Below are 72,089 nucleotides of genomic sequence, written 5' to 3' on the forward strand. Positions count from 1 at the left end.
TTTGGTCTCTATCCTAAATCTTGTGGTGTTTTTTTTTTTACTTCCCATCTGTAGATCAAGTCTCTATCCCTGACTCTGACTTCCTGGTAATGACTCGGCTTGAAGACCCTTCTCTTTGCCAGCTCACTTTTTCAGCCAGTAACTTGTACAAAATCTGTCCGTGGAAGACCTATTAAGAGCTGCCAGACTTACACACACAGCACACTATTACAGAAATTAATTGGTTTGATGATGATCTTTAATGATTTATCTCGTTAATGTCCTTTGTCTCTAATATATTGGTTATCTTGGTGGATTTTCTGATGAAGAAGTGGGGAGACACTTCGAAACGCGTTGAGTAAAACCACCTTCATTCAATCTTCCTTGGATTTATGTCATATCTTCGGAAGCACAGTAATAGCTCCACATCTCTTTTCCTGATCTGCTTAGGCTTCCACGCACAGCGCACTATTACAGAAATGAATTGATTTTGATGATTATCTTTAACGATGAATCTCCTTAATGTCCCTTGTCCCCAATATATATTTCCCATTACTCCTTACCTGCTCTGGAAAATCAAGTACCTTCATCTCTTTGTCAACTCCTACACTCCTCCTTTCCCGGTTGATCTTTTCCCACCTGTAACTATCTTCTGGTATTAACCCCTTCAAATCAACCTAAACCTAGACCTCAGCAGTGGGACCCTCTCTTTAGGCTGAGGTGCTATGGGGCCCATGCTATAGTGACATACATCAGATGGGAGATATGTATTAATCTAAATGTCAGATTTTATACCAAAAAAATTAACAGGTATATTGATATTCCCCTTTCGGAATGAAGCCAAACAGGTGATCAGTTGGTATAATGAGATCCACCATCAGAAATTCCTGACAAATCAGTACCCTGAGACGTAGTCAGTCACACATGTAAAATTACATACCAGTCATTAAAATTAATGACCATCCTTTTAGTAAATGAATGAACTGGGTAAACCACAAAACATGCAAAGTGCCATCTACATTGTCCACTCTAGTCAGTATAGGTGGTCCAAGAAGATACTAGCTCCCTTTCTTATGTTCTTATGTTTATATACGGTACTCAAATAGGGAATGTACAAAGAGCTTATATTGATGAAACTACTGGTTTAAATGAGTATGGGAACAGACCACTATGTCTATGCCAATCACTAACACCTAACCAGAGCAACAGTTCTACTGGCATTCAAAATCATGGTAATTATGCATTGGTTTATATCCTAAAACCCTTATGATGAACAAAACAATTTCTAGTAATTAAAAGTGTTTTCCTGAGAATATACTGTATATTATTACTAAAAATGTTCCAAAAAATAACTGCAGAAAATCTCAAAGGATGCTTTTTATCTCTTCTATTTTTTTTCAGGTACTCTGAGGCAATACTGCAACAGTAAGTATGAGGAGCTGGCCGCGGACTAAAGACTATTGGACCAATGAATGTAGAGTGGAGCCCACAGCTCTAAAGGATTTGAACTTTTTACAGCATGGAGCGCTGGTTACGTCAATCTTATTGTTCTGTTTTATTAGAGATTGCTCTTCAGTATTAGATGTATAAGATACACAATTTGAAGGAGGAAGGGGTTGTAAATGTCTGTACCCTAGTTGGCCTCCATGGACGATAATGTAGTTAGACCTGCAGTAGGATTCATTGTCCTGCATTTGGTGGGAAGTCATGCATCTATTGTTCAAATCTACAGGGGGCCCCCTGATGTACAATCCTGCAAATTGGCTGGAGACTGCCCTCCTCCATACTTGGAATTACATGACAAAATGTCTAAGGGGTGGGCTGGATGGGCACTTCTCCCCATCCAGGGGCTGGCCTCAGGAGCGAGAGAACAGTAAGCAACATGTTTGATCAGTGAGTTTGTGCTGTGACTTGGAGGGACGAGGATCTGTTGCTATTGCCACCTCCTGGTGACCATAAATGGACTAATGAGATTGGAGGTGGATAACAAGTGCTATGGTCGTGATATTGTGTCACCCAGGGTTATGGGGTACTTGGTCCCAGGTGGTGTATAACTGGGAAATATCACTTTGGTGGCCATTGCCTGGTCCTGTGCCCTGGGTCCTTTTTGAAAAGGGGAATATTTACAGGGGATTAAAATAGTGTTCACACGTGACGCCACTTGCGGTGTTGCGGCTATGTAGATGGAGCCGCCGCTGCATAATGTCCACTACTGGGGCTAGTGTTAATGGCAGCCTGGATAGTAGGCCCTCAGCAAGCAGGTCCGGGCCCCAGATGATAGGTAATGTGACGGGTGTCGGAAGAAGGTAGTCCACACAAGGGGTTCAGTGCAACTGGTTCTTTACTCACTTTCTGGTGGTAACTGGTCACCCGAGGCCGGCTGGTTTCACCTTCAGGTCCCATTAGTCCCAGTGACAGTTTAATAATCTGATGCCTTCATCCCCTGCACCTGTCTCTAGTTGGTGGGTCCCTGTAGCATAGAGCAGCTGGGGGTCTCCGTCTGGTGGTCTTGGACTGCAGTCTGTATGATGGTAGTGTGTCACCCACCTACAGCAGTCGCCCCAGGGACACCACTCCACCTTTGGGGACGCCACAGGGTCTTCACTTTTGGTAGATCTGGCCACAGGTATGTCAGGTTTATTTACATGGGAGTCGTGACGCCACTCACGGTTTGCGGTCAGTGTTAATGTGTGACCGCCACTGCAGGTTTAACGAGCATCTGGGGCTAATGGAGTCTGCAGTCTGGTGGTATGGCCTCCCGTGAGTGAGGCTGGCCCCAGGGGCTCGGGTGTGTAGAACAACAGATCCCAGAATAACTCAGTCTCAGTCCAAGATGTCTTTCAACTTGTTTACTCACTTTTGATGGTTTGTGAGGTACCCGGGTGATACTGAGATTAACCAGGAGAAACCAGGTATTTTTTAGGTCGAACTAAGGGTAACCGTTAACTCACCTTCCTAGCACTTCTTGTTTCGGATAACCCCTGACTTGAAGTATCGTGGGATTCATCCAGGGAAGTCGCTACTGCCTCTTCTCCCCTTTTTGGCCCGTTTGCCGGCAGCGTGGACCAAGGAAGATGGCTCCAGATTCGATCCTCCTTATGGGCCCCCTCATTGCTGCTGAGGCTCGGACTCTAGTTGGTTGGTGAGGGACTTGTGGTCCCCTCACCGGCAGGTTTAGCAGATCAGTATATGGACGTCTACTCTAGGGACCTGTTCCCCATGCGTGCCTAGCCACCAGGAGTCTCCGTACTCGACCAGCTGACTTCCTCAGTGTCTTTCTGACCAGCTGACTTCCTCAGCGTCTTTCTGACCGACTTTCTGGTAACCGTTCTCCCCCGCCAACAGCTCCTACACGTGCAGGGTCTGACCAGTGTGTCAGTGCGTGTCTCTCCTACCGCACCCTCCTTCTGCGCCCACCGCTCTCAGACTGACTAACTCCTCCTACTTTCCTTACAGCCGCTGCCACCTTAGCTTCCAGACCCTCCCCTACACCCCTAGATGAGATGTGGAGGAACGCCCCCTCTTGGGCCTGCCCAAGGGTCTCCTCTAAGGTGTGGGAGACCTGGTTGCTATGTGTCTGTGTGTACACACCCTATTCCGGCCTTTGGAATTACCTGAAAGCACTGTCCCAGCATGGGTGCTGTACTCAGTGGCGCCTGACCAGGTCAGGGGCGCCACAGTAGCGTGAAGCATGTGGGGTTGGAGTCTCTGGTCCTGTCCCCGGTTCTCCCTTTGCTACTGAGTCCCGGACTTCAAGGTCAGTGAGGTCCTTGATAGTCCCCTCACTGTGCAGGTGTTATCAGACCTGCCTGGAGCTTATGCCTGACCTAGGGTCCTGTACCCCATTGGTGCGTAGTTCTAGGACTACTCCACCGTACTCCACCGGCAACTACTCTCCTGGACACCAGGTTACTGTTCACTTTTAGTCAGTGCGTCTGCTCACATCCACTGTCAAACTCCAACTCTCACTAACTACTGTCCACTTTCTGCCCCTCCCACCTGGTCAACTAGTGGACTGGACTGGCTCCACCTCTAGGCGGCCATCCATCGGGTCCAACCCTAGCCTTGTACCATTCTATGGGGGAATATTTGGGAAAACAGGGATTTTCTGGAGTGTTTGTGTGTTACCGGCACTGGTCTTCCGGGTCCCTAGGGGGTAGGCCATGCATCCTGGTGAGGGATGCAGTACCTTATAGCTCCATGATGGCTTTGGGGTGCTACAATATCCATCACCTAGATTTGAGGAATTATCCTAAAGACTATTGTTGATTTAATTGTCTGGATTTGAGAAACCATCCTAAGGATTATTGTTGATATCCGTCGTCTGGATTTGAGGAACTATCTGAAGGACTATTTTTGATATATGTAGTCTGGAGCATAAGGACTATTGTAAATGAAAAATGTTGCATCGTTAATCTGCCTAGATGATTAATACAACCCAAGACCTCAGATCTTCACAGTAAATATCCCTGGGAATTTTTGTTAAACCAAGAAATTCAGTTTAAGAACATCTGTATCTATGGCATGGCTGAAACTGTTATTTTTATTTTTTTACCCCAAGGGCACACATGTGCTAGGCTCTAATTGTACCTCTATGTTTTGCAAATTCCTACCCAGACTCAAAAGACTCCTATGATTGAACAAATTAAAATTACAGAGTATGTACAGAGGTGCCAAATCACAGCTCACAGTGTGCCAGGAGCCGTTGTTGTGTGCATGAAGTCAGGGGCTTCATTTGGGGGAGGTGGCAAACAGGGCAATTGCCCAGTGCCCCCACTACCTTAGGGGCCCCCAGTCAGGGATATAACAATCCTGGTCGCAAAGGGTGTGACTGTGGCCCACCCTGTGCTGGAGGTGGGCCCCTGACACCAGCAACTATTTCAGCTGGATGTACATTCAAAGACGTACATTCAGCTGAAATGCATTGCTGCACAAAGACCCGTTGAGTCCATGTATCGCTATACATGGTGCCAGCCAATTAGAGGCCAGCAGCTGTTGTAGGCAGGTTGCAAATGGCAGTGATGTCATTTGTCTCCATAGCAGTCACACTGTCTGGGGACAATTATGCCTGGAAGAAACCCAGGATGTGGGATAGATATGTGGCGCCCTGGCCTAGCCAGGTCATCACAGATAACATACAAACACCCCCCACCCCCATTAGACAAGGACACCAGCCAAACAAAAACCCTTGTTGCCTCCCTCCAGTGTCTGATGTCCACACCAGGTGGGGTGGAGCCAAGCGGTTGGCCCCACCCACCGAGGAGTTCACAGGCCTGGAGGCGGGAAAAGTGACAGTTCAGTGTTGAGCAGTGAGGAGTAAGCACTTGGGTGTCTGGGTTTGTGGCCCCGGCACTGACAGCAAGGTTGGCAGACGGTGGTGGCCGTCTGCAGGAGTGGTGGAGCAACGCGGAACCGTAGGACCGGGGTCGGGCGACGGCCCGCCGGTACCGACCGGGGAGCGAAGTGAAGCCAGCACACACAGGCAGGGCCATCGGACCCTGACCAGGCTTGGAGCCACTGACAATAGTCAGATCTGAATGTGACTGGAACTCCAGGGGTTTCACAACAGCAAAAGTCCCGATTGAAGGCAATAGCCCACACAGTGAGGGTATACAGCTACCGCCTAAGCCTAGAGACCCAAGGGCCAGCGCCTGCGGGCAAACAGGCTCCGGACCCGAGCGTTAGCGAGAGCGCAGCAGCGATGGCGTCCTCCCCGCCCGCGACAGATATACCAAGAAGGGGCCAAGAGTGGGGGTATGTATATGAGGATGGGGGACATATATACCAGAAAGGAACCCTTGAATGGGGGCATACAGTATATACCAGGATGGAAGACATACATATCATGAAGGGTCCCAGGATCTTGGGCATATATTATAGGATTTGGAACATATTTATCGTGATATACCAAAATGGTGCCCAAGAGGAAGGACATATATACTAGGAAGAGGCTCAGAATGGGGGGTATAAATGCCTGGAAGGGGCCCAGGATGGGGGACATTACTACATAACTGGGGGGAGGGGGCAAAATGTATTTTCTTATAGGATAAAGAACGCTACAAGGGCCCATACATCTGACAGACATGTAGGGCAGCCCAGGTCCAAATTTTGCACGAGGGTCCATCGGACTTTAGTTATGCTACTTCAGTGTTTCATTCCAAGGTTAAGACTACTTAAGAACTTTGATATAGTAGATGTGCAGAAGGGCTTAACACTGCGCTGCCCTTCTTAAGGAAGAAACTAGATGATGTAAGTGATCTTTATATAAGGATCACTTTCATCACCTGGTTTCTTCCTTAAGAATGGCAACACAGTATCTTCTCCTCCACATCTACTATGCTAATGCACATGGGGACTGCAGCAGCCAATCTCTGAACACTAAATGTGGTTGTGACTGTATCACAACCCGCTCAGGTGAGCATTTCCATATTAATTGTTTATCCATCATCGTTGATAAAAGCCTATATTGCACCATTTTGTCTTTCAGCAATTCTGTAAGGACCTTTGGCGACATTACTGTCATGTGAAAATGATGTCATTAAAGGTCCTTTAAGTGTGGGAGTCTAGAAGAACTGAAGAGGAGACAGGCTAGTGTGCATGTGTAGTGTCGCGGGCGAGGAAGGACGCCGCTGCGCTCGCTAACGCTCGGGTCCGGCGCTGCTGCGATGGCTGCTCGGTGGCTCGAGCGGTGGGCCGGATCCGGGGACTCGAGAGGCGCTCCTCGCCCATGAGTGAAAGGGGGTAGTTTGGTTTGGGGATTTGGTCCGTGACGCCACCCACGGGTTGTGGTGAGGTTGGACACCACCGCTGCTGGTGACGGGGATCCCGGGAGCGATGGCAGGGAGCAGCCGGGATGTTGTTTTCCCCCTCCGTGAGTAGGGGTTGGTGGTCCCGGGGCCCGGTGACATGATGGGGAGGCAGCCTCGGGAAGATGCAGGGTCGCTTGGACTGCGCAGCGCGGTGTCGGACGGCATGGTAGTACTCACTCAGCCACAAATGTACGCAAAATCTCTGGTAAACCAAACGGCTGGATGGACGGGTCCCGCAGCCGGCTGCTGTGGCTTCTCCCGGACGGTTAGTGGTGGCTGCCTTTCCCTGCACCTTAGTGTATGTTCGGTCCCGATGGCTTCCCACCGGTAACCCGCTCCCCAGCGTATATATGTGCCGGAGGAGCCCTTTTGCCTGCAGGCTCTGACCCTTGGAACTCTAGCTGTGGCGGTAGCTGTATTTCCTCTTGCTGGTCGGACGGTTGCCTTCAATTGGGTCTTGGCTGTTAGGAAACCCCTGGGGTTCCGGTCACTGACGGATTTGACCTCTAATGGCGACTCCAAGCCTGGTCGGGGTCCGTAGGCCCTGCCTGTGTGTGCTGGCTTCACTTCGCTCCCCGGTTCGGTACCGGCGGGCCACCGCCCGTCCCCGGTCCTACGGTTCTGCGTTGATCTGCCTCTCCTGCAGACGGCAACCACCGTCTGCCAACCTTGCTCTTGGTGCCCGAGCCACACACCCGGACATGGTCAGTTTGCTCCTCTACTTCTACTTCACTCCTCTCCTTCCCTAACTGATCTGACTTCCTTTTCCTGCCTCCAGGACTGTGAACTCCTCGGTGGGTGGGGCCAACTGCCTGGCTCCACCCCACCTGGTGTGGACATCAGCCCCTGGAGGGAGGCAACAAGGATTTTGTGTCTGGCTGATGTGCCTGTCTCAGGGTGGGGGTGTGTGTTGTAGTACCTGTGACGACCTGTGTATATTGTATATTTGTGCGGCTAGGGATTTTCTAGTCTGTACAGGGATCAGTAAGGCATGGAAGCAGCTTCTCTGTGTTGTAAGCTTTACTCCTTTTGTTACCCACGTAGGAGTGAGGTACGTGCATAACAGTGTGTATACGTGTTTGAGTGTGCAGTGTGTTTGTATATACAGTATGTGTGTGTGCAGTGTGTGCATATACATGTGTATTTATGTGCACTGTGTGCATATACGTGTGTGTGTGTGTGTGTGTGTGTGTGTGTCGCGGGCGGAGGAGGGGACACTGCGCACACCCACTGCTCGGGTCCGGCTGCTGCTGCTGCTCGGTGGTGGCTCGAACGGTGGGCCGGATCCTGGGGTCTCGAGCGGCGTTCCTCGCCCGTGAGTGAAAGGGGGGATTGGTGTGTGGTTTGGTGGATATTGTCCGTGACGCCACCCACGGTTGTGGTGAAGCTGTGACACCACCGCTGCTCTGGACGGGGATCCCGGGAGCGATGACAGGGAGCAGCTTGGATGTTGGTTCTCCCCTCCGTGGGTAGGGGGTTGGTTGTCCCGGGGCCCCGGTGAGGGTTTGGGGATGACAGGCGGGTTACGGGGCCTGGTGAGGTGCAGGGTCGAGGGGGCAGCGCTGTGCCGCACGGCACGGTGGTACTCACTCAGCCAGTAATCCACACAGCGTCTCTGGTCAAACAAACGGCTGGATGGACGGGTCCCACAGGTGGCTGCGGCTGTTCTCTTCCCGGCAGGTTGATGGTGACTGCCTTTCCCTGCACCTAATAACAAATAAATGGTCTGCACTCAGGCTGAGTTGAGGATGGTGCAAGTGAAAATGGGGTAATACCCGAAAGTCATGTATGAATAAATTCACTGCACTCGTTATTGAACGTGAAATAATTTTTAATGAAACGTGGAAAAGAAAAAATATCCAACGACGTTTCGACCCACCGGGTCTTTATCAAGTCGCTGTCTGATAGGTGACTGTATAAGGTGAGGAATATAGTGCACTGAAGCACTAAGACAATTGAAAAAGGTGCCTTAGAGATAAGATGTGCAAGTGCAGCCGCACCGTTGCTGGAGAATTCTAGTGTATTGCACCTTTTTCAATTGTCTTAGTGCTTCAGTGCACTATATTCCTCACCTTATACAGTCACCTATCAGACAGCGACTTGATAAAGACCCGGTGGGTCGAAACGTCGTTGGATATTTTTTCTTTTCCACGTTTCATTAAAAAATTTTTCACGTTCAATAACGAGTGCAGTGAATTTATTCATACATTTCCCTGCACCTATGTTGTGTTTGCGGTTCCAATGGCTTCCCACCGGTAACCCGCTCCCCAGCTTGGATGGATGCTGAGGGAGCCCCTTTTGCCCGCAGGCTCTGGCCCTGGGAACTGTAGCCTTGCCGGTGACTGTGTTTCCCTCTTTGGTGTGAGCTGTTGCCTTCAATCGGGTCTTGGCTGCTGGGAAACCCCGGAGGTTCCCTTCGCTAACGGATTTGACCGGTTTTACGGCGACTCCTAGCCTGGTCGGGGTCCGTAGGCCCTGCCGGATGGTGCTGGCTTCTCTTTACTCCCCGATCCGGTACCGCCGGGCCACCGTCCGTCCACGGTCCATACGGTTTGCTCCAATTAGCCTCTCCTGCAGACGGTCACCACCGTCTGCCAACCTTGCTGAGTGCCCGGGCCACACACCCGGACGCGGTCAGTCTCCTCTGCTACCACTTTCCTCTCCAAAACTTAACTCTACTAAACTGACTCCTTTTCCCGCCTCCAGGACTGTGAACTCCTCGGTGGCCGGGACCAACCGCCTGGCCCACCCCCTGGTGTGGACATCAGCCCCTGGAGGAAGGCAACAAGGATTTGTGTTTGGCTTCGGTGTGCCTAGCCGGGGTGTAGGGTGTGTTGGTGTAGTACCTGTGACGACCTGGCTTGTCCAGGGCGCCACATATGTGCGTGCAGAGTGTATCTATACGTGTGTGTATTTGTGTGGCGCCACTGAGTGTCGGGTGCCACAGGGTACTGCATCCAACCTCAGGTTCCTGGAAGACCAGTACTGGTAACTGACAAAACACACACACAAACCACGCCCTTTTCGCCAGACTGGGTGAAAGACTAGAGATGGAACTGACGGGTGGTCACCTATGGGTTGGGATGCATCCAATCCACTAGTCAGAGACCTGGGAGGAGGAGGGGCTGGTCAGTGCAGTTTCACACAGACATACAGGAAGTGACAGTCTGAGGAGAGAGAAGGGAGAAGCAGACAGTCAGTCAGCACGTGTGAAGTGACTTGTTGAGTAAAAAGGAGTACAGTTGCTGGGAGAGTACGTACCAGTACTCACAGGACTGAGCACCGATGGGGCACAGGGCCCCACTTCAGGAAGACGCTTCAGGCTCACCTGATAAAGATTTTCCCAGTGAGGTGACCATCAAGGACCTTACCGACATTAGTGTCCGGGGTACAGCAGCAGAGACGGAACATGGGAACGGGGGCAGAGGTCAGACCCAAGAGAAGTTCAAGCTGCAAGCCAAGTACAAGCCAGGACAGACACAACAGGAGGAGGACCCCAAAAACTCTCCAGGCGATGGGGACCCACCAACTACTACAGACTACAGGGTGCATGGAAGGAAAGCTCACTAGTGCACTACACCGGCACTGGAACAAAGGGAATACCGGATTGGTAAAGACTAGCACAAATCGGGTAGTAGCAACTCCAAACCAGTGAGTAAAGTGTGGCGCTCCTGAATACATCAGGGTGCCACAGGGAACTGCATCCTTACCCAGGGTGCAGGGCCAACCCCCCATGGTTCCAGGTACCCAAGAAACTGGTGTCACTGCCATTGGCGGCGCGGTGGCTCAGTGGTTAGCACTGCAGCTTTGCAGAGCTGGGGTCCTGGGTTCAAATCCCACCAAGGACACCATCTGCAAGGAGTTTGTATGTTCTCCCCGTGTTTCTGTGGGTTTCTTCCGGGTTCTCCGGTTTCCTCCCACACTCCCAAGATATACAGATAGGGACTCTAGATTGTGAGCCCCAATGGGGACAGTGTTGCCAATGTATGTAAAGCTCTGTGGAATTAATAGCGCTATATAAATGAATAAAATTATTATTATTATTATCTGCACTTCAAAACCCATTCACCTCACATCAGACACTGTCAGACATACCAGTGGGTTGGTCTAGCTGGAAAAGGGCCACCCACCTAGGGGTCGAGCAGACTGTAAGAGGGAGAGAAAAAAAGTAGGCTCCAGAGAGTGAGGAGCTTGGAGAGTGAGCTCCTGGGGAGCTAGGGAAACTGATTGGGTTGCAAGCAGTGATTCGGGTCCAGAGGAGTCGGGGACCGGTTGCAGGGATGTTGGACAGGGGTGTGACGGACGTAGTCTTGGAGGGACTGTCAGCACCAGAAGGGCCCAACAGAACTGACCGGTACCGAGCACGACGGGGTACAGGACCCTAGGTCAGGAGCTGATTCAACGTCCTAACAATTCACCTGAAAGGGAGGGGGTCTTCAAGGAATTCCCTACATGCTCAGAGATTGAAGGCATCGGCACAACGAGGGGAACAGGGTTTTTCCAGACACAGCGACCTGCTAAAGTCCCAAGTGTCAGCCCTTAAGAGCCCGGCTACACTACACATAGTGAGCCCCCAACAGTTCAAGCCACGGGGACCACCTACAGACAACAAATTGTGCACAGAGGCAGGCTCCGAATCACTAAGAGACACCGGTGGGACTAGGTACTTGGACAGGCTCCCGGCAGCGGCAGCTATACGCAGAGACTTTGGTTTACCTACAGTGTGTGTGTGTCTCCTTTCTCCACCTCATCCAGCACCACGACTACCCGATGTGAGTACCCTGATCCCTGCACCATGTCCTCCCAAACCTACCAACACACTGAGCCTGGGGCCTTCCCTACCTGCGGAGGGACTGACACCTTGCTGCTTCACACCATCTGCCCCGGTCCTTCCTTCAGCAGCGGTAGTACTCCAATTACCGCAACCCGCAGGCGGTGTCACGAACTTCTCCCCTGTAAATAACCTCTTTTATGGATCAGGTTGTCCGCCAAGCCGGGTCCGGACCCCTCGAGCCACGACGATCCCAGATCCGAGCATCCTGACCAACACTGGGGCTGCACAAAAGCACAAGTTAAACCAAAGCCCCTGTGTTGTCTGAATTCTTCCTAAACATCTGCACTTAGAAACTACAACTACCATCATTCTCCCCTGGGGCCTAGCTCTACTTGCGGAGAGCCATCATACCTAAGCTACCCAATACCATCAGCCCCAGCAGTGAGAGACTTTGCAGCCGCGGCTTCCCCCATATAGCCGCATACCGCAAGTGGCATCATGAAAAACTCTTTATTTTTCTTTCCCTTGTACAAAATCCATTTTAAGCGACCCCCAGGGTCACGGAACCGGGCAACAGCCACCCAGTGAAATATGCCAGCAATATACAGCCCGGACCAAGTACCCCAAAGCCCTGGGGTGAGTGATATTAATGTGTGCCCACAGAACTCAACCCAATCGAACACTTGTGGTTAAGGCTGAAGAAAAAGCTGTATACATACCCAAGTGAGTCGACTAGTATGCACAAACATTGGGAACGTGTAGAAGAGACCTGGGATCAGATTTCGGGTGAGACATGCTTGAATCTAATTGAGAGCATGGCCAGAAGGATTCTGGCAGCATTGAATGCAAAAAAGTGGATTTACAAAATACAAACAAAATTATACAAATGTAAATTTAGATTTTTAGAAACAAAACAGTAACAATGTAGTGACATGTGCAAATGCCATTACTTTGCACTGATAAATACCTACTCTAGATTTGCATTACAGTTGCTGTGTTGAACGGCAAACGCTCTCCTCTTGTGACTTTGTACATGGTGTAAGGTGGGGAAAGGGAAAAGAGGTGTATGAGCAATTATCCATACTCCTCATTCTCCCCCACAATGTACAAAGTTGGGAACGCAATACAAGTTTTTGCAGGCAGTACACACCATTCCTGCACCTATTGTGGCGCCCTGGACAAGCCAGGGGCCACAGGTAACTACACCACCACACCCTACACCCCGGTTAGGCACATCTAAGCCAGACACAAAACCCTTGTTGCCTTCCTCCAGGGGCTGATGTCCACACCAGGGGGCGGAGCCAGGCGGTTGGTCTCCGCCCACCGAGGAGTTCACAGTCCTGGAAGCAGGAAAAGGAAGGGCAGTTAAGCTAGGGAAGTGAAGGAGTGAGGAGTTGAGTTTTGACAGTGACAGTGGAAGGAGGGAGAGTGAAGTAGTGAAGTGGCAAGAGAGCAGACTGAAGTGAGTCCGGGTGTGTGGCCTGGACGGAGCAGCAAGGTTGGCAGACGGTGGTGACCGTCTGCAGGAGTGGCCTATCGGAGTTTGCCGTAAGGACCGTGGACGGGCGGTGGTCCGGCGGTACCGGACCGGTACACAAGAAGAAGCCAGCATCATTGGCAGGGGCTTTTCGGACCCCGGCAAGGCTAGGAGTCGCCGTGAATTTGCCAAATCCGTTAGTGAAGGGGACCCCCTGGGTTTCCAAACAGTCAAGTCCCGACAGAAGACAACCGTCCAACCGTGAAGGGGAGACACCGCCACCACCAAGGGCAACCGTTTCCCAGGGCCAGCGCCTGCGGGCAAAAGGGGCTCCTCCGGCCCACATCCAAGTCGGGGAGCGTGTTACCGGTGGGAACCCATCGGAATCAACATAGAACATAGGTGCAGGGAGAGACAGTCATCACTAACCTACGGGAAAGAAGCAACCGCAGCTGTCTGGGGGGCCCGTCCATCCAGCCGTGTGTTTTACCGAGAACTGTGTCATCGTCTCAGGCTGAGTGAGTACCCCTGTGCCGTACGGCACAGAGCTGCCCCTGCGACCCTGCACCTCACCAGGCCCCGCAACCCGCCTGCCATCATCCCTACCTACCCCATCACCGGGCCCCGGGACAACCAACCCCCTACCCACGGAGGGGAGAAATAACAACAAAGCTGCTCCCAGTCACCGCTCCCGGGATCCCCGTCTAGAGCAGCGGTGGTGTCACTAAAATCACCACAACCGTGGGTGGCGTCACGGACAATATCTATAATCAAAACCCCCACAACCAATCATCCCCTTTTCACTCACGTGCGAGGAGCGCCGCTTGAGTCCCCGGGTCCAGCCCACCGCTCGAGCCACCACCGAGCAGCAGCAGCCGCAGCGGCAGCCGGACCCGAGCAGTGGGAAAGCGCAGCGTCCCCTCCTCCGCCCGTGACAATTTGGCGTCACGAACAGGATCTTACCGCTCTGCCGTCTGGTGGAGGTGCGCCTTGTTACCGCCGGAGGTGTCCGGCCGAAAAATTTCAGAAGCCGCCATCTTTGGCGTGAAAAGTTCCCGCTCGAGCGTCTCCTCGAGTAGTGGAGGAGCGAAGGCCAAAACCCCGCCCCTGTAGAGGAGGAGCCGGAAAGAGGCTAAGGGGGAGACGGAATGGCGGCTGGCCGCATGTGAGCTTGGCTATAAAAGCAGGGACACCAGGACCCTGTGGCTATCTTGCTGCTAGTTCCTGGAAAGCATCATTGCTGAGATGTCCGCTCCAGCTAACAACAGCGAGACCCCCGCGCCCGGCACAGCGGCGTGGATGGAGGACCGAACTGCCCCGCTGAGTCATCGTCTGCAAGCCCGGATGCAGCTCCTCCTGGAGGAGTGGGAGGCCGACATGGCGGACGTGGTGGCTGCTATGCGGAGATGCGAGGTGGAGGAAGATCTGGAGGAACGGGTAAGAGACCCACGTCCCTGTATTCCCGAGGGATCGGCCACTGCGGCTGAGGGGCCCGGCCTACACCCGTTCACCCTGCTGCCTACCCCGCTACCCGCGTTAGCCACTGCCGCCCCGCCACTAGGCCCGCTACCTGTCCAACCGGTAGCGGTACCCTGCCCGTCCGCCCAAGCGGACCAACCGGCTGTAGACCCCCGGGGCAGCCCTGAACTGCTTCCCCGGAGGCCACCGGAGCCGAGGCCCCTTAACAAAAATGTGGTGGAGGCCCCGGCAGTGATTGCGCCGGGTTCCGTGCCCGAGCCCGGGACGGTGGCGTGGATGAGGGCCAGAGTAGTTGAGTTCAACCAACGTCAACAGAATCAGATCTTCCAGATGATGGAGCAGTGGACCAGCGAGGTGGAAGCGCTGGTGGCGACTGTCCCGATGTATGCGATGGGAGCCGGCGTGATGGAGCCGACAGGTGACCCACGCCTCCATGTCCCACAGGGACCGGCCACTGCGGCTGGGGGGCCCGGTCCGGTCTCGGCTCATGTATCGCCCCTGCCATTACCTACGGGGCGTCCCAGTGTTGGTCGACCTGATCTGCTGCACCGTGTGGACCCGGAGAATGCGGCACCCAGCGTCGAGCCCATCTCAGAGTTTGAGGGGGCAAGTGAGCGTCCCCGCTATGAAGGAGACCCGGTGGTTTTCTACACCCCGCGCACCGGTGGGAACGGATACCGGGCACCCCTGTCACAACAGGCATGTCAGTGCATGTTTGATATGCTGGTGGCGGAGGATGGGTCCGCCTCAGCTGAAGAATCAGGGTAAGGGCAGCGGAATGCCGTTGTCACCGTCCCCGTTGGGACCACCACTGTTTTAAAGTTTTGAAAAAGAATGATAAGTAAATGATTAAACCGAAGATTTACCTGATTGACAAGCCTTGATTTGGAACCGGTCATAGCCGGCAGCTGGTCCCCGTTGGGACCCCCCTTCACCACTTTACATAAAAACTACAATGAACATGCCTGAGAACTTGCAAGGCAACCACAAACTTGTGGCCTGTAAATAATTATTTTGTTACAGCTCCCACCGTTACCGCCTCCGGAGAGGCAGATTGGAGGAAGGGCCCGCAGTGGAGTAGGCTGGGGCCCAGCCACCACCAGAACCGGTGGCAATCCTCTGGGGGTTTCAGGGGTTCCCCATGGACGTGGGTCCCCTGAAAAGGACAGAACCCGTTCGGGCAACTTGTGCAGGACTGGGGTCAAGGGGTGCTGCCTGTTTGCTTAGGGGCAGCATCAAGGCCAGGTTGCTTGGGTGGGAGAGAGCGGAAACCGTAACCGTTTACCGTTGCAACGTTTAAGTAAGAGTTCCTCCCGATGTGGGAAGACGTTATTTTAATTGTATTGTGTGTTACCGTTTTTCTATTTTTACAGTTAAAAAGAAAAATAAAACCGGTGATGGACGGGCAGCCCGCGGACGGTCTGCATTTTGCTAAGGGGGAATGTGGCGCCCTGGACAAGCCAAGGGCCACAGGTAACTACACCACCACACCCTACACCCCGGTTAGGCACATCTAAGCCAGACACAAAATCCTTGTTGCCTTCCTTCAGGGGCTGATGTCCACACCAGGGGGCGGAGCCAGGCGGTTGGTCTCCGCCCACCGAGGAGTTCACAGTCCTGGAGGCAGGAAAGAAAGGGCAGTTAAGCTAGGGAAGTGAAGGAGTGAGGAGTTGAGTTTTGACAGTGACAGTGGAAGGAGGGAGAGTGAAGTAGTGAAGTGGCAAGAGAGCAGACTGAAGTGAGTCCGGGTGTGTGGCCCGGACGGAGCAGCAAGGTTGGCAGACGGTGGGGACCATCTGTAGGAGTGGCCTATCGGAGCTTGCCGTAAGGACCGTGGACGAGCGGTGGCCCGGCGGTACCGGACCGGTACACAAGGAGAAGCCAGCACCATTGGCAGGGGCCTTTCGGACCCCGGCAAGGCTAGGAGTCGCCGTGAATTTGCCGAATCCGTTAGTGAAGGGGACCCCCTGGGTTTCCAAACAGTCAAGTCCCGGCAGAAGGCAACCGTCCAACCGTGAAGGGGAGACACCGCCACCGCCAAGGGCAACCGTTTCCCAGGGCCAGCGCCTTCGGGCAAAAGGGGCTCCTCCGGCCCACATCCAAGTCGGGGAGCGGGTTACCGGTGGGAACCCATCGGAATCAACATAGAACATAGGTGCAGGGAGAGACAGTCATCACTAACCTACGGGGAAGAAGCAACTGCAGCCGTCTGGGGGACCCGTCCATCCAGCCGTGTGTTTTACCGAGAACTGTGTCATCGTCTCAGGCTAAGTGAGTACCCCTGTGCCGTACGGCACAGCGCTGCCCCTGCGACCCTGCACCTCACCATGCCCCGCAACCCGCCTGCCATCATCCCTACCTACCCCATCACCGGGCCCCGGGACAACCAACCCCCTACCCACGGAGGGGAGAAATAACAACAAAGCTGCTCCCAGTCACCGCTCCCGGGATCCCCGTCTAGAGCAGCGGTTGTGTCACCAAAATCACCACAACCGTGGGTGGCGTCACGGACAATATCCATAATCAAAACCCCCACAACCAATCATCCCCTTTTCACTCACGGGTGAGGAGCGCCGCTCGAGTCCCCGGGATCCGGCCCACCGCTCGAGCCACCACCGAGCAGCAGCAGCCGCAGCAGCAGCGGCAGCCGGACCCGAGCAGTGGGAAAGCGCAGCGTCCCCTCCTCCGCCCGTGACACTATCACCATGTACGAAGTCAAGAGGTTGGAATATATTTGTTGGCCATATGAGGGGTATTGTCACACAGAGATTTTTACAACTGTCATGGTGACCGTGAGATCTGTTCAGACTACTGATTTTGACACTCCCCACAATAACTTCTCTGGTGTCTGTGATCAATGCAGGCAAACTTGGGTGTCGAGTTGCAGAGTGGTAGTTCATAGGCTACCAAGAGTTAATCTCTGATAGTCTGCTTGTTATTCTCCTTTTATCACATGATGTGGAGGAGTCTATTACATCTGCTCCCCTCCTATATACACTGCCTAGATCCTTCATGCTATGCCAGCTACAGTTGATCTTAGCTGGTCTGGTGAGGTGTTGTTATCCAGAATATCTGGAGATTGTAGTACTTGTTGCTTAGTGAGGTTGTGGAGTTAACCCTTGTTACCTTTTGTTGCTACCTTCCTGCTCTTGCTTTTCTCCTGAGTCTCTCATTGTCTATCATTGTGCGTGTCAGAGATTTGATTTTCCCTTGTCTGTCTTTCTCTGTTTCTGTGTCGCCCCCGCATCAGCAGCCGGGCTGCTCGAATCCGGATCCGCGGTGGCTCGAGAGGGCTCCGGACCTGGGGGGAGGGGGGGTCGTATGGCTCCTCAAACCAAGAGGGGTTATGTACAGGGGATGGTGTGGAAAGTTTGTGATGCCACCCGTGGTGCGTAGTAAGGTGGAGTACCACCGCTGCAATTGGGAGTACCCCGTGGCGATGGTGCGGGCAGCTAGGTCTTTAACCCCTCCACGGGTAGGGGGGATGCCCCGGGACTCGGTGAAGGTGACAGGGGTGTGCCATTGGGACGGTAAGGGTCACTTGTGTACTCACTCAGTCCAATAACGCTGACACTGACAACTGTAGTAAACCAAGGTTCTGGACACCCCTGCTGCTTAGAGGGAGCACGCCTGAGTCCCGTTCCCGTTGGTGTTGACTGTTGGCCTGTGACCTTTTCCCGTGGCACCTTGTCTTCTAGTTGGTCCCTTTAGTCTGGAACTAATCGGGACCTGCTCCCTAGTATGGCTAACTGGGTGAGCTTGCTCTCAGGGTTCACGCTTGGGATTTTTTGGACCATGTAGTGGAAAGTCCTATCCCACTTGTTGCGCTAGTACCCCGATTTTGGAGTGGGTGGAGAACGGATCTTGAAGGCTCCGTCCTCGTCGGGTAAATTGTCAGGACGCTTGAAGCTACTCCCTGACCTAGGGTCAACGTACCCCGTCGTGCTCTGGCCCCTGCCCAGTGATGGCACAAGGCCGCCGGCTGTCCTCCTCAACAGTCCGTGCCCCTTGTCACGATCCACTGCGACCAGGGTCCAGCTCCTACCAGGCCCAGACCAACGTCTGCTACCTAGTAGTTTCAAAGAGCCCAGCTCCTGACCTCTCCTCTTGAGAGTCACTCCTCAACTCACTGTCTCCTGACACTCCTGACCCCCCTTACCAACCCCCCAAGTGGGCGACCCTATTCCACTCAGGCTGTCTACTGGTATGTCTGGTGGGTATGGTGCAGAGTGTTCCTAGGATTTTTATGAGCCTGTTCTTGGCAAAACCAAAGGTGAGGTACCTATAACCAAGGAGGAGATGGATATTGCACAGAAGGTCAGATTGCACAATACCCTGTGACGACCTGATAGGCCAGGTCGTCACATTTCCATTTCACTTCTGCCCCTTCCTTCCCTGGTGGGAGAAGAGAATCATGTTAGTTCTGGTCAGGAGGATAGCCAGGCACGGGACTCAGGCATATCCACCATCTGAAGTAACCCTGAAGTTAGAGATAGCCTAGGGTCCTTTAGAATGAGGGACAGCATAGGAGCCCTTGTCACTTGTTATCCTACAGTCACATCGTGACAGGTATGGCCAGAAAATATGCTTAATATTCTCTTGATTTTTTACATTGAGCAGGTCAGGAGGCAAAATGCTATGACCAGCATTAATGAGCTCCTGACTTTGTGCATATGGGGAGGGTATAATTCAGACTTGTATATGGGGCCCATTCATTTTATATAAAATTCTGATGTACATAATATTATTTTTTGCATGCAATAGAACAGCATAAGGTAAAAAAAAAAACATATAGCACGTACTATACATTTCTTTGATATGGAGGCCTACAAGCAACAACAGATGCCATCTGGGAGATCCTGCAGACATATACCTCACTTTTCCAAAATTCAGCGTGTAATGACCCGGACCAACTGAAAAAACCATAGAACAAGTTGAATAACAGGATGAAATTTCACATATTTCTATCATATTGAATAGAAATTCCTTCAAGGAAATGTGTATATACTCGTCTTACAAAGTTTTTGATTGCGCAGAAAGATGTTTCCCGTGTTAAGTTGTAGCTGGATTCTAATTAATAATGGAAGAGGTTCTTCATCTGCCGGTAGAGGATTTAAGAGCATATACTATTGATTCCAGAGGTGAGTGCCTTATTCTGCAACATCCTCTTCAGAAGCTCTTTTATTTCCCATCGATAGTTTAACCAAAAACTGATGCAAATGGTCGAAATTAGATTTGGATGGCAAAGCGGCGGTAGTAAAAGTACATTTTCAGTCGTTTTTTGGCAGCGGCCCAGGTATGAAAGCATGAATAGAACTTTATCTTTTTAGCGTTTGCCAGCTCTGTTAGATAATGTGTTTGTTTTAGTTTTTTGTAAAGTATTGATATTTTACATCGTCTGCTGCAATTACAACTGTGAATACCAAAATCAGTGTTCTTCGTGCTCCAGGTGCCACCTACACAGCGTCGTACTGTCATGCCATGTATTTAGAACAAACCTGTATAGTAAGGGTGGCTTTACACGGTACGAGATCGCTACAACGATCTCGTTGGGGTCACGGATTTTGTGACGCACATCCGGCCGCTGTAGCGATCTCGTTGTGTGTGACTCCTAGGAGCGATTTTGGATCGTTGCAAAAACGTCCAAAATTGATCCTCGTTGACATGGGGGTCCTCTCTCAATTATCGCTGCTGTCGCTGGGGCGAAGTTGATTCTCGTTCCTGCGGCAGCACACATCGCTAAGTGTGACGCCGCAGGAACGAGGAACCTCTCCTTACCTGTCACACGCCAGCAATGAGGAAGGAAGAAGGTGGGTGGGATGTTCGTCCCGCTCATTTCCGCCCCTCCGCTTTGATTGGGCGGCCGCTTAGTGATGTCGCTGTGACGCCAAGCGAACCGCCCCCTTAGAAAGGAGGCGGTTCGCCGGTCACAGCGACGTCGCCGAGCAGGTAAGTACGTGTGACGTTGCCGTAGCGATAATGTTCGCTACGGCAGCGATCTCCAAAAATCGACATAACGATAGGGGCGGGTGCTATCACGCTCGGCATCGCTAGCATCGGCTAGCGATGTTGCAGTATGTAAAGCCCGCTTAAGTGAAAATTGCACTACCATCCTGATCTATGGAAAAACTGTGATTTATCCAAAGCATAGCTAATGCCTAGCGATTCAGAAAACAGGGCTCTGCAAAGCCCCGTCGTAGTCGTACATGTGATATAAGACCTAAGGCGGCGTCACACGCTACGATATATCGGGCGATATGTCGTCGGGTCACGGATTCCGTGACGCACATCCGGCATCATTTGACATATCGTAGCGTGTGACAACTACGAACGACTGTTAATGAGCAAAAATACTCACCTTATCGTTGCTCATTGACACGTCGCTCATTTTCATAAAATCGTTCCTCCTTCTGCACGCTGGTTGTTTGTCGTTCGCTCTGTGTTACACCTCGGGAACGACGAACTGCAGCTAACCTGCGGCTGCCGGCAATGCGGAAGGAAGGAGGTGGGCGGGATGTTACGTCCCGCTCATCTCCGCCCCTCCGCTTCTATTGGGCGGCTGCTGTGTGACGTCGCTGTGACGCCGAACGTCCCTCTCCCTTCACGAAGAGGATTTTCGCCGCCCACAGCGAGGTCGTTCGGGAGGTAAGTACGTGTGACAGGGGTGACCGACTTTGTGCGACACTGGCAACAAATTGCCCTTGACGCCCAAACGATGGGGGCGGGTGCGATCGCAAATATAATTGCGCGATAAATCAACGTGTGTAACGGGGCCTTTACTGTATGTAAAAACAATGATTCTTCCCTGAATACTATATACTGTTTCACTTACACTTACCTGAACTTAATTTTTTTTTCTTTTATGGCTAAATTCACACAAGTGTATAAAAAATAGTCCAGTTTTCATCCAGAAAAAACATACGCTTTTTTATCTATATTATCCAAAATAAAAGTTGGATGCTATATGGATGATCTATATAGAGTATTATGTTTTCTGCACTCCCATAGACGTAAATAAATAACATCTATCTGAACATTTGTCCATGCGCTGTGTGTTTGGTGCTTTTTTTCTGCTAAGAGACGCAGATTTTGAGGATACATTTCTGGAACCAAATACTCAACAAGTACACATAGCCTAATCTGGTAATCCGGAATTGAGTTAATTGAGTTCACCTGAAGTGAGTTCACCTGAGGTCACAACTGGGATGCTGTGGGAACTCAATTCAGGTGAGCCCATTGAACTCAATCCCAGATTACCGGAATGCATATGCATTCTGGTAATCTAGCATTGAGTTCAATAGTGTTGGTTAATCAGGTAATCTGGCACAATTGAAATCAATAATCCGGTAATCTAGGACCATTGAAATCAATGCTGCATTCAAGTGAACTCACTGATGTCACCGCTCTCACAGCTGCAGCTCCATCAGTGTTCCCAGGGTGGCCACAATGATTGGTCATGTTATCTAATGAGACAATGTACTGCTACCTCGGGATATAGCAGAGCTGGGATTGTCACTGTGTGTACTACATTGGCCCTGCAGGGGTGTGTTGGGGTTAAAAAATTGCTGAAAGAAAATATTTTTTTTTTAATAAAGGATTTTTCACTGTTTTGTGTTTATTTCTTTTTACTGACACGATGGGGGGTCTCATAGTCCCCTAACTATTACTAATCCAGGGCTTCGTGAGAGCTGTGATTTTTTGACAAATCACAGCTGTCATTAACCCCTTATATTACCCTGATTGCCATGCTCTAGTGCAATAGGGTAGAGCCGAGAAAAGCACCAGAATTGGCACATCTAGAAATGGATGCGCCAATTCTAGAGGGGGCTGCAGGTTGCTATTTTTAGGCTGGGGAGGGTCCAATAACCATGGGCCTCTGCAGCCTGAGAATACCAGCCCCCAGCTGTCTGCTTAATCTTGGCTGGGTATCAAAATTGGGGCGGGACTCCACACCTTTTCTAAAAATTTTACTTATTTAAATAATTAAAAAAACGTGTGGGGTCACTCCTATTTTGACACACAGCCAAGATGAAGCACACAGCTGGGGGCTGCAGTCTCCAGCTGTCTGCTTTATCCACAGGTCATTTTTTCTAATTAATTTTTAAACTCTATTTTGGGTACCCAGACAGCTTGTGTGAGAGGAACCAATCAGACGCCAGCACTGAGGGTTGGGGTGCAGTCTGACTGCAGCCAATCACAGATGCTGTCACAAAGGGTGGGTGGGAGAGGCAGTGAATATTCATAAGGGTTAATAAGGAGTGGACCTGGAAGCAGTGTGACAGCCTTGTGGAAATTTGGTAAGTATAACTGCTCTTGTCTCCATATTGATATCATTTGCAGACCCCGAGCCCTTACTAACACCATTTTATAGAACTAAAGTTCTGGTTCTCATAGACTTATACCGGGTTTGGGCTCAAGTTCGGGTCAAGTGCGGTCCTGAACCGGACTTTTTTTTTTAAGTCAAACCGAAACATCTATGGGTTTGCTTATCTCTACATATATACAGATTCAAAACACTGCATTCTCATTCAAAATGAGGTAGAAAAAAGAAACCAACAGATTCGTTTTTTGTTTAGTCAAAAGAATTTTTTTGAATTTTATTTATAGATCGTAGGGAGTAGAAAGGACGTTTCGGCCTAAACGTAGGCCTTCTTCACGCCAAATTACATTGAAAAGGGGCAAAAAAAAATATAATCACTATTTATAATCTAATACATTGTTCACTTATATACAGATAATATACATATGTACAAAGTAAAGGAGAATCCATGTCGGGATTGAATATTTGGTGAAGACAGTATAATATATATCACAATAGCTATCATTAGGATGTCAAAAAATAACAATCACAGTTGGTGAGAGGTGTATAGCATACCTCCATAGAAGAGAGATCTAGTTTTTCAATATGGGTACTGCAGATGCAGAGGAAGGGGGTAATGAAGGAACCCAGGGCTTTGGCTTTTTTTAAATTTGATCACAGGGAGCAAGTCCTGTGAAATAGAAGGTTATAAGGATAAGATGGTGATAGGTGTATACACACGTATATGCACATCAGTGGTATGGTTGTAGGTGAATGAATTCAGTTACCTGGTTGGTACTAGAATATAGTTTTGCAATGTGACTGCTCTGGAGAGGTATGTTGAGAGCAACCGTAGGATGTTTAGACATATGGGCCCTTAGTGAAAAATAAGAGGTAATAATCAGTCTCTTATGAGAATCCGTTAGAGAACATGTACAACATAGTACAGCTGGTAAAGCTACCTTGTAGGGTTTATAGTTAATTCAGCAGGTGCTGTAATAATATGGTGATATGTACAAGGGGTATCATCATCAATGGTAATCACAGGGTATGCGTCCTGTAGATCAAAGCGTATAAGTGACTATCAATCATATGATAGAGATGTAGTTGATCCATACAGGTGTAGAAAAGATTACTTTATTAGTATTCACATGAGGTTTTTTTAATGTGGCTGCTTGTGTATACTAAGCCAAATTTCATAGGCAGCACTCCCTTTTAAAAAAGGGGGGATTGGTTGATTAGAATTATATATATGCGTCTAATCACATCAGTATAACATATGGTGTTAATACCTTGGACCTGTGGTGATAGTTTTGAGTTACGTGTTGTAGAAAGTAGTTGATGCCAGGAAACTTGCTACCATCTATAGTGATGACAATAGTGGGTGTTGGTAACAGAAGTTAGTATACTTTAGTTAGGTTAGAAATAGAGTCTCAAGGAGCAGTACATATTACCTGTATGATCCTCATTCATGGGTTGTATAAGAAGAAGGGTTAGGGGTCCCTCTATAGATTGAAGGAATAGAGAATGATTAGTGGGTTCAGGGGAGGGAGATGAAGTAGCGGTCTTCAGTGACATACCTGGTCTGCCGTCTTCCCAGACTGTGGCAAAATGCAGTGCATGGCTGGGTTTGCAGGCTATTTCACTCTGTAACCCGGAAGTGGCGTGCGACGCCCGCGCATGCGCAGTAGAGATCTGCGCTTGTACTAGGGCATGGACAGTACCGTTAGGTATGTAATAGAAGAGCCCGCGCATGCGCAGTAAGCAAACTTCCATACTTAGAATTATAACAGCACTGGGAAGACGTTTATTGTCCTATTGAATGATTTGTTTATGTTTGCTGTTGTGGTTGATAGAGCGATTCGGAGAGGGAAAATGGGAATAAGCTGGAGAGCAGTAGTATGGAAACGGTGGATGGCATATGTACTGTCTTTACTGAATAAAGGTCTCACCTTTTGCCCTACACCTAAATGGGATTCCTTTACCCTAGAAAATGATATACAGAAATTTTACAGGACAGTTAGACTCAAAACTCACTTTGGCACCACCCCTTTTCATAGTACAGATCCACAACCACCTCCCAAGGAGACTAACATTAAAACACTGGGTTTACGTCTCCCTAGCCAGTTCATGCCACCCAAAACACATCATGCGGTAGAAACTTTCATAGCATTAGTGGACCGAGACATTAAGGATAACATCCATGAGCACGAATTGGGTTTTTACCCAACACGGAACAACACCAGTACATCAGAGAAATTAGCCATAACCTCATTAAGAAACAATAGGATGATAACTTTAAAACCCGCTGATAAAGGTGGTGCCATAGTGGTTCAGAACACACATGACTACATCCAGGAGATAAAATGCCAACTCAATGATACCACCACCTATCAAAAAATTCAATCAGATCCAGTTTTCAGAATCCAGCAAAGGATTCAAAATTTCTTATCCATTTATCAAGATAAAGGTACCATTGACCAAACTACTCGCTCCTTTCTAACCAAAATACACCCGATAACACCCGTTTTCTATACATTACCCAAAATCCACAAAACACTGACTAATCCACCTGGCCGACCTATTGTAGCATCGACAGAGTCTATTCTTTCACCGTTATCTATCTACCTAGAGAAAGTACTCACCCCTTTGACTAAAAACACCAGGTCCTTCATACTAGATACCAACATTTTTCTACATAAAATCAGAGATCTTGAAACAACTTCCCCCAATAGTCTCCTTTGCACATGGGACGTCAGTAGCTTATATACCTCAATCTCACATGAGAAAGGCATTATAGCGACCAAATTAGCATTGGATAAAACCAACTTGGGATAGGATTCTATAGACTTTATCTTAGGCCTCCTCGAAATAGTCCTTAACGAGAATTACTTCCTGTTTAAAGATGATTTTTATGTTCAGCGCCACGGGACCGCGATGGGATCGAACGTAGCCCCGGCCTACGCAAACCTCTTTATGGACCACTTTGAGAATCGGTTCATTTACTCCTATCCCTCGTTTGATGACTTAGCCCTTTTATGGGTTCGTTACATCGACGATGTATTTTGTATTTGGCGGGGTGATGCTACAAGCCTTTTGGCTTTCGATAAACACATCAATAACATATGGCCTGAAATAAAATTTACACTCAATTATCATTCAGCCGAAATTAACTTCCTCGACACGTGTATTAAAAAAGACGCAACTGGCAAACTATCATCTGACCTATACCGCAAACCCACCAACCGTAATTGCATGCTATTATACAACAGCTGCCATCCGAAATCGACGAAAAATAGTTTACCCAGATCACAGTTCAAGAGAATTACCAGAATAGTTTCGGATACAACCACTAGAGAACATAGATTAGATGAAATGACACATAGGTTCCTGGAACGTAATTATCCAGAAACTTTGTTGAAAACAGAAAAAGAAAAAGCACTCCTATCCACTCCCCTAGAAAAGGATAGAATAACACTTGACATGATACCATTCGTGCATACTCATCACCCATCCATGACCAAAATCTATAATATAATCAATCGCCATTGGCCATTACTGAAAAAAGCGTATCCAGAGATAGGATCATTTATACTTCCCCCACTCATGTGCAACAGAAGACCCCAAAATATCAAGGATTCTTTAGTTAGGGCAGATATAGGTAGTGATAAACTTAACACACAAACATTTATAGCACCTAAACGCACTGGCACTTTCCCTTGCCTCAATTGTCCGTCGTCCTCAAATGTAATAAAGGGAGACCACTTTACACATCCCAGATCCGGCAAAAGCTTTCGCATCAAAGAGTATTTTACATGTGAGAGTAACTTCGTTATATATATAATCAAATGCCCTTGCGGCCTATTATATGTCGGAGAGACCATTCAACATGTAGGTGACCGAATAGCTAGTCACAAGTCTACTATTAGATGTGGGAAACTATGGCTCCCCATTGCCCATCACTTCCACGAGGCTAAACATAACGTAGCACAGCTACGTTACCAAGTCATCGACAAGGTACATAGACCTAGACGTGGAGGCAACCATATTGAGCTCCTAAGAAAACGAGAAAGCTTCTGGATCCACAAATTACAAACCTTAACACCTAAAGGACTCAATAGGGAGATGGATTGGCCATTGTAATTGTAATATTTTTTTCCCAGTTTGTAGGACATCATTGCAACTATACTAACTGTACCATGATATTCTTTACAGAAAACTTAGAAAACGTCACCATCACCTTTTCTGCTTCCATCATACACTCACTGGTAGATGGTAATGTATAAATCAGCACTCTTTATATAGTACTAGTGATATAGTTGAATATGTGTGCACTTTATAGCATATTGGGACCCTTGCTTTGTATATATTAATCAAACTTTCCTCCTAGGTTACATCCTCCTCTTGAACCAGAATATCTATGTAATTTTTGCTAGACGGTGTAATATATCTGTGCATGAGTCAAGTCATATGTCCTAACTACTACATCTCAATATTGTATTCTTGGTTGATATGTCCCTCTCTTTTCTAAATATATGCTATATCCATTACTATATATCCTCCATCTGTTTATATTACATATGCCATCCACCGTTTCCATACTACTGCTCTCCAGCTTATTCCCATTTTCCCTCTCCGAATCGCTCTATCAACCACAACAGCAAACATAAACAAATCATTCAATAGGACAATAAACGTCTTCCCAGTGCTGTTATAATTCTAAGTATGGAAGTTTGCTTACTGCGCATGCGCAGGCTCTTCTATTACATACCTAACGGTACCGTCCATGCCCTAGTACAAGCGCAGATCGCTACTGCGCATGCGCGGGCGTCGCACGCCACTTCCGTGTTACAGAGTGAAATAGCCTGCAAACCCAGCCATGCACCGCATTTTGCCACAGTCTGGGAAGACGGCAGACCAGGTATGTCACTGAAGACCGCTACTTCATCTCCCTCCCCTGAACCCACTAACCATTCTCTATTCCTCCAATCTATAGAGGGACCCCTAACCCTTCTTCTTATACAACCCTTGAATGAGGATCATACAGGTAATATGTACTGCTCCTTGAGACTCTATTTCTAACTGTCACGCTCCCGGTGTCCCAGCAGCGCTCCTTACCTACTGAGCCGGCTTCACCATCCAGGCACTGCTCTGTACCCACTGATCCAGTCTCACCAGCGCACCACCGCACCTTGCTCACTGGCCCAGTCCACGTGTCCACCGGTCATGGCTGCCGCTCCCGCTCGTGCTCTCCGGTGTCCTGCTCCTGGTCTTATGAGTCTGACTCTGAGTCTTAGCCACATGTTTCTGTATAGGACCAGGCCGCGCCCACTCTCCTGGTCTTATAGACCCAGCACACCTGCAGCAGGAAATGACATGAGGCTGTGCTGGGTATATAAGACTGGCCTTTCCATATGGGCGGGGCCTGATCAACGTGTCTTGTAGCATAGTCTTATGAGCTAGGTGCTCAGGTCCCCTGGTGCCGTGTCCTGCAGACTTCTTGTCCTTGCTCCCTGGTACCTGTGCCTGTTTACTTTACTGTCCTAAAGAACTCTGTGACCCTGGTGACCTGCTTATACTTGTCCCTGCCACGCCAGTGCTCCGGCTGCCGTGTACCCTGCCCTCCGGTGGGGTGCATGGTCCAGTGGATCCACCTCCTGGGCCTACCAGTCTTCCCGGCCCTGACACTAACCTAACTAAAGTATACTAACTTCTGTTACCAACACCCACTATTGTCATCACTATAGATGGTAGCAAGTTTCCTGGCATCAACTACTTTCTACAACACGTGACTCAAAACTATCACCACAGGTCCAAGGTATTAACACCATATGTTATACTGATGTGATTAGACGCATATATATAATTTTAATCAACCAATCCCCCCTTTTTTTAAAAGGGAGTGCTGCCTATGAAATTTGGCTTAGTATACACAAGCAGCCACATTAAAAAACCTCATGTGAATACTAATAAGGTAATCTTTTCTACACCTGTATGGATCAACTACATCTCTATCATATGATTGATAGTCACTTATACGCTTTGATCTACAGGACGCATACCCTGTGACTACCATTGATGACGATACCCCTTGTACATATCACCATATTATTACAGCACCTGCTGAATTAACTATAAACCCTACAAGGTAGCTTTACTAGCTGTACTATGTTGTACATGTTCTCTAACGGATTCTCATAAGAGACTGATTATTACCTCTTATTTTTCACTAAGGGCCCATATGTCTAAACATCCTACGGTTGCTCTCAACATACCTCTCCAGAGCAGTCACATTGCAAAACTATATTCTAGTACCAACCAGGTAACTCAATTCATTCACCTTCAACCATACCACAGATGTGCATATACGTGTGTATACACCTATCACCATCTTATCCTTATAACCTTCTATTTCACAGGACTTGCTCCCTGTGATCAAATTTAAAAAAAGCCAAAGCCCTGGGTTCCTTCATTACCCCCTTCCTCTGCATCTGCAGTACCCATATTGAAAAACTAGATCTCTCTTCTATGGAGGTATGCTATACACCTCTCACCAACTGTGATTGTTATTTTTTGATATCCTAATGATAACTATTGTGATATATATTATACTGTCTTCACCAAATATTCAATCCCAACATGGATTCTCCTTTACTTTGTACATATGTATATTATCTGTATATAAGTGAACAATGTATTAGATTATAAATAGTGATTATATTTTGTTTTGCCCCTTTTCAGTGTAATTTGGCGTGAAGAAGGCCTACGTTTAGGCCGAAACGTCCTTTCTACTCCCTACGATCTATAAATAAAATTCAAAAAAATTCTTTTGACTAAACAAAAAACGAATCTGTTGGTTTCTTTTTTCTACCTCATTTTGAATGAGAGTGCAGTGTTTTGAATCTGTATATCATAGCCTGGACCCTGGTCCACTCACTAGCACCTCAAAAAAACTCCTATTCCGACTGTGTGCACACCATATATCTCTAGTTTATCTCTACATATAGGCAGTATACTTACATCAAGGAGAGCCCAGTTTACTTCCATTCAGTACTGTTACATCGAGCCCACTCACACTATTGCATCAAGCATTCCTCCAACTGGTAGTGTTATCTTATGTTATCTTACCAGCTTATCATATCTATCTTTCCCCCATCCAGTGTATGTGTACCACCCCGGGGTTCGGCCGGCTGCCGAGCCGCTCGGATCCGGGCTCGTCGGTGGGTGGCTCGAGCTCCTCCCAGATCCGGAGGTCACGTCGCTCTGAAGGGATGCTGGCGCTACGCGAATTGTGGTGTTTGGTGGGGAGGTCCACGGCCGAGGCCGCAGTTGTTTTTGGGGGTTAAGTTCGTGACGCCACCCACGGGTTGTGGTAATGGATGGACACCACCGCTGCCATTGACTAGGCTCCCGGGGACGGTGTTGCGCAGCTTGGTGTTGACCCCTCCGTGGGTAGAGGGTGATGGTCCTGGGGGCCCGAGGAAGGTGCTGAGGAGGGGGGATGCTTGCTGGCTTGTTGGTGCGGTGCGGTGCGTGGCCCGAGGGCACTGTTGTACTCACTATTACAGATGCACTGGAGTCTCTGGTAAACCAAACAAGATGGTGGAAAGGTGCCCACAGCCGGCTGCCCTTCTCCCCTTTTTCAGGTTGGTGGTTTCCGCCTTTCTCCTCACTTTTAGAAGAATGGTGACTCCTATGCCTGAGCAACGGTAGTCCGCTCCTCGGCTTTGTGTGTGCCGGCAGAGCCCGTTTGCCCGCAGACGCTGGCCCGTGGAATCTCGATGCCTGGGCGGTGGCTTTCTATCCCTCTGGTTGGGCTGTTGTCTTCAGTCGGGTCTTGGGTGGGAAAGGACCTAAAGTCCAGACCCCAATCAGTGAATTCGACTCAATCCAGTGGCTTCTGGGCCTCGTACTGGGTTTGAGTACCCCTCCTAGTGCTGCGGTTTCCAATCAGTTCCCCGGTTCGGTACCGGCGGGCCACTACCCGGTCCCGGTCCCTTACGGTTACACTGGCTGTAATCCCAGATCCTGCAGGCGGCCACCACCATATGCCTCCTCGCCACAGGGTATCCGGACTCCGACCCAGATCCCTGACAGACGTCTACTCTTTGCTACCACTCTCCTCCACTCCTGTCACTGAACTCTCTGTTTTTCCCGCCTCGGGCTCTCCGAACTCCTCGGTGGGCGTGGCCAACCACCTGGCTCCGCTCCTCGGGTGTGAACGTCAAGTCCTGAGAGGGGTGACTCAGGGTTTTAAGGTTGGTTGCTGTTACCTTTTTAGGGGAAGGTGTTTGTGTAAGGGCCTACCTGTGACTACCTGGCTAGTCCAGGACGTCACATATGTGCATCCAGATCTGCTTTTTTGTCTGGGGCTAATCACAAAAGCCCCCATCTGCAAACCCAATCTTCATAGATGTTTGCTAGACCTGGTGCAAAGCACCAAACTGGCAGACAGCCATGAGCCACATATCACAGGCCTGTGAGCCACAAGTGGCTCCCGAGGAACAGGTTGGGGACCGTCACCCAGGGCATAATGTATTGCATCATGATCTAAGAGGATCACCATGATAATTCACAGGTTTTTCTACATAAACATACGCAGTATTTATATAGTGCCACTGACTCGTCACAGGGATTAAAAAAAAGCCTCACAGACTCCATTTACTTCTCAGCATCACTAACAGCTCAGCATCAATGTAACCCTGGCATCTGGCCCTGCACAGCACTAAGAAAAGCAGCAATTTAGATCTATTAGCAATCGAAGACGATACATTATACACTTTGGATTATATGAAGCTGCTTTAATAGGATTGTCCGGACCATTTTAAACAGTGTCTGAGAGCAATAGATGTGATAAAATAATGAAATAAGTGATAGCTCACCTGGTAAATCGCCACCGAGCCAGGGTTTCGGCTCCAATAGCCCATCCAGTCTCTGTTGCTGCCATACTGTCCCAGCTACCTGCATGACTGCTTCATCAAATGACTGCTTGCAGTAATGATAGTGGACACTGCAGACATTGATTGACTGCAGGGGTCACATGCTGGTGGTCAAAACGTTAATACTGAAGTTTAACAACAAAAACTGATGGGAGCGGTAGGAATTCACCAGTATTGTAACACTTAAGCTACGGTATGTTCACAGGTTGTAGGGTTTTTTGCTCCATTTTTTAATACAAATTAAAAGTTGTTTTTTTTTCATTACAAGCAAAATCTATGAGATTTCAGAAATCTCATGAACTCACTTGATTTTTTTTTTTCCTAACTGAATTGGAAAACTGATGTAGTTTTTAAATTTGTCGCATGTCAATTCTTACAGCGTTTTTGTAGCATTATTCCCCCATAAAAAGCAATTAGAGTGCAAAAATGTAACGAAAACTTCATTTTTGCAATTTTTCCACATATAAACCATAATTTTGCTATTTTATCACATTCATTGCTTTCAGCCAGTATTTTAATTTTCCTGGTCGACCCTATTAAAGTGTGATTAAATGTTTTCTGTTGGATTCCTGTTAAATTCTGTTCTTCATTGGAGGTTTTGGATCCACCAATTGTACAAACCAACCGGCCTAAATAATCAGTTTATGAACGAGCATGCACACTGCGGTGTATTTTCGGCTATATTTTACTACTAATTTAATGCATTTCACACTTAAAGAGATCTGCACTACTATATAAGTTATTCCAGGGTGGGATAATAGTAACAAAATAAAAGCCTAAACTCACCAGAATGGGGAAATGTGAAGACTGATTGACTGCAGTAGTCATGTGAGGTTATTCTTTTCCCCTTCCTTGAAACTTGATGCTCCAGAAGACATAGTAAAGAGTGGAGGAACGGCGCCGGTTAGGTAAGTCAATATACAGTAATACTCTGACTTAAGAACGCACCAAATTACAAACTTTTAAAGATAGGTCGCTCTGTATCATTTTTGCTTCATGATGCGGGCAGAAATGTGAGGTACGAGTGTAGTGACCCTGAGTCCCTCAGGGCACTACAGGGAAGTGTATCCTCTAGGAAATGCAGGACCTACCCCCTGGGACCTGGAGTATTAGTGCCGATACAACCAAAGCACAACTAAAATCCTAAGTTCTCCACTCCACACGGGGCATTGAGGGTTAACCATGTAAGGGGATGGTCACCATGGAAAGGAACAAGTCCCTGGGATTAGCCAGCCTGGTGAGAGGGGTCAGCGGTCAGTCAGTAGAGAGTCTAGAGAGCACACAAGGGAGGTGTGTGGACGAGCCTAAGCTGGGTCCGTGCAGCAGTGACCCGGGGGCACAGGAGAGAGGTCGCCAGGTCGGGTACCGGAGATACCGCTGGGACCGGAGCACGCACGGGGCACAGCGCCCTAGATCAGGCGCCAGTTCTACACGGCTTGATAAATACCTGCCCGGTGAGGACACCTTAACGGACTTCGCCGAACCAAATAATCTGAGGGCATCAACAGTAAACTAGGATCGGGGTTCGGACACTTACCTCCCCACAGGGTCCGCACTGCCCGCCGTACCGAGAGGGAGACTGTACCCGAAAAGGGACAGACGGGGCCCCAAACGCTCCATGCTACGGGGACCCAACCAACAGAGAGTGCCGGGGACAGAGCAACCTGGGTCACTACATTGGCACTGATACTCCAAGGGACCTGAACCACTAATCCAAGGGCCTGAGTGAGTAGAGACTGTTAAAGACAACTTGGTGTGGTCTCCGTTATTGCCCCTTATAATCTCCCAGGCACGGCCGTACCTGTGTAGGGCCTAACACCATGGCTGCAAGCACCACCAAGTCTGGGAGTACCCACATTTAGCAGCGGCGGTTCTCCATCTTTAACCGCAACCCGCAGGTGGCGTCACATGACAATAACTATTATCTCCCCTGTAAATACTTCCCCCCTTACAAAAAGGGCCCTAGGGCATGGAACCGGGCAACGGCCACCAAAGTGATATCCCTAATGGTATATTCTGCCACAGAGCAGCATCCTCATTTCATGCAGGCAGCTGAACAGCTTTATGCATCACGCTGCAAACTTAAAAAAAACTATTATTCTCCCCCTCCCTCCAGTCCCAAGCAAAGCGGCGTCCTCATCTCATGCAGTAAACTGATCATCATATGAGAGCGTGTCAGCCGATCAGTGTCTGAGCGCTGCGCTCTCACACGCTAATCAGCTGACACGCTCTCACACACTGATCAGCTGACTGCATGACACGAGGGTACTGCACTGCGGGGGACCATAGCGAGGGTGAGATAATAGTTTTTTTTCATTTTGCAGCTTGATGGGGACTATGTACCAGGATGGGAGATCATATATATCAGGATGGGGGGCCATTTACCATGATGGGTGTCATGTACCAGGATGAAGGATCATATGTACCAGGATGGGGGCCATGTACCATGATGGGGGATTATATGTACCAGGATGGGGGCCATGTACCAGGATGGGGGATTATATGTACCAGGGCCATACGTAGGGGCGTCAAAGAATTTATAGCATTTAAATTAATTTAAAAGGGGATATTTAATTTGACACAAAAGCAAATTAAGTTAAAATATTGGTCACAGAACAAATTAAACTCGTAAGTCAAGGAATTACTGAAAACATTTTTTTTTTTTTGTTTTATTCCCCCACCGTTGAGTCATTGAGAATAACTTTTAAAGTAGGGGAAAACTTTAGTATTCAATTTTTGAAAAAACAATCTCACTGATTATAACTGTACGCACATACTTGATGTCACGTCTTGCATCCAGTTTCTACAATACCTAATTACATTATTACATTTACAAGAGTTTGCAATTAATGATTCTCATAGCATCTATTTGAAGTCTCGTCTGTCTATAGGAAAGTGAACCTCGGGCACAGCAGAACAGGAAATATATGAATACTTCAAACTATGGGATTTTGCTTTCTTCACAAGAGTTCTAACAACGAGGCCACTTTATATGCAGGGCTGGGATTGGTGGCTTTTTTGTTTTCTTTTACACTTTTACTTGCAAAACGCTTTATAAAGCTAAAAGATGAAGAGCAACTGTTCATTAGGGAATTACATTAGACGTGGGAGGCCAGTATTTGAGGAATTGTCACTAAACTGGTAATCAGAAGAGTCAACTTTCAGCTAAAAGTGCTGCATAGTACAAAGAAATTCTCAGTGTTGTATTCCACCCAATTGAGACAAAAAGTATTCTTTTACTGTATTTATTGTCCTTTAGCTACAACATTAACTCATTTTTTACCTTTGGATACACTGATAAATATATCTATGTATTTACAGTGTCTTGAAAAAGTATTTATGCCACATTTTTCATGCTACACTACAAACCGAAATATATTTTATTGGGATTTTAAGTAGTATATGTGGCGCCCCTGACCTGGTCAGGCACCACTGAGTACTGCACCCATGCTGGGGGCAATACAACACAGGTAATCCAGAAGGCTGACCGGGGTGTGGACACGCAGGCACATAGTAACCAGGTTTCCCACATTGACCTTTGAAGGGACCCCTGGTGAATCCAGGAGGGGGCGTGGCCTCCATCTCCACTCAAGGGGTGTGGTAGAGAGTCTGGTTGCTAGAGTTGCGGAGGCAGGCACAGAGGGGAGGGAGTAGTGAGCCAGTCAGTTAGTGAAGCTCAGGGAGAGAGAGCAGTCGCAAGGAGGAAACCTGGTTAAGATGGGAGGAATGTAAAAGGGGTGGACAATGGCTGTTGTGTTCCTGCCCCTGAAGACACCAATCACAGCAATGTGTTGTCATGTAGTGTAATGTGAACAATGCTTTGCATCTTTTGTAAATATTGTGCTGATCCTGTGGATTGTAAGGTATAATGCATACCGTATAAAATATGATGTGATGGTGTAAGTTATATTAATGTATAAGATGTAGTGGTGTTGATAATGTAATAAATATGTATTAGGATAAGATATAATGTTAACTCCTTCACGACTGGTCGATTTTGTGCTTTCCGTTTTATTTTCGCCACCCTTCTTCCGAGAGCCGTAACTTTTTCATTTTTATGTCAATATAGCAATGTCAGAGCTTGATTTTTGCGGAACAAGTTTTTATTTTAAACAAAACCATGGGTTTACCATATAGTGTACTGTAAAATGGCAAAAAAGTTCCAAATGTGGAAAAAATGCAAAAAAAGTGCAATTGCACTATTATTTTTGAGATATTTTATTCCCTGTGTTCACTGTATGGTAAAACTGATGTGTCACTGTGATGCCTCAGGTCGGTGCAAGTTCGTAGACACCAAACATGTATAGGTCTACTTTTATCTAAGGGGTTAAAACAAATCAGAAGTTTCTCCCAAAAACATGGCGTACAATTTGCGCCATTTTTCATGACCCAAAGCATTCTTATTTTTTGGGATCTATGGCTCAGTAACAGACTATTTATTGCGTCTCAAGCTGATGTTTTTAACGGTACCATTTTTGCGCAGATGATACGTTTTGATCGCCTGTTATTGCATTTTGCACAACATTTGTAGCAACCAAAAAACATAATTTTGTCGTTTGGAATTTTTTTGCCTCTACGCCATGTACCGATCAGTTTAATTGATTTTATATTTTGATAGATCAGGCATTTTTGAATGCAGCGATACCAAATGTGTGTATATTTTTTCTTTTTTTTAACCGTTTAATTTTCAATGGGGCAAAAGGGGGGTGAGCTTTTAGGTTTTTTTATTTTTTTTTTTAATTTTTCAAAACTTTTTTTTTTATACTTTTATCTTACTAGCCTCCCTTGGGGGCTATAAGGATCAGCAGTCTGATCGCTCATTCTTTTCTCCCAATCAGAGCAGGACCGCTCAGTTTGTGACAATTGCTCATCTCCTGTAACCTGTACTCGGCTGCTTCTTACAGGACCTGAGTCATGTGAGCTACAGGTGTCATCACATGACCCTGTGCTACCATGACAACCATGGGATCCACGTGATCACATCACTGACTTCCAGTGGCAGCCAGTGAGTAAAGCTTTAGCATGATTGCCATTAACATGGCGCTGTCACATTTTGATAGCGCCATTTAAGGGGTTAACTGGTACGGGTGGATAGCGACACATGTACATGTACAAATCAGCTGACATGTGCACGGATCCCCACCGGAAGCCCGCAGCAGCCGGTGGGGATTTAAGGGTGCTTTACACGCTGCGATAGCACCCGCCCTTGTCGCTCAGGAGACATTTGGTGATCACTGCCGTAGCGAACATTATCGCTACGGCAGCGTCACACGCACATATCTTTTCAGCGATGTCGCTGTGACCACCAAACAATCCCTCCTTCAAGGGTGCATTCGGCGTCATAGCAACGTCAATGTGGCGTCACTAAGCGGCCGGCCAATAGCAGAGGCAGAGCGGAGATGAGCGGCTGGAAGATGCCGTCCAGCTCCTTTCTTCCTCATTGCCGGTGGACGCAGGTAAGGAGATGTTCATCGTTCCTGCGGTGTCACACATAGCGATGTGTACTGCCGCAGGAACGACGAACAACATCATACCTGCAGCAGCAACGATATTAAGCAAATGAACGACGTGTCAACGAGCAACGATTTTTGTGCTCGTTGATCGTCGCTCTTTTGTGTCACACGCTGCGATGTCGCTACCAGCGCCGGATGTGCGTCACTAACGACATGACCCCGACGATATATCGGTAGCGATGTTGCAGCGTGTAAAGCACCCTTAACACTATGACCGCTAGGACCTACAGTAACTTTACTGCCTGAGGTCGTTAAGGGCTTAAGGTAATGCATGTGTAATATATAGTATTCATATTAGAATGCTTAGTAAGGGAGTTCTGTCCAGCAACAGACAGCAGGGACAGAAACAACTAGTTAAGTGTTGGGACTAGCCCACCCTGGGAGGTGTCAGCTGAAAGGGAAAGTGATGTTTTATTCTAGAAAGAGTCAGTGAAGTCCTAGTGAGCAAACAGGACAGATGAATAGTCAATCGGTCATTAAGGTCGCATACAATGGGTGATTTGAGGAAACACAGCTTATGAGACTGAAGGCAAGATAATATGATCCTCAAAAATGGATGAAAACACAGGGTGTGAACAATATTGTAACTAGAGACTGATCCTTGAATAGAGTGACCCCAGTCTATAGGAGCCAAAGGTTGCAACCCTCACATCAAGGCCCCTTAATCATCAAGGTAGTGGGTGACTTCTACTGGTGAAGGACTTTGGTGACCAAGCCTATAAACCGTCAAGATACTGGGTTAATCTCAACTGTCATGTGAACGTATTTCCAACTAAACATCAGGGTGAACAAAGCTTTACTCTTACATTATGTGACCACTGAGTAGGCTGGACATAGGACCGCAGGAAAGGAAAGCGGTTGTCACTATAATGCTGGAGTGGGTTGCACTGGGGTTTACCGACCCTGTTACATAAGATGTAACCCAGAGGGAAGTTGAACTTCTTCTCATAATGTTGTGTAAAACTGTAATGTGCTGGAATATATGTGCTTGCTATCTGGAACGTAGACCTGTAAATGAGAATGAACGGCACAGTAATGAGTTAAGGTTTAAAGAGAGCTGTTAGTCTTCTTGTGATGTGACTCATCAGCCAGTCCTGGCCAACCAATGTCAATGGCAGTATGAGGTCTACAGGGGTTCCCAGCCCACATGGCGAAAGCCCATACTCCCAGCTGGGACCAGGTATTTCATGTAGTGAGGCGGGGGGTTTGGAGTCAATCCCTCACCCTCAACTACCGCCCCGTGCCATGCTATAGATTATTGACATGGATCCTAGGACAAGGGTCCTGCGAATCTTTCTGCTCAACTCTAGTTTCTTGTAAGTTTAAAGCTGCCATTTTCATGCATGTTCTCATTTGCAAATGCTAAGGAGGAAGACATTATTGATAGGAAGTAATCAAATTACATAAGTCAGTGTTAAGTAATGTGTAGGAAATAGTGTACGGCACCAGTAGACTGTCAACCGTATCGTCTAAACAGTTCCCATAATTAAAATCTGTTGGACTCAATGAGCCATGAGATAAAAAAAAATTCTTAGTCAGTGTGATTAATTGTAGTTCAATGGCGAATGTATAGCTAAGTAGTAATGTCTGTGCGAACATAATTATTAATTACATTAACAAATGAGGTGTTGTAACACATATGAAGCCCTGCGGACTAATAAAAAGGATAAGATATCATATGTAGACATTGCACTGTAAAAGGAACCTGTCAAGTGATTCATACTGCCCAAACTACAGGCCGCATGAATCAGAGCCTGGCAGCACGATTGCAGCCGGGGAGATTTTTCTCACTAAGTGCACATGTCGCAGGCGGGGGACAGATCACAACTGGGGGGCCGCTCGAGGCACTCGGATCCAGGCGGTGGCTGTGGCTCGAGTAGCAGCCAGATCCGGGGCTCGCGCAGCCATCCGTCACCCACGAGTGAAAAGGGGGTGATTTACAGGGGATAGAGTCTTTGTCGGTGACACCACCCGTGACTTGCGGTGAGGAATAGTGACACCGCCGCTGCCTTGTATGTGGGTGCCCGGGGCTGATGGAGCGGGTCAGCAAGGTGGGATCCCCTCCACGGGTAGGAAAAGTGTAGTCCCAGGGCCCAGGGTATTGGGAGAGGTTGCAGGGAGCAGGAAACTCACAGTTCAGTTGTCGTGGTGCTGGATGAGCTGCTGATGATTTGGACGGTTGGTAACCACACACAGTCTGTATTGTAAACCAAATTGCCAATGGCCGGTCACCTTTGGCGGGTGTCTTTGGGTCCCACACCCAGATATACAGCCAGGGGCCCTTTCTTCCACACTCTCTGTCTGTCTCTTTCTTGTCTGGACTAGTCCACTTGAACGGCCTCCGGACCGGATCCCCTCTCTCGGCACCGGCGGGCTACAACCCTGCCCCGGTCGGCCTCAGGTTCCCCACGACTGGCTCTCCATGCCTGTGGCCCTCACTGCCACCTAGTCCAGTAGTCTAGGGATCCAAGCCCGACTACCAACCTCTCCAGGGAGCTGCAACTCCCTCCTGTCAGCTCTTCACTGACTACAGCTCAAACTGGAGCTAAACTCTACTCTGACACTTCCTAAACTCTTTCGATCCCTCTCATTTTCCTGGGGAGGGGGTGAGTAGGGCCTGATTGGCTGGTGTATATCTGTGTGGGGACTGTGTTGGTGCCAAGTTGGAGAATGGCCTGCACTTTGGTGGATTTGTGCAGGCCCTGTGACAACCTGGTTTTGCCAGGGCATCACACACACATGCAAGAGACCTGTCAATCACCTGGAAAAAACTTTCTGGTGACTAGATTAATCTCGTCTCCTGTTCTTCAATCTCTACTTTCTCTAAGAGCTCAGTTCCACTTGCGTTTTGCACGGACGAGTGCAATCCGATAAAACATTGGATTGCACTAGCACCGTTGCAAAACTATGGGGCAGTTTACATCTGCAATTGATTTCTCATGCCATAGCAGCATGCAAAATGAATTGCAGAACAGAGCCACCCATTTGACCAGTCTGCACCGAACCGACCGTTTAGGTAAGTATTATAAAGTCATTTTTACGCTCTGCACAGCAGCCTTGGCTCTTATATATGTCGCGGGCGGAGGGGGCGCGCTCGCCACGCTCGGGTCCGGGGCTTCTGCTGCTGCTGCTCGGTGGCTCGAGCGGTGGACCGGACCCGGGGACTCGAGCAGCGCTCCTCACCCGTGAGTGAAAAGGGGGTGGTATGTTTAGGGAGATTGTTCGTGACGCCACCCACGGGTCGTGGTGATAATGGCACCACCGCTGCTGGTAACGGGGATCCCGGGAGAGTTGGTAGGGTGCAGCTGAGATGTTGTTCCCTCCGTGGGCAGGGATTGGTGATCCCGGGGTGATGGTGTAATGGGAAGGCCGGATGGCTGGGGTGCAGGGACTGCGCGGCGCGGTGTCGGACGGCACTGGTGTACTCACTCAGACAATCACTGACAGAGTCGTAGGTAAACCAAAACGGCCGGGTGGACGGGTCCCGCAGCCGGCTGCAGTGCTAAGTTGTTGTGTTGTTGTGCCGGCTGATGGTGGCTGTCTTTCCCTGCACCTTTGAGAATGTTCTTGACTCCTGTGGTTACCCACCGGTAGTCCGCTCCCCGGCGTATAGGTGCCGTAGGAGCCCGTTTTGCCCGCAGGCGCTAGTCCTTGGATCTCTAGCCTGTGACGGTGGCTGTATATCCTCTCTGGGTGGACGGTTGCCTTCAATCGGGACTTAGTAGTTGGGAAACCCCTGGGGTTCCTGTCACATTCGGATTTGACTATTGACGGCGGCTCCAAGCCTAGTCGGGGTCCGATGGCCCTGCCTGTGTGATTAGCTTCACTCCGTTCCCCTGTCCGGTACCGGCGGGCCGACGCCCGACCCCGGTCCTTACGGCTCTGCGGAGTTCCACCAACTCCTGCAGATGGCCACCACCGTCTGCCAACCTTGCTGTCAGTGTCTGGGCTCCAACCCAGACACCTCAAGTGTTCACTCCTCTCGTTTTCACCTCCAAGACTAAACTGACACTTTTCCCGACTCAAGGCCTGTGAACTCCTCGGTGGGTGGGGCCAACCGCCTGGCTCCGACCCACCTGGTGTGGACATCAGACTCTGGAGGGAGGCAACAAGGGTTTTTGATTGACCGTTGTAACTGCCTAGGGTGAGGGTGTGTATGTTGGTATGTATGTGACTACCTGGCTAGTCCAGGGCGTCACATATACAGCATGTAAGAATGCTGTACAGTATATAAGACTGATGATTGCCTCAGCTTAAAGTCACCAAATCTGATGACAGGTTCCTTTTAAGCTACAATCTGGTCATGTCACCTTTGCTTCCTCCACACTATTACTTTTACCTTGTTTCATTCTCTCGACACCAAACTACAAACTGGACTCTAAAGTCCATGTCACACATAGCGAGATTGCTTGTGTGACGCCCTGGCAAAACCAGGTAGTCACAGGTAGGCCTCTGCATAACACCTTCCCTCACTAGGAAACACACAGCCAACCAGTAATTCCTAGTCACCCCCTTAGGGACAGACAGACACACCAGTGGGCGTGACCAGGCGGTTGGGACACGCCCACCCAGGGGTTTAGACGGCCCAGGGCAGGAAAAATAGTAGAATGCTTTAGCGTTCAGTTTGGAGAGGAGTGTGGGCTAGAGCTAGGGGTAGCTCCAGCAGTCAAGTCCAAGTTGAGCGGTGCCAGGGTAGGAGCCCTGGTGCCGCGGCTAGGAGGCAGATGGTGGTCTCCGTCAACAGGAGACGGGAAGACGGCTTGGTGGAACCAAGGTGGACCGGGCCAGGGTTGTAGCCCGCCGGTACCGACCCAGGGAACCGACCCGGAAACCGTAGCACAAAGAGGGGTACTCGGACCCTGAAGCCAGGAACCAGAAACAAGTGGAACTGGTTAATTAACCGATTGAGGCCAAGACTAGAGGTCCTGCCCCACCCAAAGTCCCTCATAGAAGACAACAGCCCACCAATTAGGGATAAGAGGTCACCGCCAGGGCCCATAGATCCCACGGACCAGCATCTGCGGGCACGGCTCCTTAGGCCACATCCAGCCGGAAGCGGACTCTTGAGTTTTATACTGGGAAAGTCCACCTTACACAACGGTGCAGGAAAAGGATAGAGACCACCAGCCGGATGGGGGATCCCGAACGCAACCAGCCGCGGCAGTGGCCACCACCACCTTGGTTTACCAGATATTTGTGTGTTTTCCTAACAGTGAGTACACCAGCATCCCCTGTGGTCGTCATCTCCCCTGCATGCACCAACCGGGTCCCGGGGCCACCATCCCTGTTGACGGAGGGGTTAACAACTTGCTGCACAACATCTCCCCCGGGTGACCCGTAACAGCAGCGGTGGTGTCCCACCTCACCACACACCGTGGGTGGCATCACAAACCTATTACGGCCTAGCCCGTACATCTACGTCCCCCATTTTATTCGGCGTGAGACCCCCGGGGCCGGAGACCCTCAAGCCACCACCCCTGAAGGTCCGGACCCGAGCAGTGACCGGCTGCTCGCACGGGGGCAGCACACCCCGAAACTTGGCGTCACGAACAGGATACTTACCCATCCACTTACCTTGTAGAAGTGAGCCTTGTATTGGACAGTCAGCGGTGATCCGTTGCCAAATTTTCAGAAGTCGCCATTTTGGTCGCCATTTTGGTGCGAAAAACTAAGCCCAGAGTCTTCTTCCCCGCGAAAATGGCGTGAAAACCGAAGCCCCGCCCCCTGGGAACGCGGCCAGAAAGCGAGGCCGAAAGTCGCAAAACAAAACTAGCAGGCCTGAAAGAGGAGTGCTAGCAAAAGACCAAGGGGGAGCAGCGGGAAGATGTCCGCGCCTAACCCCGATGGCGGAATGGCGCCGGCCGCTGGAACGGCGGCGCCCGCGGATGGAGCAGATGACGGAAATGTGGCGGCTCTCACTCCGGTCGCAGGAGCGGAGGGAGCTGTGGCCCCGGCGGTCACCCAGGTAATGCCAATCTCCTTGGCATATGTGCCTGGTGCTGCCTGGCTACCCCAGTATGACGGGAAGCCACGCGGGCCCAAGCAGTAGTGGTAGTAGTTCTCGGCTACCCACAGTTCAGTTCCTCGTTTGGACAGTGTGTCTTTAAAGTTTCCCGTTTTATAAGTTAAACCAAGGACAATGGCAGAGAGCTTGCAGGCCAAACCATAAACTTTTGGGCCTTGTAAATAGCCCCCAGACCGACCTTTTCACCAAACGGCAGTCTCTGGAGAGGCTGATTGGAGGACGGGCCTGCGGTAGAGTCGGCCGAGGCCCTGTCACCAACGAAACCGGTGACTACTCTCCGGGTCAGGGTTCCCCTGGACGTGGGGCCCTTAAAAAGGACTGCTGGGTAAGGAACTTTTTACCCGGCCCGTTTGGGCAACACCCGGACCTAGCCTGGACTTGGGCAAGGGGTGCCAACCTGTGTTTTAGTGGTGGCACCAGGGCTAGGTTGTTTTGGGTGGGTGAAGTGGAAAGGACCCGGTCCGTCCCATCCCGGTTATGTATGTGCAACGTTTAAGCAACCTACCTCCCGTAAGGGAAGAAAAACAAAAATATTCTTGAAATGTAAATATGTTATTATATTTGTAAAATGTTTTACCCGTTTTATGTCTTTGCAGTAAAAATAAACCGGTGGTGGTCGGACAACCCGCGGACGATCTGTGTTTAACCAAGGGGGAATTTGATGCCCTGGCAAAACCAGGTAGTCACAGGTAGGCCTCTGCATAACACCTTTCCTCACTAGGAAACACACAGCCAACCAGTAAACCCTAGTCACCCCACTTAGGGACAGACAGACACACCAGTGGGCGTGACCAGGCGGTTGGGACACGCCCACCCAGGGGTTTAGACGGCCCAGGGCGGGAAAAACAGTAGATTGCTTTAGAGTTCAGTTTGGAGAGGAATGTGGGCTGGAGCTCGGGGTAGCTCCAGCAGTCAAGTACAAGCTGAGCGGTGCCAGGGTAGGAGCCCTGGTGCCGCGGCTAGGAGGCAGATTGTGGTCTCCGTCAACAGGAGACGGGAAGACGGCTCGGTAGAACCGAGGTGAACTGGGCCAGGGTTGTAGCCTGCCGGTACCGACCTGGGGAACCACCCGGAAACCGTAGCACAAAGGGGGGTACTCGGACCCTGAAGCCAGGAACCAGAAACAAGTGGAACTGGTTAATTAACAGATTGAGGCCAGGACTAAAGGTCCTTTCCCACCCAAAGTCCCTCATAGAAGACAACAGCCCACCGATTAGGGATAAGAGGTCACCGCCAGGGCCCATAGATCCCACGGGCAAGCGTCTGCAGGCATGGCCACATCCAGCCGGGAGCAGACTCCTGAGTTTTATACTGGGAAAGTCCACCTTACACAACGGTGCAGGAAAAGGATAGAGACCACCAGCCGAGTGGGGGATCCCGAACGCAACCGGCCGTGGCACCGGCCACCACCACCTTGGTTTATCAGAGACTTGTGTGTTTTCCTAACAGTGAGTACACCAGCATCCCCTGCGGTCGTCATCTTCCCTGCACGCACCAACCGGGTCCCGGGGCCACCATCCCTGTCCATGGAGGGGTTAACAACTTGCTGCACAACATCTCCCCCGGGTGCCCCGTAACAGCAGCGGTGGTGTCCCACCTCACCACACACCGTGGGTGGCGTCACGTACCTATTACGGCCTAGCTCGTACATCTACGTCCCCCATTTTATTCGGCGTGTCCGCGAGACCCCCGGGTCCGGAGACCCTCGATCCACCACCCCTGAAGGTCCGGATCCGAGCAGCGTCGGCTGCTGGCATGGGGGCGCCACACTTGTGACGTATCAGCGACCTCACCAGCGATATCGCTATGTGTGACAAGCAGCAGCGAGCGGGTCCCTGCTGCGAGGTCATTGATCGTGACAAAACGATCAGGACCATTTTTTGCTTGTTGGTCGCATCGGTGTGTTTGACTGCGGGAAAGCAACAAGCGTCGGTTCTGAGTGTGCAGGGAGCCGTCGTTACACGAGTCACTGGTGGCTGATGGCTGGTTGCTATGGAGATCTGCCTGATTGACAGCTCAACAGCGACCATGTGGTGACATTATAGAGATCTTTGACAGGTCGGATCGCTGGTGGGATCGCTGATACGTCACTATGTGTAACGGGACCCTAACTCTTCTTCATTTCTCAACTCTACCCCTCAAATCAAGAAATACCCAACATTATATTCCTTTCATTGTGGGCTGGCTTCTCTAGTTAACTCTCAGCCCTGTCACTATAGCTGAGGGCTAAGCTTCCCTTACAACTAGGGAACCCAGGAGTCGTGACATTTAGTGGTGGCTGATAGTACTGAGCTCATAGACACACAGAGGAAACTTAAAGGGAACCAATCACCAGGATTTTCATATATAACCTAAAGCCAGTGCTATACTGACATAATCAGGCTAATTCTATACATACCTGTAGTGGTCATCTCGGACGTATAGGTTTTGAAATCCAAAAAAGTAAAGTTTGTAAAATTAGCTGCTTGTTGATTGACAGTTGCAATGGAGCAGGTAATATATTCATAGTTATCCCCTCCCCCTGTTAGAATTAGCATAAGTATTATACAAATGATTCACTTTGTCTGTTGCAGGACCTGTGTGAGGTCATACCCATGTGACCAGAAGGGGTCGGGTGTCAGCCAACAAAGCTGGATACCAGGTCACATGGGTATGACCTCACACAGGTCCTGCAACAAACAAAGTGAATTGTTTGTATAATACTTATGCTAATTCTAACAGGAGGAGGGGATAACTATGAATATATTATCTGATCCTCAGCTGCTGTCACTCAACAAGCAGCTAATTTTATAAACTTTACTTTTTTGGATTTCAAAACCTAAACATCCGAGCTGACCACTACAGGTATGTATAGAATCAGCCTGATAGTGCCAGTATAGATCTGACTTTAGCTTATATACGAAAATCCTGGTGATTGGTTCCCTTTCAACATCTTACTGCCACACACATAAATATACATTATACAGTGCTGGCCAAAAGTATTGGCACCCCTGCAATTCTGTCAGATAATGCTCAGTTTCTTCCTGAAAATGATTGCAATCACAAATTCTTTGGTATTTTCTTCATTTATTTTGCTTGCAATGAAAAAGACAAAAGAGAATGAAACAAAAATCAAATCATTGATCATTTCACACAAAACTCCAAAAATGGGCCAGACAAAAGTATTGGCACCCTTAGCCTAATACTTGGTTGCACAACCTTTAGCCAAAATAACTGCGAACAACCGCTTCCGGGAACCATCAATGAGTTTCTTACAATGCTCTGCTGGAATTTTAGACCATTCTTTGGCAAACTGCTCCAGGTCCCTGAGATTTGAAGGGTGCCTTCTCCAAACTGCCATTCTGAGATCTCTCCACAGGTGCTCTATGGGATTCAGGTCTGGACTCATTGCTGGCCACTTTAGTAGTCTCCAGTGCTTTCTATCAAACCATTTTCTAGTGCTTTTTGAAGTGTGTTTTGGGTCATTGTCCTGCTGGAAGACCCATGACCTCTGAGGAAGACCCAGCTTTCTCACACTGGGCCCTACATTATGCTGCAAAATTTGTTGGTAGTCTTCAGACTTCATAATGATATGCACATGGTCAAGCAGTCCAGTGCTAGAGGCAGCAAAGCAACCCCAAAACATCAGGGAACCTCCTCCATGTTTGACTGTAGGGACCATGTTCTTTTCTTTGAATGCCTCTTTTTTTTTTCCTGTAAACTCTATGTTGATGGCTTTTCCCAAAAAGCTCTACTTTTGTCTCATCTGACTAGAGAACATTCTTCCAAAACATTTTAGGCTTTCTCAGGTAAGTTTTGGCAAACTCCAGCCTGGCTTTTTTATGTCTCGGGGTAAGAAGTGGGGTCTTCCTGGGTATCCTACCATACAGTCCCTTTTCATTCAGACGCTGACGGATAGTACGGGTTGATACTGTTGTACCCTCGGACTGCAGGGCTGCTTGAACTTGTTTGGATGTTAGTTGAGGTTCTTTATCCACCATCCGCACAATCTTGCATTGAAATCTCTCGTCAATTTTTCTTTTCCTTCCACATCTAGGGAGGTTAGCCACAGTGCCATGGGCTTTAAACTTCTTGATGACACTGCGCACCGTAGACACAGGAACTTTCAGGTCTTTGGAGATGGACTTGTAGCCTTGAGATTGCTCATGCTTCCTCACAATTTGGATTCTCAAGTCCTCAGACAGTTCTTTGGTCTTCTTTCTTTTCTCCATGCTCAATGTGGTACACACAAGAACACAGGACAGAGGTTGAGTCAACTTTAATACATGTCAACTGGCTGCAAGTGTGATTTAGTTATTGCCAACACCTGTTAGGTGCCACAGGTAAGTTACAGGTGCTGTTAATTACACAAATTAGAGAAGCATCACATGATTTTTCAAACAGTCCCAATACTTTTGTCCACCCCTTTTTTATGTTTAGTGTGGAATTATATCCAATTTGGCTTTATGACCATTTTTTTTACTTTTTTTCATTGAATACATATTAAATAAAGATAATAATACCAAAGAATTTGTGATTGCAATCATTTTCAAGAAGAAACTGAGTATTCTCTGACAGAATTGCAAATTGCAGGGGTGCCAATACTTTTGGCCAGCACTGTATATTCTGCTAAAAGCAATGACATCTTCAGGGGACTGCAGGTCACAGGTCACTCTCCTACACCTGCCCACCTATTATTCACCCGTCTCTCAGCTCACTTTCACACATAGTAACTAGTGTTGAGCGAGTATGCTTGTCACTACTCGGTACTCGCACGAGTATCGCTGTACTCGGGCTACTCGGCGGGGACCGAGTAATCTCGCGATACTCGTGCTGTACTTGTGGTCTTCATCCCTGCATGTTGGTGCTCTTTTGAGAGCCAGCCCTCATGCAGGGACTGGCTGGCAGACCACTGCAATGCCACAGCCCTGTTAGTTGTGGAATTGCAGTGATTGGCCGGCCCGCACAGCGTGACCGAGCCTTTATACCGGAGGGCGCGCTGTGCTCTGCACACAGCCATCCAGACAGTCAGTGCAGGGAGAGTGTTGCTGCTTCAGGGAAAGGTTTGCGGCCCTTTATAGTTATTTCCGTAGCAGGGCTGCAAACAGTGTGACCAGAAGTCCTTCTCAGGACTATTGTAGTTGTATACAGGCAGGCAGGGTATAGCCAGGTCGGAGTACAGAAGCAGAGTCCTTCTCAGGACTATTGTAGTTGTATACAGGCAGGCAGGGTATAGCCAGGTCGGAGTACAGGAGCAGAGTCCTTCTCAGGACTATTGTAGTTGTATACAGGCAGGCAGGGTATAGCCAGGTCGGAGTACAGAAGCAGAGTCCTTCTCAGGACTATTGTAGTTGTATACAGGCAGGCAGGGTATAGCCAGGTCGGAGTACAGGAGCAGAGTCCTTCTCAGGACTATTGTAGTTGTATACAGGCAGGCAGGGTATAGCCAGGTCGGAGTACAGGAGCAAAGTCCTTCTCAGGACTATTGTTGCTGTATACACACAGGGCAGGCAGGGTATAGCCAGGTCGGAATACAGGCTAGTGACCAGAAGAGTCCTTCTCAGGACTATTGTAGCTGTATACAGGCAGGCAGGCAGGGTATATAGCCATTCCTAGTGGTGACCGTATACCAGCCTTCATCACCATATCTGGGGCTGGTGTACACAGTCTAAAACAGTCCTGATAGTGTCAGACTTCTCAGTAATTGTCGCTCCTAAAAAGCTGTTAGGTTCTTAGTGCGTCCGTGCGTGCATTTAAAAACCGCACGTGTGTGGCTGTCGGTGGCAGCGTACAGGTGCACTTGTGTGCGTTTTGCACAAACTAGTATATAACGCACAAGTCTAGTGAATAATACACGTCAGTCAGCAGTGTCTGATAGTGTCAGACTTCTCAGTAATTGTCGCTCCTAAAAACCTGTTAGGTTTTTAGTGCGTCTGTGCTTGCATTTAAAAACCGCACGTGTGTGCCTGTCGGTGGCAGCGTACAGGTACACGTTTTGCACAAACTAGTATATAACGCACAAGTCTAGTGAATAATACACGTCAGTCAGCAGTGTCTGATAGTGTCAGACTTCTCAGTAATTGTCGCTCCTAAAAACCTGTTAGGTTCTTATTGCGTCCGTGCTTGCATTTAAAAAACGCACGTGTGTGCCTGTCGGTGGCAGCGTACAGGTACACGTTTTGCACAAACTAGTATATAACACATAAGTCTAGTGAATAATACACGTCAGTCAGCAGTGTCTGATAGTGTCAAACTTCTCAGTAATTGTCGCTCCTAAAAACCTGTTAGGTTCTTATTGTGTCCGTGCGTGCATTTAAAAAACGCACGTGTGTGGCAGTCGGTGGCAGCGTACAGGTACACGTTTTGCACAAACTAGTATATAACGCACAAGTCTAGTGAATAATACACGTCAGTCAGCAGTGTCTGATAGTGTCAAACGTCTCAGTAATTGTCGCTCCTAAAAACCTGTTAGGTTCTTATTGCGTCCGTGCTTGCATTTAAAAACCGCACGTGTGTGCCTGTCGGTGGCAGCGTACAGGTGCACTTGTGTGCGTTTTGCACAAACTAGTATATAACGCACAAGTCTAGTGAATAATACACGTCAGTCAGCAGTGTCTGATGGTGTCAAACTTCTCAGTAATTGTCGCTTCTAAAAACCTGTTAGGTTCTTAGTGCGTCCGTGCTTGCATTTAAAAACCACACGTATGTGCCTGTCGGTGGCAGCGTACAGGTACACGTTTTGCACAAACTAGTATATAACGCACAAGTCTAGTGTATAATACACGTCAGTCAGCAGTGTCTGATAGTGTCAAACTTCTCAGTAATTGTCGCTCCTAAAAACCTGTTAGGTTCTTATTGCGTCCGTGCTTGCATTTAAAAAACGCACGTGTGTGGCAGTCGGTGGCAGCGTCAGGCTCCACATTGTCCCTGGATAGAGACGTGCATGATGGCCTGTAAACCTGAAGTGCCCATTGTAAGGAAGTGGGTCTATTGTAGTATAGCCCTTTGGCAGGGCAGCCAAAAATTTGGAGGCTCCACATTGTCCCTGGATAGAGATGTGCATGAGGGCCTCAAAACATTGTTACCATTGCAAAGGAGCGGGTCTCCTGTCGTTGTAATGCCCATTCTGAAAGAATGGGCGAAAAAATTTACCACTGGGGGTATACCTGAAACAACGGCCTAACTATTGTAACGGTCATCATGGTGGCGCATGAGGAGAAGGAGGAGCAGTCCAGCGATTATCCAAAGTCCAGAAGTGTGTACCCATGGGTGAGTGGAGGTACATGGCAAATTCCCGTTACAAACTTTAAATTCCGCTGTCATTTGCTGGTGGTGTGGTGAAGTCTGGCCCAATCCAACCCTTGTTCATCTTGATCAGAGTCAGCCTGTCAGCATTTTCAGTTGACAGGCGGGTGCGTTTATCTGTAATGATTCCACCTGCGGCACTAAAAACACGCTCTGACAAAACGCTAGCGGCAGGGCAGGCCAGGACTTCCAAGGCGTAGAGAGCCAATTCATGCCATGTGTCCAGCTTGGATACCCAATAATTGTAAGGCACAGAGGAATGTCGGAGTACAGTTGTTCGATCTGCAAGGTACTCCTTGAGCATCTGGGCAGACTTAGGATTTCTTGTGGCACTACCCCGCACCTCAGGGGCTGTGGTACGTGAGGGGCTGAGAAAACTGTCCCACATCTTAAAGACTGTTCCCCTACCTCTGGCGGATTGGACTTGTGCCCCTCTCGGCTGTACGCCTTGGTTGTCCACTGATTCCTGACCTATGCCGCTAGCGTTTTGTGAGGGGAATGCTTTGCCTACTTCCGTGACTATGGCCTTCCGGAACTGCTGCATTTTGCCTGACCTCTCCGCCTCGGGAATAAGAGACATAAAGTTCTCCTTTTAGCGTGGGTCTAACAGTGTTACCAACCAGTAATGATTGTCGGCCAAGATGTTCTTAACACGAGGGTCACGAGACAGGCAGCTTACCATAAAGTCAGCCATGTGCGCCAGACTCTTAACAGCCATCACTTCAGTATCCTGACCAACACGATGACTGAACATGCTGTCCTCCTCCTCCTCCTCCTCATCATCATCTACCCTGTCCTCCGGCCAGCCACGCTGAACCGAGGATATGACTGGTGTGCATGTCATATCCTCAATTTGGCTGGAGAGTTGCTCCATGTCTTCATCCTCCTCCTCTTCATAGTCCTCCACTGCATGTTGTGATGAGACGAGGCTGGGCTGTGTGTTATCACCCACACCCACTACTGTTCCTTGCTCCAACTCATCGCGCTCCGCCTGCAATGCATCATGTTTGTTTTTGAGCAGAGACCATTTTAGAAGGCAGAGAAGCAGTATGGTGACGCTAATAATGTCGTCATCGCCGCTCACCATCTTGGTGGAGTCCTCAAAGTTTTGGCGGATGGTACATAGGTCGGACATCCATCTCCACTCCTCAGGTGTTATGTGTGGAGTTTGACCCATTTCCCGATGGCTTAGGTGATGCAGGTACTCAACAACTGCCCTCTTCTGCTCACATATCCTGACCAACATGTGCAGAGTTGAATTCCAACGCGTGGGGACATCACACACCAGTCTGTGAGCCGGAAGATGCAAACGGCGCTGAAAGCCGGCAAGGCCGGCTGAAGCAGTAGGTGACTTTCGAAAATGTGCAGACAGGTTGCGAACTTTTACCAGCAGATCAGACAGCTCTGGGTATGACTTTAGAAACCGCTGAACCACGAGGTTGAGCACATGGGCCACGCATGGAACATGTGTCAGCTGGCCTCGCCTCAAAGCCGCCACCAGGTTCCAGCCATTGTCACACACGACCTTTCCTGGCTTTAGATTCAGAGGTGTGAGCCAGTGATCTGCCTGCTGTTTCAGAGCTGTCCACACCTCTTCTGCATTGTGGGGTTTGTCACCTATGCAGATTAGCTTCAGCACAGACTGTTGCCGCTTTGCCGAGGCAGTGCTGCAGTGCTTCTGTGTCGCCCTGGACAAGCCAGGGGCCACAGAGCACAACACTTACACACCCCACACTCCCTGCAGGCACATCATAGTCAAAACACAAAATCCTTGTTGCCTTCCCCAGGGGCTGTTGTCCACACCAGGGGGTGGAGCCAGGCGGTTGGTCTCCACCCACCAAGGAGTTCACAGTCCTGGAGGAGGGAAAACACAGGCAGTGAGAGTTAAGCTAAGGAAGTGGAAGGAGGAAAGTAGTAGAGAGGAGAAAAGTGACAGCAAAGAGCCTGAAGTTGGTCCGGGTGTGTGGCCCGGACAGGACAGCAAGGTTGGCAGGCGGTGGTGACCGTCTGCAGTGGAGGCCGATTGGAGTCTGCCGTAAGGACCGTGGACGGGTGGTGACCCGGCGGTACCGGACCGGTATACAAAGAGAAGCCAGCACCATTGGCAGGGGCCTTTCGGATCCCGGCAAGGATTGGAGTCGCCGTGAATTTGCCAAATCCGTTAGTGAAGGGGACCTCCGGGTTTCCAAACAGCCAAGTCCCGATAGAAGGCAACCGTCCAACCGTGAAGGGGAGACACCGCCACCACCAAGGGCAACCGTCTCCCAGGGCCAGCGCCTGCGGGCAAAAGGGGCTCCTCCGTCCCATATCCAGGTCGGGGAGCGGGTTACCGGTGGGAACCCATCGCTACCAACACTGAACTTAGGTGCAGGGAGAGACAGTCATCACTAACCTGCAGGGAGGAACAACCGAAGCCGTCCGAGGGACCCGTCCATCCAGCCTTTTGGTATGACCGTCCAGTTGTTCTATGCATCTGAATTTCCTGCTTTGACTTTAATCTCCTCACCTGCATATACATTTAAAGTCCCTTTGCTTTTGGTATGCTAAACTGCTGTTTTCCTTTAGTATAATTAGTTAAATCCTGCCTGTATTTTATTTTTTTTCCATTTTCTTCTTTGAGTGGTTCCTACCTGTTTGCAATTCTTTCATGTGCCTCACCCCTGCTGGTCAGCTGATGTTCATCTGGGTCAATGAGACATGTATATAAGTACTGCACTAGGTCTATGACCGTGGTCTGTGTGCGTGACTCTGGACAAGTGCCTCATAAGTGTCAGAAATATACCAGAAATGTCCCAGAAGGTGACCATTACCTCTATTACTGTGTGTCTGTCACCTGCATTTGTTTCCTACAAACTTATTGATATTCCCATATGTAAACCTTATCCTCACCATGTTCACCTATGCCCTCACAGTCTCTGCTCCACTCCTCCTCACTCTCCTTCGCTATCCCCAAACGCCATCACTCACCAAACAAATATTCATCTCCCCTTCCCTTTTACCTCCCCACTTGTCCTCATCTGCTGACCTGCTCCTAAATCTCAGGTCTCTCTTAATAACACGCAGACCATGCCGTCCACTCTCCTTCTCCCACCTGCTCTCCCTTTCTCTACTCCTCCTCACTGCTGGTGACATATCTCCCAATCCTGGACCCCCCCAGATGGGACACTCCTCTCTACCACCCCCCTATCGCTCCACACTTACTAGTAACTACCGCAACCTCTCCAATATAAAACCCATTCCCCTCTCACCCACTCCGTCGCCCACTCTCTCTGGAGCGCTGTGGAATGCCCGTTCGGTCTGCAACAAACTGCACATCATTCACGACCTCTTTACCTCTAGCAACTTATCCTTTCTGGGCATCACTGAAACATGGCTGACACCATCCAACACTGCCTCCCCTGCTGCACTATGCTACGGTGGCCTTCACTTCACCCACACTCCTCGCCCTGGCAATAGACAAGGTGGAGGAGTGGGCCTCCTTCTTTCTAACAACTGCAGCTTTAATCCAATCCCACCTCTACCCTCCCTTGTCCTGCCTTCCTTTGAAGTGCACTCTGTCCGTATCTATTCTCCTTCCAACCTCCCAGTGGCCGTCATATACAGACCCCCAGGCCCTACCACTTCCTTTATCGACCAGTTCTCTGCCTGGCTTCTACACTTTCTCTCTGCTGACATTCCCACTATCATCATGGGTGACTTCAACATCCCCACTGACACCCGCCAGTCAGCAGCCTCCAAACTACTCTACCTTGCTTCATCTTTTGGTCTATCTCAGTGGTCCACCTCTGCCATCCATAAAGATGGACACACATTAGACCTTATCTTCACCCGTCTCTGCTCTCTATCTAACCTCACTACCTCCCCTCTCCCCTTATCTGACCACCATCTATTGACCTTCTCTGCTCTGTCCTCCTCACCTGCCCCTCCTGTCCAGCACGTATCACACCTTCGCAGAAACCTCGCACATGTCAACATACACACCCTTTCTGACTCTATCCTACCACTGTCCTCCATATCTTCAGTCCACGACACAAACAGTGCCACCACTTTCTACAACGCCACTCTCACATCAGCTGTTGATTCAGTTGCTCCTCTTGTGCATGGCAGAGTGAGACAAATCAATAGACAGCAATGGCACAACAGCCTCACTAAAAAACTACGGCAAGTGTCTAGGGCTGCAGAGCGGCGCTGGAAGAAAACGCACTCCCAGGAAGACTTCACCACATTCAAAAATGCAATTCACACATTTCGCTTGGCCCTTACCTCGGCTAAACAGGAATACTTCAGAAACCTCATATCCTCTTTAACACACAACCCCAAACAGTTATTCAATATTTTCAACTCCCTCCTTTGCCCACCACTGCCCCCTCCAACCTCCCTCATCTCCGCAGAAGAATTTGCCACATATTTCAAAGAAAAGATCGACCAAACCAGACAAGTCTTTTCTGCTCAACCACCACAACCCGTTCATATAACAAACCACTGCTCCTCCCCCATAAACTTCCTCTCCACTATCACCAAAGAAGAGCTTGCACATCTTCTCTCAAAAGCGCACCTCACCACCTGCGCACTTGATCCCATACCAACCCACCTCCTCCCCAACCTCACCACTATCCTAATTCCAGCCTTAACCCATCTCTTCAACCTATCTTTAACAACTGGTACCTTCCCTTCTGCCTTTAAACATGCAACAGTCACACCCATCCTAAAGAAACCTTCCCTCGACCCAACCTCTGCTGCCAGCTATCGCCCCATATCGCTACTCCCATTCGCCTCAAAACTCCTGGAACAGCACGTCCATGCTGAAATTTCCTCCCACCTCTCCTCTAACTCTCACTTTGACAACCTACAGTCCGGCTTCCGTCCACATCATTCCACTGAAACTGCCCTGACTAAAATCACAAATGACTTACTTACTGCCAAAGCTAACAACCACTTCTCTATACACCTACTTCTAGACCTATCCTCAGCTTTTGACACTGTTGACCACTCCCTCCTACTACAGATCCTCTCTTCCCTTGGTGTCAGAGACCTCGCCCTCTCTTGGATCTCTTCATACCTCTCCAACCGCACTTTTAGTGTCTCCCACTCCCACACAACCTCTTCATCCCGTCCTCTCTCTGTTGCTGTCCCTCAAGGCTCTGTCCTGGGACCATTACTTTTTTCTACCTATACATTTGGCCTGGGACAACTCATAAAGTCCCATGGCTTTCAGTACCACCTATATGCTGATGACACTCAGATCTACCTCTCTGGCCCAGATGTCACATCTCTGCTGTCCAGAATCCCAGAGTGCCTATCTGCTATATCTTCCTTCTTCTCCTCTCACTTCCTAAAGCTCAATGTGGCCAAAACTGAACTGATCATCTTTCCTCCATCTCACCTACACTCTCTACCTGATCTATCTATTACAATAAATAACATCACGCTCTCCCCAGCACCCAAAGTTTGGTGCCTCGGAGTGACCTTTGACTCTGCCTTGTCCTTCATCCCACATATTCAATCCCTCACCACCTCCTGTCGTCTTCAACTCAAAAATATTTCCAGAATCCGTCCCTTCATCAATTCTCAATCTACAAAAATGCTAGTGCATGCTCTCACAATCTCCCGCCTCGACTACTGCAACATCCTCCTATGTGGTCTCCCTGCTAACACGCTCGCCCCTCTCCAGTCCATCCTTAATGCTGCTGCCCGACTGATCCACCTCTCGCCTCACTAGCACCCCGCTTCTCCTCTCTGCATGTCCCTTCACTGGCTCCCAATCATCCATCGTATCCAATTCAAACTACTAATACTGACTTACAAAGCCATCCACAAATTGTCTCCTCCATATATCTCTGAACTAATCTCTCGCTACACTCCAAAACGTAATCTCCGGTCCTCCCAAGATCTCCTTCTCTCCTCCTCTCTCATTCGCTCCTCATGCAACCGCCTCCAAGACTTCTCCCGAACATCCCCAGTCTTCTGGAACTCGCTGCCTCAACACGTCAGACTATCTACTACACTTGCAAACTTCAAACGGAACCTAAAGACTCATCTGTTCAGAAATGCCTATAACCTTCAATGACATCACTGCTTCACCACCGTGCGGAGCTGCCGCCCGACCACCATGCGGAGCTGCCGCCCGACCACCGTGCGGAGCTGCCGCCCGACCACCGGGCGGAGCTGCTGCCCGACCACCGTGCGGAGCTGCCGCCCGACCCCCCCCACCCCACCTACTGTCTCCTCCCCAAAATCCTTTAGAATGTAAGCCCGCAAGGGCAGAGCCCTCTTCCCTCTGTACTAGTGTGTCTATTGTAACTTGTATATGTGTTCTGTATATGTAACCCCCTTCTCATGTACAGCACCATGGAATCAATGGTGCTCTATAAATAAATATTAATAATAATAATAATCCAGCCGCTTGTTTTACCGTGAACTGTGTCATCATCATTGGGCTGAGTGAGTACCTCCGTGCCGTGCGGCACAGCGCTGCCCCTGCGACCCTGCACCTCATCAGGCCCCGCAACCCGCCTGTCATCCATCTCTACCCCATCACCGGGCCCCGGGACAACCAACCCCCCTACCCACGGAGGGGAGAAATAACAACAAAGCTGCTCCCTGTCACCGCTCCCGGGATCCCCGTCCAGAGCAGCGATGGTGTCCACACAATCACCACAACCGTGGGTGGCGTCACGGACAATATCCCCAAAACCCATACCACCCCTTTTCACTCACGGGCGAGGAGCGCCGCTCGAGTCCCCGGGATCCGGCCATCGCACGAGCCACCGAGCAGCAGCAGCCGTAGAGCAGCGGCAGCCGGACCCGAGCAGTGGGAGAGCACAGCGTCCCCTCCTCCGCCCGCGACACTTCCAGCTTGGGACTGGTGTGGAGGGTAAAGTGGATGAGGATGCGCAGGAGGAGGGGGAGGCTGAGGAGTATGACATTCCGGAGCTGTAGAGTGTGGGTGAAACCCTGACTGAGGTAGGGCCTGCAAAACTTGGTGTGGGAAGGACGTGTTCCGTCCCTCGCTCAGACTGGGTCCCAGCTTCCACAATATTAACCCAGTGTGCCGTCAACGAGATGTAGCGGCCTTGCCCACAAGCACTTGTCCACGTGTCTGTGGTTAGGTGGACTTTGGCTGAAACAGCGTTGTTCAGGGCACGTGTGATGTTTTGTGACACGTGGTTATGCAATGCGGGGACGGCACATCGGGAGAAATAGTGGCGGCTGGGGACCGAGTAACGTGGGACAGCTGCCGCCATCAGGTCGCGGAATGCTTCTGTCTCCACCAGCCTAAAAGGCAACATTTCCAGCGCAAGCAGTCGCGAAATGTTAGCATTTAGAAGTGTGGCATGTGGGGCGTTGGCAGTGTATTTGCGCCTGCGTTCAAAGTTTTGCTGAATGGATAACTGAACGCTGCGCTGGGACAAGGACGTGCTTGATGATGGTGTTATTTCTGCGTGGGCAGCTGCAGGTGCAGGGCCGGAGGAGGCTTGTTCGCGGGCAGCATGGACAGGAGATTGGCTCGCATGCACAACAAGCGAAGACGTAGCAGTGACATCAGCAAGCACTGCTCCTCGACTCTGTTGTACATCCCACAAAGTCGGGTGCTTGGCTGACATGAGCCTGATCATGCTGGTGGTGGTCAGGCTGCTAGTTTTGGTACCCCTGCTGATGCTGGCATGGCAGGTGTTGCAAATGGCCTTTTTAGAATCATCTGGAGCCAACTTAAAAAACTGCCAGACTCGGGAAGACCTAACATTTGTACAGGCACCTTGTGTCGTGTTGTTGTTCCGGGGAACGGTTGCCTGACGTATGCCTGGGGCCACCACCCTGCTTCTTACTGCCTGTTGGGATGCTATGCCTCCCTCCCCCTGTGCACTGCTGTCCTCTCTCTGCATATCCTCCTGCCAGGTTGGGTCAGTTACTGGATCATCCACCACGTCGTCTTCCTCTTCCGCACCCTGCTCCTCCTCCTGACTTCCTGACAATTGTGTCTCATTATCGTCCACCCCTTGTTGAGACACGTTGCCAACTTCGTGAGAACGTGGCTGCTCAAATATTTGGGCATCTGTACATACAATCTCGTCATGGCCCACTTCAACAGGAGCTGGCGAGAGGCCAGAATGTGTGAATGGAAACGTGAACAGCTCTTCCGAGTGTCCAAGTGTGGGATCAGTAATGTCCGTGGACGTGTACTCGGCCTGGTGGTAGGAAGGAGGATCAGGTTCTGAAATGTGCGGTGCAGTATCACGGCTACTGACACTTGACCATGTGGAAGACAGAGTGTTTGTGGTGGTGCCAATCTGACTGGAAGCATTATCCGCTATCCAACTAACAACCTGTTGACACTGGTCTTGGTTCAAGAGCGGTGTACTGCTGTGGTCCCCAAGAATTTGGGACATGACGTGCGAGCGAGTAGATGTGGCCCTTTGTTGTGGCGAAATTAGAGCTTGCACACGACCTCGGTCTCTGCCTGCACCACCATCACGTCCACTTCCTTGTTCGTTGCCAACACCCTTGCGCATTTTGCAATGCTGTGCTGATGTGTATTCACTAGACTTGTGCGTTATATCCAAGTTTGTGCAAAACGCACACAAGTGCACCTGAACGCTGCCACCAACAGGTACACACGTGCGGTTTTTAAATGCAAGCACGGACGCACTAAGAACCTAACAGGTCTCTATCCAGGCACAATGTGGAGCCTCCCAATTTTTGGCTGCCCTGCCAAAGGGCTATACTACAATAGACCCACTTCCTTACAATGGGCACTTCAGGTTTACAGGCCATCATGCACGTCTCTATCCAGGGACAACGTGGAGCCTCCCAATTTTTGGCTGCCCTGCCTAAGGGCTATACTACAATAGACCCACTTCCTTACAATGGGCACTTCAGGTTTACAGGCCCTCATGCACGTCTCTATCCAGGGACAATGTGGAGCCTCCCAATTTTTGGCTGTCCTGCCAAAGGGATATACTACAATAGACCACCTTCCTTACAATGGGCACTTCAGGTTTATAGGCCCTCATGCACGTCTCTATCCAGGGACAATGTAGAGCCTCCCAATTTTTGGCTGCCCTGCCTAAGGGCTATACTACAATAGACCCACTTCCTTACAATGGGCACTTCTGGTTTACAGGCCATCATGCACGTCTCTATCCAGGGACAATGTGGAGCCTCCCAATTTTTGGCTGTCCTGCCAAAGGGCTATACTACAATAGACCCACTTCCTTACAATGGGCACTTCAGGTATACAGGCCATCATGCACGTCTCTATCCAGGGACAATGTGGAGCCTCCCAATTTTTGGCTGTCCTGCCAAAGGGATATACTACAATAGACCCACTTCCTTACAATGGGCACTTCAGATTTACAGGCCCTCATGCACGTCTCTATCCAGGGACAATGTGGAGCCTCCCAATTTTTGGCTGCCCTGTTTAAGGGCTATACTACAATAGACCCACTTCCTTACAATGGGCACTTCTGGTTTACAGGCCCTCATGCACGTCTCTATCCAGGGACAATGTGGAGCCTCCCAATTTTTGGCTGTCCTGCCAAAGGGCTATACTACAATAGACCCACTTCCTTACAATGGGCACTTCAGGTTTACAGGCCCTCATGCACGTCTGTATGGAGGGGCATTGGTGAACCTCACAATTTTGGACTGCCCTGGCAAAGGAAAATACTACAAAGACTCACTTCCTCAAAATGGGCACATTAGACTCAAGAGCCCTTCATGTACGACTCTTCTCAGGGACATCGGAGTGCCACACAATGTTTTACGTAAAATCTTTCATTTAATCTCCAAAAGTAACATACACCAGCTCTATTTCACTATTGGGTATGTGCCCTTAACATTTTCGCCATGAAAATTCATTTTGGTGTCATTTTTGAAGGTTTTCTGGTGAGTCCGTAAAAATGGCGTAAAACGCGGACAAAATTGTTCACAGCTGTGACTTTTGAGTGATAAATGCTTCAAGGGGTCTTCCCCATCCTGTTGCCATGTCATTTGAGCACTCTTCTGAGACTTTTGTGACATTTTTAGGGTTTCTACATGCTGCCGGGGGTCATTTCATAAAAATACTCGGGTCTCCCATAGGATAACATTGGGCTCGGTGCTCGGGCCGAGTACACGAGTATCTTGGGATGCTCGGCCCGAGCCTCGAGCACCCCGAGCTTTTTAGTACTCGCTTATCACTAATAGTAACCCCAAAATTAAATCAGATCTATAAACATAAAACTCTGGGTTAGACCCCAGAATTAATTAGACTCAAGCTAAAGTTGAAAAACAAAATCCAGACTTCATACCAGACACATATACTTATTCTTGCTATGTGGACCCTTTGTGCTCCTCGTGTCACCTCTGTAGTAGGACACTTATTCCTGAAGATCGGGAACAAAATGTCAATAACTCATGTTCCCCAATTCCCAGCTAACAGGACCGCAGATCTGTGACCTGATTCCAGAAGTCACACTGTATATATTATACAGATCTGTTAGACCTGATGAGGATGGTGTATTGATTTTGAACATCATGATATTAAACTGAGCTATTTATGAATCCAGCAAAAGCTCCAGACACCTGCTGCCTCTAGCTATTGAGAGGACGCGTCACCTGGGGAGGAAAGCATACTGCTGAAAATTGCGGACAATGTGCCACTCTCAATGCTCAGCTTCCTATATTGAGGATCAGTTTAAACAACAGACACCCCTTTAAAGAGGATCTGCATATACTAGTAAACCGATCATTTAGACCTGATGATTATAAATTAGAGTAGTTGTTTGATCCCAATAATAAACTAAAAAAATATGTTGTGCCAACTCTGACATGGACTTTCCAAGTAAGTACACCAGCCTCATCAGGTCTAAGAAAACAAGGACTTAAGGGCATAGTAATAAGTGGTGGACAGGTAACAGTCACAAGGGCATAGTAATAAGTGGTGGACAGGTAACAGTCACAAGGGCATAGTAATAAGTGGTGGACAGGTAACAGTCACAAGGACATAGTAATAAGTGGTGGACAGGTAACAGTCACAAGGGCATAGTAATAAGTGATGGACAGGTAACAGTCACAAGGGCATAGTAATAAGTGGTGGACTGGTAACAGTCACAAGGGCATAGTAATAAGTGGTGGACTGGTAACAGTCACAAGGACATAGTAATAAGTGGTGGACAGGTAACAGTCACAAGGGCATAGTAATAAGTGGTGGACAGGTAACAGTCACAAGGACATAGTAATAAGTGGTGGACAGGTAACAGTCACAAGGACATAGTAATAAGTGATGGACAGGTAACAGTCACAAGGGCATAGTAATAAGTGGTGGACAGGTAACAGTCACAAGGGCATAGTAATAAGTGGTGGACAGGTAACAGTCACAAGGGCATAGTAATAAGTGGTGGACAGGTAACAGTCACAAGGGCATAGTAATAAGTGATGGACAGGTAACAGTCACAAGGGCATAGTAATAAGTGGTGGACAGGTAACAGTCACAAGGGCATAGTAATAAGTGGTGGACAGGTAACAGTCACAAGGGCATAGTAATAAGTGGTGGACAGGTAACAGTCACAAGGACATAGTAATAAGTGGTGGACAGGTAACAGTCACAAGGGCATAGTAATAAGTGGTGGACAGGTAACAGTCACAAGGGCATAGTAATAAGTGGTGGACAGGTAACAGTCACAAGGACATAGTAATAAGTGATGGACAGGTAACAGTCACAAGGGCATAGTAATAAGTGATGGACAGGTAACAGTCACAAGGGCATAGTAATAAGTGGTGGACAGGTAACAGTCACAAGGACATAGTAATAAGTGATGGACAGGTAACAGTCACAAGGGCATAGTAATAAGTGGTGGACAGGTAACAGTCACAAGGACATAGTAATAAGTGGTGGACAGGTAACAGTCACAAGGACATAGTAATAAGTGGTGGACAGGTAACAGTCACAAGGGCATAGTAATAAGTGGTGGACAGGTAACAGTCACAAGGGCATAGTAATAAGTGGTGGACAGGTAACAGTCACAAGGACATAGTAATAAGTGATGGACAGGTAACAGTCACAAGGACATAGTAATAAGTGGTGGACAGGTAACAGTCACAAGGACATAGTAATAAGTGGTGGACAGGTAACAGTCACAAGGGCATAGTAATAAGTGGTGGACAGGTAACAGTCACAAGGACATAGTAATAAGTGGTGGACAGGTAACAGTCACAAGGGCATAGTAATAAGTGGTGGACAGGTAACAGTCACAAGGGCATAGTAATAAGTGGTGGACAGGTAACAGTCACAAGGACATAGTAATAAGTGGTGGACAGGTAACAGTCACAAGGACATAGTAATAAGTGGTGGACAGGTAACAGTCACAAGGGCATAGTAATAAGTGGTGGACAGGTAACAGTCACAAGGACATAGTAATAAGTGATGGACAGGTAACAGTCACAAGGACATAGTAATAAGTGGTGGACAGGTAACAGTCACAAGGGCATAGTAATAAGTGGTGGACAGGTAACAGTCACAAGGACATAGTAATAAGTGGTGGACAGGTAACAGTCACAAGGACATAGTAATAAGTGGTGGACAGGTAACAGTCACAAGGGCATAGTAATAAGTGGTGGACAGGTAACAGTCACAAGGACATAGTAATAAGTGATGGACAGGTAACAGTCACAAGGACATAGTAATAAGTGGTGGACAGGTAACAGTCACAAGGACATAGTAATAAGTGGTGGACAGGTAACAGTCACAAGGACATAGTAATAAGTGGTGGACAGGTAACAGTCACAAGGGCATAGTAATAAGTGGTGGACAGGTAACAGTCACAAGGACATAGTAATAAGTGATGGACAGGTAACAGTCACAAGGACATAGTAATAAGTGGTGGACAGGTAACAGTCACAAGGACATAGTAATAAGTGGTGGACAGGTAACAGTCACAAGAGCATAGTAATAAGTGGTGGACAGGTAACAGTCACAAGGGCATAGTAATAAGTGGTGGACAGGTAACAGTCACAAGGGCATAGTAATAAGTGGTGGACAGGTAACAGTCACAAGGGCATAGTAATAAGTGGTGGACAGGTAACAGTCACAAGGGCATAGTAATAAGTGATGGACAGGTAACAGTCACAAGGGCATAGTAATAAGTGGTGGACAGGTAACAGTCACAAGGGCATAGTAATAAGTGGTGGACAGGTAACAGTCACAAGGGCATAGTAATAAGTGGTGGACAGGTAACAGTCACAAGGACATAGTAATAAGTGGTGGACAGGTAACAGTCACAAGGGCATAGTAATAAGTGGTGGACAGGTAACAGTCACAAGGGCATAGTAATAAGTGGTGGACAGGTAACAGTCACAAGGGCATAGTAATAAGTGGTGGACAGGTAACAGTCACAAGGGCATAGTAATAAGTGGTGGACAGGTAACAGTCACAAGGACATAGTAATAAGTGGTGGACAGGTAACAGTCACAAGGGCATAGTAATAAGTGGTGGACAGGTAACAGTCACAAGGACATAGTAATAAGTGGTGGACAGGTAACAGTCACAAGGGCATAGTAATAAGTGGTGGACAGGTAACAGTCACAAGGGCATAGTAATAAGTGGTGGACAGGTAACAGTCACAAGGGCATAGTAATAAGTGGTGGACAGGTAACAGTCACAAGGGCATAGTAATAAGTGGTGGACAGGTAACAGTCACAAGGGCATAGTAATAAGTGGTGGACAGGTAACAGTCACAAGGGCATAGTAATAAGTGGTGGACAGGTAACAGTCACAAGGGCATAGTAATAAGTGGTGGACAGGTAACAGTCACAAGGACATAGTAATAAGTGGTGGACAGGTAACAGTCACAAGGGCATAGTAATAAGTGGTGGACAGGTAACAGTCACAAGGGCATAGTAATAAGTGGTGGACAGGTAACAGTCACAAGGACATAGTAATAAGTAGTGGACAGGTAACAGTCACAAGGGCATAGTAATAAGTGGTGGACAGGTAACAGTCACAAGGACATAGTAATAAGTGGTGGACAGGTAACAGTCACAAGGACATAGTAATAAGTGGTGGACAGGTAACAGTCACAAGGACATAGTAATAAGTGGTGGACTGGTAACAGTCACAAGGGCATAGTAATAAGTGGTGGACAGGTAACAGTCACAAGGACATAGTAATAAGTGGTGGACAGGTAACAGTCACAAGGACATAGTAATAAGTGGTGGACAGGTAACAGTCACAAGGGCATAGTAATAAGTGGTGGACAGGTAACAGTCACAAGGGCATAGTAATAAGTGGTGGACTGGTAACAGTCACAAGGGCATAGTAATAAGTGGTGGACAGGTAACAGTCACAAGGGCATAGTAATAAGTGGTGGACAGGTAACAGTCACAAGGGCATAGTAATAAGTGGTGGACAGGTAACAGTCACAAGGGCATAGTAATAAGTGGTGGACAGGTAACAGTCACAAGGACATAGTAATAAGTGGTGGACAGGTAACAGTCACAAGGACATAGTAATAAGTGGTGGACAGGTAACAGTCACAAGGGCATAGTAATAAGTGGTGGACAGGTAACAGTCACAAGGGCATAGTAATAAGTGGTGGACAGGTAACAGTCACAAGGACATAGTAATAAGTGGTGGACAGGTAACAGTTACAAGGGTATAGTAATAAGTGGTGGACAGGTAACAGTCACAAGGACATAGTAATAAGTGGTGGACAGGTAACAGTCACAAGGGCATAGTAATAAGTGGTGGACAGGTAACAGTCACAAGGGCATAGTAATAAGTGGTGGACAGGTAACAGTCACAAGGACATAGTAATAAGTGGTGGACAGGTAACAGTCACAAGGGCATAGTAATAAGTGGTGGACAGGTAACAGTCACAAGGGCATAGTAATAAGTGGTGGACAGGTAACAGTCACACTCAAACCTGGTTGCCTGTGGTGTCCAAATGTCCCTCTGTCAAATATCATAATGACATATGGTGTATGAGCCTTCCTTTTACAGATTTTATAATGGGACTTGAGACGTTAATGTCCTTCTTCTGCTGTCCCCCTGGTAAGGAGCAAAAACTGTATCGTCTATAATTTAGCCCTGAAAAGTAAATGTGACGCAGTATTTGCTAAGCTCCTATGGTATTAAAGTAATTTGGCAATGAACACCCCACAATGTAATGTCTCTATGTGCAATGGAAAAACTTGGGTCCCATATGCCTGACAATATTGCCTCCCTTCTCTAACTCCACATATACATTTATTATAGAAAATCTGTCAGCAGTTTTTTGCTATGTAATCTGAGAATGATGTAGGGGTAGAAACCCTGATTTCAGGGATATGTCACTTACAGGACTAAAGGGTGCTTTACACGCTGCAACATCATTTGCAATCATCTGCAACATCAAACAGCATTTGCTAGCGATGTCGAGCGCGATATCCCCCGCCCCCTTCGTACGTGCGACATTTGGTGATCGCTGCTGTAGCGAACATTATGGCTACGGCAGCATCACACGCACTTACCTTGTCAGTGACATTGCTGTGACCGCCGAATAATCCCTCCCTCAAGGGGGAGGTGCGATCGGCGTCATAGCGACGTCACTGCGACGTCACACGGCAGCCGTCCAATAGAAGTGGAGGGGCGGAGATGAGCAGGATGTAACATCCTGCCCGCCTCCTTCCTTCCGCATTGCCGGTGGAGGCAGGTAAGGAGATGGTTTTGGAGAGGTCGTCCAAAAACCAAAAATCGTTGTCTGGTACGTAGCGATGTTGTTCGTCGTTCCTGCAGCAGCATACATCGCTATGTGTGACACCGCAGGAGCGACAAACAACATCGCTACGTACCAGACAACGATTTTTGGTTTTTGGACGACCTTTCCAAAACCAACGATTTTTGTCTCTTTTGCGATCGATTAAGGTCGCTCGTACGTGTTACACGCTGCGATGTTGCTAACGGCACCGAATGTGCGTCACAAACACCGTGACGCCGACGATAAATCGTTAGCGATATCGCAGCGTGTAAAGCCCACTTTAGTTTTGCTGTTTTCAATACAATCAGTGTTTTATCAGCAGAAGATTATCATTACAGGACAAATTGCCTAATGCTTCCTAGTCCAATCCCACCCCAGGACTGTCACTATACAATGTACACGGAAAGCTGTGGTGTGGGTGGGGTTATACACAGCTCAGCATTCAGAGCTCTGCTAGATCTGCAGCAGAGAAAACTGTGATTATATTACAATTTCTGCAACCAGTAAAGGGATCCACTGCAGGAATCAGGGTCTCTGCCCTTACCTGCTGCTATTACATTACATAGCAAAAATCTTCTGACACATTCTGTTTAAGTTTTTATCCCAATAATATATACCATGGAGATAACTTTAGAAAACTTGATAAATGTTGACACTGGACAAAGTGACACCTTCCCCGAGCCCGGTGACACAATAAATAAGATGGATTACATGCCGTATACAGTAACATCACAAAAAGGGATTGTTATAAAAAAAAACCTCATTCCAGATCTCCATTTACCGTTTACAAGCTAACTTTAAAATACTTTCGAAGGAATATTTACTTGTCATAAGCCATCAATCACCGCATTGTACTACTCAAATGTGTTGCTGTTCAGCATGACTGCCCTTTCACGCTAAAGCACACGAACGAAATCCTGACAGCCGACATTACACATTCAAAAGCCTCATTTATAAGCCCAGACACCAAACAGAAATGATTATTTTGAGTCACGATCAAAAACATTTTAGTGTTAGTAAAATCTTTCTGTAAAAACACTCCGACCCCTCCCCCGCTAACATTACTAAACAATGCAATATATAGAGGTAAAGCTCCTCATTATAGTAATCTAAAGGCTCATTTTCAAGATGAATGGCCTATTTTTCTGCTGCAATGCAATATACGTAACTGTCAACTGCAGCGTTTATTAATGCTGCACAGTATATAATAAGGGATGCATTGCGGAACTCACCAGAACATAGAAATTCAGAAAACTTTATTCAAAAATCATTAAAAACAGCAAGAAGGCATGTGGAGTACACAAGTAAGAAGGCATGAGGAGTACTGAAGGAACAGCAAGAAGGCATGTGGAGTATTGAAGGAACAGCAAGAAGGCATGTGGAGTACTCAAAGACCAGGAAGAAGGCATGTGGAGTACTCAAAGACCAGGAAGAAGGCATGTGGAGTACTCAAGGACCAGCAAGAAGGCATGTGGAGTACTCAAAGACCAGGAAGAAGGCATGTGGAGTACTCAAAGACCAGGAAGAAGGCATGTGGAGTACTGAAGGAACAGCAAGAAGGCATGTGGAGTACTCAAGGAACAGCAAGAAGGCATGTGGAGTACTCAAAGACCAGGAAGAAGGCATGTGGAGTACTCAAAGACCAGGAAGAAGGCATGTGGAGTACTCAAGGACCAGCAAGAAGGCATGTGGAGTACTCAAAGACCAGGAAGAAGGCATGTGGAGTACTGAAGGAACAGCAAGAAGGCATGTGGAGTACTCAAGGAACAGCAAGAAGGCATGTGGAGTACTCAAAGACCAGCAAGAAGGCATGTGGAGTACTCAAAGACCAGCAAGAAGGCATGTGGAGTACTCAAGGAACAGCAAGAAGGCATGTGGAGTACTCAAAGACCAGGAAGAAGGCATGTGGAGTACTCAAGGACCAGGAAGAAGAACGTATAAGGCAAATTCTCTGAGTATTCCACATGCGTCCTCACTGTAGGCTTTTGGAATAAAGTTTGCTGAATTTTTATGTCCTAGGAAGTGTCGCAATTCAGCTCTTATTATATGATTTGCAATTGTCTTTCACACTTCCCACTTATCATTGCTGAGCAACAGAAATAACATATATTTGGTCTTCTGGTCTGCATTAGTTTTTCCCAGATCCATGTCTCAACTAAAGGGGGCTTTACATGCAGCGACATCGCTAGCAATGTCGCTGGTGAAAGCACCCTCCCCCGTCGGTTGTGCGTCACGGGCAAATCGCTGCCCATGGGACTCAACATCGCTAACACCCTTCACACGTACTTACCTGCCTAGCGACGTCGCTGTGGCCGGCGAACCACCTCCTTTCTAAGGGGCCAGTTCGCGCAGCATCACTAAGCGGCTGCCCAATAGAAGCGGAGGGGCGGAGATGAGCGGGCGTAACATCCCGCCCACCTCTTTCCTTCCTCATTGTGGGCAGCCGCAGTTAGAGGAATGTTCCTCGTTCCTGCGGTGTCACACATAGCGATGTGTGCTGCTGCAAGAACAATGAACAACCAGCGTCCTGCAACAGCAACGATTTTATGAAAATGAACGACGTGTCAACGATCAACCATAAGGTGAGTATTTTTGATCATTAACACTCGCTCGGAGCTGTTACACACGACGACATCGCTAACGATGCCGGACGTGCGTCACGGAATCCGTGACCCCGGCGATATATGGTTAGATACGTCGTTGCGTGTAATGGGGCCTTAAATCCAGAGACATATCAGCACCCATAGTCAAAATCGAATAATTTAGAGAAGCTTATTGAAAGAGACATATCACCCCTAAATCTTGAAACAGGTTTTCCCACAAAGTTCATTTTAATGAATAGATCTTAGAATAATAATATTTTTTACAATTGGTTGTGTTTAAAAATAATGTTCCTGTGCTGAGATATTCTTATATATTTGCCCTGCTATGTACTGTGCAATGGCCGTGTCTGACCTGTAACATGCGGCGGGTTTGTAACACGGAGGAGGTGTAAACCTGGATGTTTGCTCTGGCACTTGTAATGCCAAGAAGATTATTAGGGTGTTCTAGAGACAATTTTAACGGATAGCTCGAGAAACGGGTATGTCTGGCTAGTATTTCCGCTCATGAGTGTGTCTCAAGTGTCAAAATGGAGACTGATTGCTTGACACATGGTCGGTGTGGGGAGGCTGTGTTGTCTCCAGGAAGGAATCCTCTGAGAGAGAGATGGGTTGCTGGTCCTGACTGGGATAGTGTGTAGAGGTTGTGAAACCTCTGTAGGGAACACTATGAAGGAAGAGAGGGTTCTTCTGCCTGGGGTCAATGTGTGGAGGTTTGTGACACTCCAGAAGGAACCTCAGAGGGGTTGTGGACTCTGACCAGAGGTAGTGAGTGTAATGGGAGATACCTTCAATGGGATACTTCTAAAGAGGTGAGTATCCAAACCTGTGCAGGCATACGATAAATTAAACAGACTGTGTGTGAAGCCCCACAGGTGTTGTGTCGGTGCATTACCTTCAGGGACTCCACGTGGAGGGACAGTCTGGTCACAGGTAGGAAACCTCTTTGGGACGCCACTCTCGGTATTGCGGTCAGGGTGACCGCCACTGCAGATTAAGGGGTGCCTGGGGCTGATGGTGGGTGCAGTCAGTTGTAGTGGCCTCCCGAGAGTGAGGCAAGCCCCAGGGCCCTGTGTAAGTGTGTGGAACCACAAGGCGCAGAATGACTCAAACACAGTCCAGGCAGTCTTTCAAGGTTTTTACTCACAGTTGATGGCAGGGTGAGTAACCCGGGCGTAGCTGGGATGAACCAGGCTGGAACCAGGTATCCTTCCGGCTGGCTGATGAGGGTGACTACCAACTCGCCTTCCTAGCCCTGTGTGTTTTGGGGTGACCCCTACTTGAAGCCCTGCTGGGGTCGCCCAGGGAAGTTGCTGCTGCCTGTTCTCCCCTTCTTTTGGCCCGTTTGCTTGTAGCCTGGTCCAGGTCACTCCGGCTGCTTGCCTCCTGTGAACTATGGGCCCTCACTTTGCTACGTGGCTGCGGACTCTTTGGTGTTATGGTGAGGGTCTGAAGTGCCCCCACCGGCAGATTTGGCAGGAGAAAATTGAAAAAATCTCTGCACTGGAACCTGTTACCCTTGCGGGCCTGGTACCTCCCTGGCAGTCCCCTTACTCTGCCACTCCTTTGCTCTCTCTAGCCTTGGGTAGATTTCGGGTGGCACTACCAGGTGACCGATCTCCCCCGTTGGTAGTCACTGCGCGTACGTTGTCTGACTAGTGGCAGCCTCAGGTCTCCTCTTTGTGTTGGCTCTCCCTGAGCTCCACTTCAGACTGAGCTCACTCCTTCCTACTCTGTTTGCCTACGCAACCTAGCAACCAGGCTCTCTACCACACCCCTTGAGTGGACATGGAGGCCCCGCCCTCTCCTGGATTCCCCAGGGGTCCACCCAAAGGTAGATGTGTGAGACCTGATTACTATGCGCCTGTGTAGTCACACCTCGGTCAGCCTTCTGGATTACCTGTATTGTACTGCCCCCAGCATGGGTGCAGTACTCAGTGGTGCCTGAGCAGGTCAGGGGCGCCACATGTGTACTGTGTGTGTGTGTTCCTTTAAGCCAGGAGCCTCAGGCCCGCGGGCCGTATGCGGCCCGCGACGACTTTTTATGCGGCCCCTGGGCACATTGCTGGTGACCGCACTACTCTGGCGGCAGCCACGATCTTGTCGGCTGCTGGCCCTTTAAATCACAAATTGTGGTGCACATAGCATTAGGCTCTCAGGACACTGGCCTGTATCAGTGTGCTTCTGACATACTTTGTGGGCGGGAAAAACGTGAGATACGCTCACGCTGTGTGCTCCTGTCCCACAGAAGAAGAGGAGCAGCTTTACCGGATTCCCTGCTGTACGTGCTTTCTTACTCCTGCCTCCCTGCTGTGCATGCCTCACCGGGCTGTGGGAGTCTTGCTTCCATGCTGTGCATGCCTCACCGGGCTGTGTGAGTCATGTCTCCCTGCTTTCCATGCCTCACCGGGCTGTGTGACTCATGCCTCCCTGCTGTGCATGCCTCCTTGTGCTGTGCAAGTCCTGCCTCCCTGCTTTGCATGCCTCCCTGGGCTGTGTGACTCATGCCTCCCTGCTGTGCATGCCTTCCTGTGCTGTATGAGCCCTGATTCCCATGCTGTGTGACTCATACCTCCCTGCTGTGCATGTCTCCTCCTGCTGTGCAAGTCCTGACTCCCTGCTTTGCATACCTCCCTGGGCTGTGTGATTCTTGCCTCCCTGCTGTGCATGCCTCCTCATGTTGTTCAAGTCCTGCCTCTCTGCTGTGCATGCCTCCTCGGGCTGTGTGACTCATGCCTCCCTGCAGTGCATGTGTGGCGCCCTGGACAAGCCAGGACGTCACAGGTACTACATCAACACACCCCACACCCCGGCTAGGCACACCGAAGTCAAACACAAATCCTTGTTGCCTCTCTCCAGGGACTGATGTCCACACCATAGAGTGGGCCAGGCGGTTGGACCTGCCCACCGAGGAGTTCACAGTCCTGGAGGCGGGAAAAGGAGTCAGAGATTAGATTAGTTTTGGAGAGTGAAGTAGCAGTAGAGGAGACTGACCGTGTCCGGGTGCGTGGCCCGGGCACATACAGCAAGGTTGGCAGACGGTGGTGACCGTCTGCAGGAGAGGCTGATTGGAGTGAACCGTAAGGACCGGGGACGGGCGGTGGCACGCCGGTACCGGATCGGGGAGTGAAGAGAAGCCAGCACCATTCGGCAGGGCTTGCGACCAGGCTAGGAGTCGCCGTAAAACTGGTCAAATCC

The sequence above is a fragment of the Anomaloglossus baeobatrachus genome, chromosome 1, assembly GCF_048569485.1.
Source record: "Anomaloglossus baeobatrachus isolate aAnoBae1 chromosome 1, aAnoBae1.hap1, whole genome shotgun sequence".
Lineage (NCBI taxonomy): Eukaryota > Metazoa > Chordata > Amphibia > Anura > Aromobatidae > Anomaloglossus > Anomaloglossus baeobatrachus.